This window comes from Lontra canadensis, unplaced genomic scaffold, assembly GCF_010015895.1.
Source record: "Lontra canadensis isolate GAN:19392208 unplaced genomic scaffold, GSC_riverotter_1.0 scaffold155, whole genome shotgun sequence".
Lineage (NCBI taxonomy): Eukaryota > Metazoa > Chordata > Mammalia > Carnivora > Mustelidae > Lontra > Lontra canadensis.
Genome location: NW_022631149.1, coordinates 109635 through 181723, shown reverse-complemented (window position 1 = coordinate 181723; position 72089 = coordinate 109635). Strand labels below are relative to the sequence as shown.

The 72089-nt window shown below is 39.0% G+C and overlaps 1 protein-coding gene across 3 annotated transcripts; it reads right to left on the bottom strand.

The window, feature by feature from the left end:
* Window positions 1-42898: 42898 nt before the first annotated feature.
* AGTR2 (angiotensin II receptor type 2) lies at window positions 42899-66155 on the bottom strand. Of its 3 annotated transcripts, none has more exons than XM_032844766.1 (3): window positions 66083-66155; window positions 45706-45767; window positions 42899-44406 (listed from the first exon to the last, which is right to left on the bottom strand). In XM_032844766.1, the coding sequence occupies exon 3, from the start codon at window positions 44369-44371 to the stop codon at window positions 43283-43285; it is 1089 nt and encodes a 362-aa protein (XP_032700657.1). In that variant the 5' UTR covers window positions 44372-44406; window positions 45706-45767; window positions 66083-66155; the 3' UTR covers window positions 42899-43282. The 3 variants fall into 3 exon arrangements, with proteins under 3 accessions (XP_032700657.1, XP_032700656.1, XP_032700655.1); XM_032844765.1 differs by lacking the exon at window positions 66083-66155 and adding an exon at window positions 48958-49003; XM_032844764.1 differs by lacking the exon at window positions 66083-66155 and adding an exon at window positions 45922-45978.
* Between the last annotated feature and the right edge of the window lie 5934 nt (window positions 66156-72089).

Sequence of the window (72089 nt, the reverse complement as noted above, 5' to 3'; positions counted from 1 at the left end):
TAGCAGGAATCCTCTAAGGGGCTTGAATACCGACTAGTTTTTTCAGTCGAATGTGCTAGTCCCATGTATACTGGCTATTCTGTATCGGCGACTCAATCCACTCCAGCTAGTTTTAAGGAGAAAGAGATTTCGTAAGATAGTTCGGGTGCCCCCATAGAGTCTCTGGGAGTGCCAGGAACCAAGCTTGGAAGCCAAACAGCCCGGAGCAATGATTTAGTGATGAGAAAGCCCAACCATGCCTCAGGGTGGTTACAGCGGAAGGACTACTGCTGCGATCTCCTGTTTTGCTTGAGCCTGAGCCACAAACTCTGCCACTGCTGTTTCAGAAAGAACCAGATGCTTCCGATCTCTGCTTGACACAACATCTGTCTCCCCAAATGCAGTTTCTGCCCAACCAGGTCGTATGCCAGCCCTCTAGCTGCAAGGCGATCTGAAAAATGGAATTTTAGCTTCTCAGGCACCAAGTACAGAAGGACAAGCTTGCTGGGAGATACTACACACGTTGAGTGACTTAACCTAGGATATCACTGATGTGTGTAACGGAGAGTCTCACTTTGGCTTTCTTCCGGACAGTAACCTTTTCGTACGTGATCGGCTAGTGACTACATGGGTATTTCGGGTCAGGAAGATTGAATGATAATTTTAAACAGAAATGCTGACCTTCCTTAAATAAATCCACGTCGAGGAACTGAACTGCCTAAACACAAACCCAGACCAACGAGTTATATTCTGAATCCCTATCTCTCTATCTCCAGATCTATATCTAGGTATATACTACTTCTACCCAGTAGCCAGGAAAAAAAAAAGAAAGAAAGAAAGAAAAGCAAGAAAACCGGAAGCTATCCCCAATTTATTGCTCCTTTCTGCCTTCATCTTAGCTAATCAGATACCAGGACCTGTGATCTCTACCTCCTAAATCTTTCTCAAAATATCTCTCCTTTCCATCATTGCCGTTTCTGCATCGGAGTTCATGTGAAAATTACACCATCTCTCACGGCATCGTCTACTCCCCTGTGGCTCCAGTGCTCTTTATTCTGCAGTCCGACATGAAAACTCACCCTTCAAAGCCCAATTTAGGAGTTATCTTCCTTTACACCTCCCCTAAGTGATCAGATCCCCAAGTTCTCCAGTCATACTTTCCATATAACATCAATAACATTCTTTTTTGTTGGTGCTGTTCCTGAGTCCATCTCTCTCAACTAGACTCCAGGTTATGGGTGGGCGAAAATCATCTTCTTATTCCTGTCTGTATCTATGGCACCTAGACTTCCATCATATACATAATAGACGGGAACTGTCTACTTCATTGATCGAAGTCCAGACAGGGGATACAAGCTTACCCATACTCTGATTTTGATTTATCATTCACAGCAGGGTTGTATTACTAGCCCATTTTCACGGTTGTCGTTATTAGATTCAACCTATTTATTGTACTATTTTTAAATGTGGTAAAATGCACACAACCTAAGATTTACCACCTCTACCACTGGTAAGTATACAATTTGGTAGTTGCTAAGTATATCCATGTTCTCATGCAACCGACCTTCAGAAGTTTTCATCTTGCAAAACTGAAACTCTATGCTCATTAAAAAACAATTTCCCATTCCTCCCTCCCTGCAGGCCCTGGCCACCACCGTTCTACTTTCTGTTTCTGTGAATTTGACCACTCCAGATACCTTATACAGGTGGAACCATTGAGAATTCATCTTTTTTGTGACTCCACTGCTTTGTTTTAAACTCTTAAATGAGGGGCGCTTGGGTGGCTCAGTCGGTTAACCATCTGCCATCGGCTCAGGTCATGATCCCGGGTCCTGGGATGGAGCCCTGCATGGGGCTTCCTGCTCAGCCGGAAGCCTGCTTCTCCCTCTCCCTCTGCGCCTTCCCGCTTGTACACACACACACTCTCTCTCTCTCTCTCTCTCTCTTTCAAATAAATAAATAAAATCGTTTTTACAAATTAAAAGAAAAAACTTCTAAAATGTTACATGACCAATTGGCATCAGAGCAGGAAAACTTTTAAGTGGAAGTGTTCTTATTTTAATAATTTCTTCATTCACAAAGGGGTTCATCCTATGAGGACATCTCCAAACGTATTAGAATTCTCTGTTTCCTGTATTTGAGGAGCTAACGTGTATTTCCTTTGTACATTTTCAGATCCCTTGGAGAAAAGACGAGATAACCATTGGCATTTCCTAGAAGAAATTCCAGTTGAGGGCTGTAAGCTTTTCAGTGTTTGCTCTACAGTAAGAAAACACATACAAGTGTCAGAAAAGACAGTAAGCAAATTAAAGAAATACCGAAAACACAACGGCAACTGATCTAGGGAGAATGGTATCTGTTTCATTCACTCTTGACAAATGATTAGGTTAACTAAAAGTTAAACATAGGATTTGCCTAAAGTTGTCCTAAGGGAAAAGAATTAACAAAGGGAAATTTTTGATGTTGAAATTTTCAGAATTTAATGCCGTGAATGACTAGCTGTATATACTATCAAACCATCGAAATTAAAATGACAAATTCCAGCCATCTCCCAATTGTTATCTTTTTTTTTTGTATTGTTCAAGTCTCAACTTGGTCACAATAAAATCGAAAGTCCTTATAGTGGTCTGTGAGGCTCTATGTGAACTGGTTTCTATTAGTGAAAATCTTCATTCTCTGTTCAGCCTTCAGCAGCCATAGTGAATTACACACTGTTTCTTAAACACTCGAAGCAGACCTCAGGGCCTGTCCCTCTATCTGAAAAGCTTAACCCCAAGACATTCTCTTGGCTTTGCCTTTTTACTTCATTTAGGTCTCTACTCAGTGTCCCTTCCTCAAAGAGGCTTCCCTTGGTCATCTTTTATAAAATAGTATCCCACCTCCGTCATTTCTATCTCCTTACTTGGTTCTTTTGTTCTTCACAGAAGCTATCATTATCTGGTACTTTTCAATATTCTTTGTTGTCAACCCTTACTCAAATGAAAAACCTATGAGGTTCACTGATTTCATCTAATTTGCTTATGCTTGTGTCTCTAGGATCTAGCACAGTGCTTGACATAGAGTGGATATCAAATATATACTTTTTAAAATTACTTTTATTTTTTAACCGATATATACTTTTTAAAATTATTTCTTTTCGAACTGATATATATGTATATATATATATTTGTAATTTTGTATTTTTTGTATATATATATATTTTGTATATATATTTTTTGTGTATATATATGTATATATATATATATACATATATATATATATGTAGTAAGATTTTATTTTTAAGTAATCATCTCACACCCGATGTGGGGCTCAACTCACAACCCCAAGATCAAGAGCTGCTTGCTCTACCGACTGAGCCAGCCCAGCACCCCATTGTGCTGAGCCATACTTGAAAGTCTCATTTGCTAGGTCATTATGTGACAGGTGGAAGCACAGTCTCCACACTATAGGTGAATAAAAATTAGATTCTGTGCTCTAATTTGCTATAAATACAAAATCTCTGTGACCCCCTCCTTATTTGAATGCACGTCTTCTCCAAGTATGGTTTCCAAGCCAACAACATCAGCATCATTTGGGAACCTGTAGTTCCCAAATGAATCAGAAATTCTGGGGGCAAGGCCCAACAATCTGTATTTTAACGAGCTCTCCAGGTGATGTTTAGAGAACCGTCAGCCTGAGTCTTTTTCCACAAGTGAAATCTCTATGTGTACGCTTGAAAGGAGTCTTCCTAAAGGTAAAAATGAAGACGTGTACGTGAATAAAACCTAAGTCCATAAAAGGCAAGAATTGAAAGATAACTGTTGTTTTTTCTGGATTTTGTTTTGTTCGGTATTAGCAAAGATGCAGGTTTTTTTTTCCTTATTAGGTCTGGGTCAGTATAGCTTGATGTGGATGCCATTTAAGATGATCCTTCTATCTTCCTCCTCACAATGAACCTAAGTATCTACTATTAAGTCTGAAATTGAGTATTTCTCTTCATAAAACCCTCTTGATTCTAATATATTTTTACTTTTTCAGAAACGTTAAACACACTTCAAGGATCTATACCTATGTTCAGGATGATGACTTGTGAGCTCAGTGGTCACCACTTCCAAAACTATATGTTGCCACGTGGTAGCCATTGAGCATTAAGTTCAAGATTTCACTGGACCAAACTGGGAACAGAAAGGACAGACATCTGGAATGGAGGTGGGTGGGCTATCGACATTGGTGACCATTCCATTAGGAAAAAGTGCCAACCATTCTTGAAGTCTCTCTTTGGTTACGACTTTTTCCCCAGCATTATTAGGACATTTAAATCAAATAACATTTGCAAGAACTTAGAATATTATAAAGCACTAGGTAAGTGATAAAACAGTAGCTAATCATTAATTGGATACCTTTGTTTGCCGGGCATTATGCAAAGCGCTTTGCAATATTATTACAATCTCTCAGCAATCCTTCAAGGTAGGTATTGTTATCTTCATTTTATGAATGAGGTTAGGTAACCTGCCCAAGGCCATATAATGAATAACTAGTACAGATGAAATATGAACCAAGATCCATCTTATTAAAAATCACATGCTGCTAACCACTACACTCATTGACTTGGTGTCACTTTCATCACATCCATAACTACATCTGCATGTATGTATTTAAATATCAAATGAGGCACATTCTTATTGTAGAAATTAAAACACAAAAAAATAATTTAAAATGAAGCATGAAATTCCCCTGTGCCATCATCCAACGGCAATCCCACTTTTATTCATATTTGAAATGAGCAAAATCCTGTGTTTGCTTCAACAGGAATATTTTCCTACTGAAAGGTAAGGAGAAATGTTCCAAAAATATCTGTCAATTTTAATAGCTCCTGTATTTAAAAAAGAAAGTGATCTGTTTTAATTACAATAAATGGAATAGTTATTAGATTTCTTAAAAATGATTTGGCAAAGTGCACTTCAATTTTTAAAGCAAATATTTACACCATTAAGATACGACCAACTCAACTTGTTACTTGCAAAAAAAATGCTTCAGTTAGTTGAGCTGTCAGTGTGGACACAGCCCAATATCTCGTCTTCCCAGGCAGTTATGATTCCTCCTCTGTCAGCTCTACCGTGTGATAAACTAGTCAGAAGCCTGGCAATCCGATTTACTTCATTCTCCAGCAGGACAGGTATATTTATTTAACAACTTCTTGGTGGTAGCCCAGATACATATATAATTTTTAGGCACTGAAAAAAAGGACGTTTGATTCTATAACTGTCTTTTTAAAAATATTTTATTTATTTATTTGAGAGAGAGAGAGAGAGAGCATGAGTGTGGGAGGGCGGGCGGAGAGGGAGAAGCAGACTCTGTGCTGAGCAGGAAACCCCACTCTGGGCTTGATCCCAGGACTCTGGGATCATGACCTGAGCCACAGGCAGACACTTAACCAACTGAGCCACCAAGTGGCACCCTTCTACAATTGTCTTTAATGAATGCTGGCTTGATCTTAAGTCAAAGGACTCTCACTGTATCTCCAAGTACCACTCCATGCCCACTACACTGATGCTGCCCACTAAGACTCACAATAACATAGCAGAGAATGAATTGAATGAGACATTGTCTTCTTTCTTCTCCACTCTTTTGAGCAATTCCTTCTCAGTAAGTTCCAAGCTGGGTCAGCGACATTTACTCTTCACTGTTTTTCTCTGCCAATTAGAAGAGAAGGATAGCACGCTGCCACCATCAACACTTGACTGCAGTAAATTAATGCCTCAGCCCACAACGATTGGGACCTGTGCCTTCACTCTTTCCACTCAGCTTTAGCACCCAACTTCCCAAAAGTTGGCTCCAAGAACCAATGGGTTCTCACTGAGTCATCCTGTTGCGTTGTTACTTCGCGCTTCTCGATGATCCCATTTTGATCCTTCTTTGTCCAGAGGCAATAGAACTCTGACTCATTCCTGGGGGAGTTGATATTCTAGCTGATGATCAACTGAGCACCTATTCACCTGTCTGTGACATTTGCTATGGCTACATCAGAACCACTCTATTCAGCGTGAAGAAAGACACTGCCAGACTCCTAGGATAGAAACCTCTCAGCCTGAGTGTTAGTAAGGCAGTTGGTAGCCCGATCTTACAGCACTTCCCACCAAGATTTCTGCAGTTAAATACAGAATTGTTAGATTCCAAGAGCATGGATGGAAGTCAGGCAGAGGCACTCCACCAACATGGCTGTCTACTAATTCATCATCCCTTTGGTATCTCCCCACGCCCACCCTGATACTTTCCAGTAATAGACACTCTCCCTTTTGCATTGCAAAAGTGTTTTGTATCCACCTTGGAGAATCCAGATGCAAACATTAATTGAAATTCCCCTTAGGTACACATATGTAATATGTTACAATAGAATGGATGGAATAAGATGATACTTGAGTAATGACTTGGAATCTGTAAAAAATGTTAACCATATCTCCACAAGGTAGAGCTGAAGGGGACAGAGGTGACTTCCACATAATCAGACATACACAGGCACACCGAAGATGAGAAGAAAGAAAGAAAAAAAAAGCAAAACAAAACTTTCCAAACCAAAGCATGGCTTTCTTGAGCCCTTCTGTTAGCCGATCAGGTAGGCATCATGGAAATTGCGTAAAGGCTAGTGGAGCTCCAGGCAGCTTGCCATTCAAGGTTAAGGGAAAGGTTCCATATGTATTCAAGTGCTGGCTCCCCTATGAACACCTGCCACACTTCTGCTTTTATACGATGTACACTACAAGACAAGGCAAGGCGTTGAAAAGTTCCAATGTCAGTGGTCAGGACGTTAGCCTTGAGAAGGTGAACTCTCTCTATTGCTATGTCTTGACATAATAGGATCGCAAAAGGAAAAGGTGGAAAAATCTCTTGTTTCAAAAAGACACTCTACTTACATCCAGGACAGGTCTAGCAAGGTGCCTCATTAATACCATAAGTGAAAATACCTGTGAGTATACAGGAACTTTATTGTTCAACGTTACCCAGGCTTGGCTGTCTGCCAGTATTAGCAAATGGATGTATAGGTGTGGTCAGGAAAGTCAGGAAAAGATAACGAAGGCTAAGAGGAGGAGAAAACCAGCAGACACAGAAGAATAACCATTTGTCCCACTACTGACTTGGAGAGGAAAGAAAACTCCTGAGTAGACATAGTCTGTGAGATGCGTGGCTTTGGGCAAGGTGGTAAGCCCTCTGAGCCTCAGTTTCCCACAAAAAAAGAAGAGCTTCCTTCACTCTATCCAAACAGTACTGTGATCTGAATCATTTATGGTCCCCTGTGAAAACATTCTGCCTGGAAATGTAAGGTACTTTTGTTCTTTCTGGAAGCCATGAAGTTGTACTTCCAACTATTTCTGTAACTACAAAGGAAGGAAGTGGATCAGTTTCATGTAGACCTTCCCTCCTCCCCACACCAGCCACAACAAACACAGAAATGCTGACTGAACTATGCCTGGGGTTTAGTGGTTACTAGATACACAAACCACATTTGTAGAGGCACACGATGCCTAGGTTTGGTTCTATCACCTTCTGTTCACATGCTATCTTTTACTTTTTTGTGCTGTCTTCCTGTCATGATTGAGAGCAGTCTAAAGGTGACTGGAGGGATGCCTGTGTGAATCAGTCAATTAAGGGTCTGCCTTTGGCTCAGGTCAGGTTCCCAGGTCCTGGGATCGAGTCCCTCACCCAGCTCCTAGCTCACCGTGGAGCCTGCCTCTCCCTCTGCCTGCCTCTCCCCCTGCTTGTGCTTATGCTCTCTCTCTCTATCAATCTGACAAATAAATAAACAAAATCTTTAAAAGAAAGAAAGAAAGGTGACTGGGAAGTAACTAGAGGTTTGAGGGTCATTTACCTGGAAAGTGTGGACACAAGAGAAAAAGCCCGAGAGAAAAATTAGAAGAGGGAAATACGACCCCTAAGAAAGAAACATTTTTTTAATTTTTTTTAAATTTTATTTATTTATTAGAGAGAAAGACAGAGTGAGAGAGCATGAGAGGGGAGGTCAGAGGGAGAAGCAGACTCCCCATGGAGCTGGGAGCCCGATGTGGGACTCGATCCCAGGACCCCAGGATCACGACCCGAGCCGAAGGCAGTCGTTCAACCAACTGAGCCAACCAGGCGCCCCAGAAAGAAACATTTTCACAATGATATGAACTAGAGTCCATCCAGACCCCCGCTTCCACCCTCTGGACCCACTTCTCCTTTCCTAACATCCTAACATCTATTCCTAACACACCCTCTTGACATCTGTGCAGGACCCGGACAGGGAATCCAGAAAGCCTACCTGCAGACATGCAGAGGAGTCACAGGGCAAACTGCTCACATGACTGACACAGTTTTCTTTCTCTCTCAAAAATTAATAAGGAAATACATGGTTGCAAGTGACAGAGGCTGTTGTGTTAATAAAATTGTGTTTTAAGTAAATGATTGACAACCTTCTGCCACTTAAGAATTGTGGGTAACCAATGACTTGTGATGCCTCTGCCAGATGCAGTGCATTAGGAGATGGTCATTGAAAGCTGTGACCAGCCTGTGGGATTCCTGCGTGTGCCACATATTTTCACACGATAACATATGCTTCAGTGTCTCCAATATACATGTGAGCGGCTTGAGGTCAGGATGCACATTATGCATCCTTGTCTTCAGTGACCTAACATGGAGGTGTATACAAAGTAGGTAGCCAATCAGTATTGATTTCATCCCTCATCTACAGGGGAGTTGAACAATGGAAGCTAGAAAAAACTGTGTCTGGAGACTTTGCTCTGAGGGAGTTTGCTTGATGACATCCCCTTGACCATTTTCTGAGGCCAACCAGAGAACACTGACAATGGGAAAACAATTGTAAATGTACTAGAAACAAAATCATATTCTTTGAAAGAAATGCCTTTTCTGTAAAAATTTCTCCATTTGGGGAGATGAGGTACATTCTTCTATAGGAGCTAGAGCTACGGCACATTATAATCATAGCCTCCCAGTTGTGTGGGTGGCTTTTATTATTCTACCCTGAAGAGCAGCTATTACATGAGTAGGCCTAAAACGGAGTCTAGAATTTTCTTAAGAGTAATAAGATTGTAACTGCTGCACAAAATTAGCTAATTTTGTTTTTAGGGAAACCTAGTGCAGTTCCACGGAAGAGCTTTCTCTAGGTCCTCAGCAGGATGTCTATTTAAGATAATGTCTAAGATATTTTCCATCAATGAAAGTATAAACTGATTCCATAATTATCAGTTAAATTTCTCTTAGGAGAAGTTATAACTCCGAAGGTTAAAAAAAAAAAAACCTCTATTTCAAAAAATGCTTTCCTTTTCCATTGTGGAAATAATTTTAGTGCTAGCCATCATGTTTCAGAAAGAAAGGATTTTTTAGAAGCATTTTGACACATGTAACAATATAAATACTTGTCATTAATTTAACACAAATTTTTTACCGCAGCTGGAGATCATGGGCAAAAACAAAGAAAAAACTCCCTTGGTGATTTCCCATCACATTTCAGTTAGTCTGTATCCATCTTGAGACACTAAGGGCAGGGATGGAAAGAGGGGATGGTTTAGAGTGAAGACTGGTGACATTAAGAGGAGAATTTCGATCAAAACAGACACCCATATGAGCTAAGAACTGGTGTTAAACTGTTACATGTAGATTGCCTCATTGGGAAGTCTGGGGGAGAGTCCTGGACAGACCTACTTCTATGAGCCCAAACTCTTCAGAGGTGAAAATGGACACTAACCAATTCAACAGGGTACGTGTTCTCCAAACCCAAGCTGGGAGAATCATCTATCTGATATTGACTAAATTAATTTGCTAGATAACAACTGTTTCATTTTTTCGAGGGGAACTGACAGGGATGAATGAAGATTATGTTTTTCAGCCACCCGTTCTTTATATGTGTGTGTGTGTATTATCTTGATTTGTATTTTTATTTATTTTTTATTTTTTTAATTTAAATCTCAGTTAACACACAGTGCAATATTGATTGGTTTCTGAAGTAGAATTCAGTGAGTCATCACTTTCATACAACCTCCAGTGCTCATCACAAGTGCCCTCTTTAATACCCATCACCCACCTAGCCCATCCCCCCCAACAACCCTCAATTTGTTCTCTATTGTTAGGAGTCTCATGATTTGTTTCCCTCTCTCCTTTCCCTGCACCTTTCCATATGTTCATCTGTTTTCTTTCTTAAATTCCACATATGAGTGAAATCATATGGTATTTGTCTTTCTCTAACTGACTTGTTTCATTTAGCATAATATACTCTAGCTCCATCCGTGTCTTTGCAAATGGCAAGATTTCATTCTTTTTGATGACTAATATCCCATACTGCGTGTGTGTGTGTGTGTGTGTGTGTGTGTGCGCACACAACTTCTTCTTTACCATTCATCAGTCAATGGACATTTGGGCTCTCTCCAAAGTTTGGTTATTGCTGATAATGTTGTGATAAATATTGAGGTGCATGTACCCCTTCAAATCTGTATTTTTGTATCCTTTGGGTAAATAGTGCGATTGCTGGATTGTAGAGTAGTTCTATTTGCAACTTTTTGAGGAACCTCCATACCGTTCTTCAGAGTAGCCACCAGTTCTTCAGATAATGGACCCTAATATATCATAGCATGCAACCAATTGAGCTAATTTGACATTCCCTAGGAACTATCTCTTTCCTTCTAACATTTGAGCACCTACTATAGGTAGGCACTATGGTAAGCCCTCTTTCCCCATATAAGTGACAGTGAAAAAACATGGGGAGGAATTGAGAGAAGAGGAGAAGGAGGAATATATACAACAATTCCAGCTTGTAGGACTGCCGGGAAAAAAAAAAAATACAAGATGCCATTTAAATTTAAATTTCAGGTGAACAAAGGGTATTTTACTGTTAAGTATGTCCCATGTGATATTTGGGGCATGTGTGTATGTGTATGTTTGTTTACTAAATCTGACAACCCTAAGAATAGTTTTCGTATATCTAAACCCTTCAATAGAAGCGTGGAAAAATACAGTGAGAGTACTCAGAAGGGAACATCAAACTCTCCAGTGTACTGTCCATCCAGAAAGAACGATCCGTGTTTTTGCAAGCAGAAGTGGAAGGACCACAAGGATGGAGGAAAGGCATGGAGAGGATTAAAGGTGAGTCCACATGTCAAAGCAGCCACCAGCCTAGAATCAGTAAGGCAAGAGCTCCAGAACACATAAGCTTGTGTCAATAGATGCCAATGAAACACTTTCAAAAATAAGAGATCAAGAAGGGATATCGACACTTGAGAACGGATACAAAAATCTTGTTCTGGTGTACTATATTTGTACTGTGTTGTGGTAGCGGGGTTGTGGGGGTTCAGGGGACAGGTAAAAATTCATTACAGAGTAAACCGATTAGATTAGTCTCAAAGAGTCATTGCCTGAACTGGTACCATTGGTGGTTGTGTTTTTTTTTTCTTTTAAGGAATGTCAGAAGAGCTGGCATCACTGACTAGAACAAAATGGGAGACCTGATCTTTTCCAAGGTCATATATAAGGAAATGAAGAAGAATTCCAGGTGCCCTAGCTAAAGATCTGGATTAAAACCCTGGTTCCACCATCATACAATGTCCACAGCTGTATGCTTTTGTATTATAAAATATAAGTCATATGTTCTTGAGAAAGTCACACGCCTCTCTGAATTTCAGTTTCCATGGCTGTAAAATATGACTAGTAATCATGACGATGACATGAGATATGTATATGGAAGCTCTTACTAACAAGTCTTAATATAGTGTAAATTTCAATGAATATTGATGACCTTCCTTACCACCGCTGCCCCCAGTTTCACCCATACCATCATATGGCTGGGACAAGACACCCTCCAGGAGTAAATATTGGAATAACACTTCAGCAAAGCTGACCACATTACGAAACAACAGACCTCACCCCTCGAGAGCAGGGCTCTCCATATCAACAGAAGGAGACGTGCCAACTTGACAAATTCCAATATGGAGAAAACTTCCTTCCTGAAAGGATGGCAGGAGAAACTACTCCTTAGAGAACTGGTTATGGAATTTTCAAGTACTTATGACTAAACTTTTCTGTCTCTTAAAGAAGCACCATTTAGCATAACTGCGACCAGGCGGCTTACCAGTAGAGAGCGGTTGGTTTCCAGTATCAGGTTAATCAGTCCACCAGGAGGCAACCCAGGCTTCTCCCATGAGGGCCCTCTCCAACACATGAATCATTGAGAGCAAAGACTACTAAAGAACCAACTTCCCACTAGGCACATTTTTAAATGTTTGACTTATACTAACCGCTAATCATTTTACATTTGAGGAAAATTAAGGCTCAGAGAGGTCTAATAACTTACATTAAGTCTGCACAGAGATGGGATATAAATCTAGGCAGTATGGCTCCAGGGTCCGCACTCAGTGTCTGTACCGTACTGCCCACGCTACTACACCCATTCTACACCTGAGCACTCCACTAGGTGGGCTGACTGCTTAGCATGAAAAAGGAAAATATGCTTCTCACTCACAGAGACTTTATAATGTAATTTTTATTTTTTAAAGATGCTTTTATTTATAATTTAATTTTTTTAATGCAAAAGAAACAGACTACACCATAGATCCAGGCATGATTAAATGCCAAAGTGAGTGGTTCGGGCAGCAGGTGTGGTAGGAGTTCAGAGGAAATGAGGAAGAACTTCACAGAAGAGGCTGATCTTAAAGGAACAATGTTTTATGCCTGATCGACATTTCTAAAATGGCTCTTCTCTCACAGTTTGGCTCTCTTAATGATTGATGCCATTTACTGAACCATTGATTGAACAACCAGGATGAGCATCGTTGCCGGAATGATCAATATGCTGTAACGAAGCCTGCGTTTCTCATCCGAACGATACATTTCCATTCTTCTCCAAGGTCCTGGCGCATGTTTACAAAGCTCGTGCTTTCTATTGTTTGATTTTACTTTAACAAGCTTTGTCTGGGACTTTTCTTGGCTCACAATCAATACCATCCTCCCAATAACTTCAAAGATCTATACACCCGGATAAATCTTGGCAGTCTATATATTTCATGACAAAGTTTTATGTACCGTGTTTTTCTTAATAAATTTGTATATGGTATTTGTAATTCAATTTGTACTTTGTGAAAGCAAAGAAAGGATTTCTGCTCAACGCTGCCTACCTACCTATGCCATAGTCGAATGACAGTTGCTTAGCTGCCATCTTGTGGCAAACAACACACACTGTAAAAAAAAAAAAAAAAAAAAAATTCAACATTTCCGAGTAAAGAGTCAAAATTTCCATTTTAATGTCCTCTTAATGGATGGTTTTGTATCCCTCTCACCTGTCTTTCAGGAAAGCAATCTTTCTATTTTTTTCTGGTCTGATGTTTGTAGGACGCCCGTTATTTCAATATTTATACTTCAGTAGTTCTATTTTGATACCAATTATGCCTTACATGACCAAAAAAAAAAGGTGTTCCACAGGTTGGATGAATGTCTATAAACACACAAGAATTTAATATTGCCCTATTTTGAGACAAATTTTAAAGTAGTTGAATGTGACACACACACATACACACGCACAGAACTTTTTTTTCAATCTCTGCACTGTACGTCATTCTGAAATACCACCCATTAGAGACAGTAAAACGAAGTCTACCTTTACATTTGATTTCCAGTTAGCTCACTCACTCTTCCTAAAGGTGATCAGTTCACCTTCTGAACCTTATTTGTGTTGAGAACAGCTTGGCACCCACCTCGGACACACTTGGATTTGCCCTTAAATATACTTATTAATTCCAGCCTTTAAATTAAGACTTCTGTGTTTAGGCTTCATGTGTAACTTTAGCTAGAGATTGTATGAAGAAGAATGTTTCAGAATCAACTTTGCTTTGCTGTGTTGCTGTGCAATCAAGGAAGTCAATAAGCATAGTAATTAAGTGTGTGGACTTGGGCTGATCTAGGTTTGTATCTTGAATTCCAGCTTTCCCCTTTAACAGCTGTTCGACCTTGAGTAAGTCACTTCACATTTTCGTGCCTTAAGATGCACAGATTTAAAATGGGGATCATAATGACATCTTCCAAATAGGGTTGTTGAGAGGATTAAGTGTGTTAACACACACACACACATTCTTTCAATGGTGCCAAATACAGTAAATATTCCAAAAATAAGAGCTTACATGACTTACTATTTTTTATTGTTCTACATTGTATATCGCTAAACAGCATTATTATTGTTTATACCTTTTTTTCTCCCTAATGCTAGATCACTCTGCTGATGTCTGAATCTAAGGGTTCAAACATCTTGCTCTTTTGATTGGTTTAGCAAATATTTATTGAGTCCTTAACACGTGCTATACATAATTCTAGGTACTGAAGCTATGAGAGCTGCCTTTTTCAGGATGGACAACGTCTCCTTCTCATGCATCTCCCAAGTGAGAAGATATTGGATGGTAAACAAATTCACAAAGAGCATAATTTCAGAAAAAACAGGACAGAGCAATGTAATAAAGAGTAACAGAAAATGTAAAGGCCCAAAAGCAGTAGTCCAAATTGTCTACAAAGTCAGAGGAATTAGAACTTAGTAAAAGGGAACAAAGTTAGAGAAGCAGGTAGGAACCAGATAAGAGGGCTATGCAGGGCACTATAAGGACTTTAGAAGTTACCCTAAGTACAGTGGGACTCCATCAGGAGGTTTTAAAGCAGGAAGTTACAAGATCAAATATATGTTTGCTTAAAAAAATTCTATGCCATCAACTTAAATCTTGTCTTTAGAGAATGAAGCAGATGTGTAGATAGAAACAAATTTGAGGGGCATCTGGGTGTCACTGAGCTCACCTTTATTTCCCTTAGAATCATCTGCCCAGAGGGAAAAAAAAACCCAAAACAAACAAACAAACAAACAAAAATCTATGGTCTTCTAATACCCAAATTCACAGCATCTGATTCTACCGTGTCTTGACGACGCTCTCGTGTATCATCTTGTCTTTTACTGTGACAGAACTAGGAGCCAAAAAATTAACAAAAATAGGACACATTGGGGTGCTGCAGACTGTGGGAAACTAATTAAATGTCAAGTAATGGGAATGGATCCTGCCAGACAGAAGAAACATGGTCTTGAAAGAAGTACAATAAGAGTCAAGTGGCAGGGGGCACCTGGGTGGCTCAGTTGATGAAGCATCTGCTTTCAGCTCAGGTCATGATCCCAGAGTCCTGGGATTGAGCCCTGCATCGGGCTCCCTGCTCAGCAGAGAGCCTGCTTCTTCCTCACCCTCTGCCTGCCGCTCCCCCCTCTTGTGCTCGCTCGCGCTCTCTCTCTCTCTGGGTCAAATAAATAAATAAAATCTTTAAAAAAATAAAAGAGTCATATGGCATGGACAAGCTGTTGACATAGTGATAGCAGTGGACAAAAGAATTTCCCAACGAGTGTACACAGCATAAGCACAAAGAGTTTCCGAGCACGACGTTCAAAGACAGGCAGCACCAAGGAAAACCCGGTAGCTGCTAAGCGGGCTTCAGTCATAGGAATGTAGCTTGGACTTAAAATCGGCAAGAACATGGCAGGGTCCCGATCCCTCACACCTTGGTGGCTTATCGGTACAGAAAAGTCGCAGAGACCATCTAGAGACCCAGGCATTTGAACGAGGACAAAAAGATGGAGAAGAACTAGGATCGAGTTCGCCTTGATATTGAAGCCCTCCTGTCTCCTGATGCATCTCCGTGCATTTGTCCTAAAGAAGGAGGCATGGATGAATATGCAAGCGGTAGGGGTTAGAGATCAAAGAGCCCAGAGGTAGGACACCCTATGTAGCCTTCATTTATGAATTACCCATCAGTGCAGAGACTGGCTTAAAGTGGTTAAGCACTCAGCTTATGTGTCTCTTCTCCTTGGGAAAGGTCAGATTGTTGAGATGCAGGCCTATTCTCTAACAACTCAACTGAGACAAAAAAAAAAAAATAGCTTCTCAGAGGCACTAAACACTTCCTATTTGATAATGGTTTTGGTCTCAACTCATGGAAACGCATGCCTTTAGAGCAAAGCGAGACAGAAGGCCTGTGTGCACAGGGAAGCAAGCAGGTCACCGAGCACTTTGCTGGCCCAACCGCTAACTGTATAATAAAGCAGTTCAGCGTCATCTCCCCGGGAAATTGCATTTTTACACCCTTATCTTCCCAATCTAAAGAGACCCCGGGTGAAGGGAAACAAATACATGTCCTCCCAGAAAAAGCAAAAGGCTGATGCGAGCTTGCGAGGCCCAAATTCAAGTTTATGCTTACCTCCTTTCAAATTGCTGCTGCTCCAGTCAAGCAAGGGAACTTCATGATCTTTAGTGGAGGTTTCCAGCTTCAGATGAAAAGAAAGATGTATGTTTCAAATGAGTCATTGCCTTTCTGGACCAGAGAAAATCTTGCTGATCTTAAGATGGTTGGGCTTCTTTCCTGGGTCTTTGAGAAAGGGATTGAAATGTGCGATGAAATGTTGTTTTTATTTTCAGTTATGCCTCATGCGAAATCGTTGATAGTGTTGAAACAAATATCACCAAACTCAGAACAGAATCTAGAGCCTCCATTACCCTGCCATTGGAGAGAGTCACACAGAGACGATGAACTCGCTAAACCACATGAGCTAAAATGCTGAACGTTTCCCACCTTTTTTTGTTGTTGTTGTTAGGATTTTATTTATTTGTCAGAGAGAAAGGGAGCATAATCAGAGGGGGAAAGCAGGCAGAACAGGCAAAGAGAGAAGCAGATTCCCTGCTGGGCAAAGAGCCCCATGTGGGGCTGGATCCCAGGAGTCTGGGATCATGACCTGAGCTGAAGGCAGAGGCTTAACTGACTGAGCCACCCAGGCATCCCCAGGGCCAACGCTTTCAAAGAATCATCGCTTTGCGGGTCTTCCATTAAAAAGCCTTGTTCAGGGGCGCCTGAGTAGCTCAGTGGATTAAAAAGCCTTGTTCATTGCATCAGGTTGCTTCCTTGATCTCAGTGTCTTATTTCTAGTGCACTCACTCAAAAATCACCAGTAATGGAAGAATGGATGCTGAATGCTTCTAGAAAGATGGCACACAGCAGTGGAAATCAGGGCCAATCCAAATGCATGGACTTTGCTTGGAGATCCTATTACATACTCCAACTCCCATTCCACTGTGACATTGTTCCAAACCTCTTCTGCCTTCGTCGGGGCCCCTCATCAGGGCCAGTTACATAATCTGTGGGGCCCAGTGCAAAATGAAAATGCAGGGCCCCTTGTGCAGAAAAGAAAGATGAAGCATTTTTCTTTCTTCTGCAGTCTCTGTCTCAATTCGTCCTAGTGTTCTTTGAATTACTATATAATGCTACATACTTCCACAGTGTGGGGATACTCCTGGGACAAATTTAGACCCTCAGAGTTACCCATGTCCCTGGCCCACCACTTAAGCAATGGGATGTGCACACCTGACCCACCCTCCACATGCTCATACCCAGGCCTCAGTCCAGAGGGCGACAGCCATAACCGGGTGTGGGCAGGGGAGCGGACAGCCAAGAATCAGTCCCGGGGAGGTGGGGAGGCAATGGGAGGTAAAACCACACATGGGCTGAAGAATGCCCAATCCAGTGGTCCAAGACCAGAGCAAATGCTCCACTTTCCCATCAGACTTCACAGAACAACACAAATTCAAAGGCAGAATGATTCAGAACTCCAAGATGACAGTCATGGATTATTAAATCCCAAGTGGGGAGCCCCCTTCTGAGTGACCGCACAGGTCACTCTCCCCTGACATTGGGCCCTGCCCCTAATGCCCCTGTACCCCACCACAAAGGAGGTAGAGATTTAGAGGCATGGATGTCTTTTCCTTCCTGATCTTCCATCTGCAAACATAGCAATATCCTATACCCATGCTTTTCTTTTTTTCATCATGTTGTCAAGGGAGATAGGCTTCCTACCTGTCAAAGCTAATGCATTCAGGTGTGCTCCGTATCCCCAATCCCAGTATTGTTTCCTCTGTTACTTTCCTCTCTCCAGTGTATTGACTCTCTCCTGATCTTCAACACCTGCCTCTTTGTTGGCTCTTTCCTTCAGGTTATAAGTATATTCAGATCTTTACCACATCTTAAAAACCCTCCGCTGATGCTGAGTAGCCCTCTAACTCTCCCATTTCCTTAATGACCCGCACAGCCAAGGCTCTAGAAATAGTTATCTATCTTCAAACTGTACCCTGAATCCGACCTCCTTTAACAACCTTCATTACTCCCCTAGGTCAAACCAGAATCATCTCCTGAACTATTGCAATGCCTCACTAAATAGTCCATCTGCTTCCCACTCTTGCCCTTCTAGAATGAGTTCTCCACAAAGCGGTCATGATGATCTTTCACAACGTAAGATGAACCCTATCATTCCTCCACTCCAAGCCCACGGCAGAAACCATCTATGGGGTACTTTGTGCATACACAGGGTTTTCATTTTTACGTAGTCTCATTTATCAGTCTTTTCCTTTGTGGTTTCTTCCATTAATTTATACTCAGAAAGTTCCTTCTCAGCTGAAGTTAAATAAATATTCACCTTTATTTGTTTCTGGTCTTTAAAACATCTCTTCTTCTCATATGTAAATATTTTATAAATTTGATGTAAGAAAGACAATGGAGGGAATAAATTTATTTTCCAAATATTTAAGTATATTGAGTAATCCTTCTCTTCCTCCCCCCTCTCCACTAAGTTGGGTTTTTTCCCTAAAGATTTATTTATTTATTTCAGAGAGAGAGAGACAGAGAGCACGTGTGCGAGCAAGAGAGGGGATGAGGGGCAGAGGGAGAGAATCTTCAGCAGACTCCTTGCCGAGCATATGGGGCTCAATCTCAAGTCCCTGAGGTCAGGATCTGAGCTGAAATCTAAATTTAGTCAGAAGTTCAACCGACTGAGCCACCCAGGTGCCCCTCCCCCCACTAACTTGTAGGGTCATATCCGTCACATTCTAAATTCTTTATAAAGTCAAGTTGCTGGTGGTGATCGCAGCGGTGATGGCTGTGGCTGTTTTTCTGTTGGGCAGTTTCGTTCCATTGATCCAGATACTGACTCTTGAACAAGCTCCACATTTTCTTGGCAGTTGCAGTTTGGAGGGAAGCAGGAGATGGAGTGAGAATATGCAATGGGACAGGCCGTCTCTAATTACTCTTCCTTTTCCAAATTTGCTTGGCTGGCCTCACTGTTTATTCCTCCAGCTGATCCTTAGACTCTCCCCATAATATCCCAATATAAATTCTTCAGGAGGTTGACATAGAAGTTACATTGGACTCATAAATCATTTAGCAAATAATTTAACGATTTAAAACTATTCAATGTGGCTATCCAGAATTAAGATCTGCCTCTACATTTGTCTTCTTTCATGGTGCTCCATTTTTTGCTTTTCTTTACAGAAATCCCAAGTCTTTTGTGCTGAGTTTATTTCTAGGTTTCTTTGGTTTTTTTTTTTTTTTCCCTGTATCCTGGAAAATGAACTTTCTTTTTTCCTTAAGATTTTATTTATTTATTTGACAGAGAGAGAGAGAGAGATCACGAGTAGGCAGAGAGCCAGGCAGAAAGGCAGGCAGAGAGAGGGGGAAGCAGGCTCCCTGCTGAGCAGAGAGCCCAATGTGGGGCTCAATCCCAGGACCCCAGCTCATGACCTGAGCCAAAGGCAGAGGCTTTATTTAACCCACTGAGCCACCCAGGCACCCTGAAAAAGAAGCTTCTTGATCATATTGTCTAGTGAGGTTTTATAATTTAAATACAAGCTGTTGGTTTTGTATATATATATATATCCATCTTATTCTTCATCATTTTTATCTAACAATTTTTGAATTGAACTCCATAGGATTTTTCAGGGAGCAATCACACAGTCTTCCAGTAATGAAAACACTCTCCTAAATGTCAGTAGCTGTAGTTGTTATTTGTGTTTCATGATTGTATCATTCTTACTAGATCTTCCATAATGTGATAATAATAGTAACAATAATAACAACAAATGGTAATAATAACAACAACAGCAGCAGAGATGGGGCATTGTTATATTATTTGGCATTATTGATTTTAGTATTTTGCCTTCAAAACCACTACGGTCAAGTATTCTGGCTTCATCATTTACTATTCCCACACCAACACATTTTCATCATAAGCCAACCAGTCTATTAGCTAAGGACAGCAATAGATAGTATGTATGTTTCACGGACAATTAACTTTTTAATTGATATATATTATACATACCATAAAATTCACATTTTATAGGAAAATTCAGTTATTTTTAGTATGTTCACAAAGCCATGCAATGATGAACACTAATTCCAGAATATTTTCATCACCCTCCTAAGAAATCCCAGACATGGGGTGCCTGGGTAGCTCAGTCCATTGAGTCCCCAACTCTTGGTTTTGGCTCAGGTCATGATCTCAAGGGGGTGAGTTCGAGAGTTCGAGTCCCACATCGGGTTCCACACTCAGCAGGGAGTCTGCTTCTCTCTCTCTCTCCCTCTGCTCCCCCCCACCCCCACTCATGCTCACTCTCTCTAAAATAAATACGTCTTAAGAGAGAGAGAGATCTCATACACATTGGCAGTCTCTCCCAATTCCCCCCTCACCCCATCCCAGCAAACACTGATCTAGTCTCTGTCTCTATGGGTTTTCCTCTTCTGGACAATTTGTATAAGTGCAATCAGACACTATGAGGCCTTTTGTTTCCATTTCACTTGGCATGTTTACAAAGTTCATCAATATTATAGAATGTATCAGTACTGCATATATTTTTATTGCTGAATAATAATCCACTCTCTAGTTTTACCAAGTTTTGTTTATTTATTCATCCATTTTTATTAAAGATTTTATTTATTTATTTGAGAGAGAGAGAGTGAGAGAAAGCATGAGAGGGGAGAAGGTCAGAGGGAGAAGCAGACTCCCCATGGAGCTGGGAGCCTGATGTGAGACTCAATCCTGGGACTCCAGGATTATGACCTAAACCGAAGGCAGGCGCTTAACCAACTGAACCACCCAGGAGCCCCATATTTATTCATCCATTGATGGATATTTGGGTTGGTGATTATGAGCAGTGTTGCTATCAACATTCATGCGCAAGTTTTTGTAAAACTATGTATTTTCAATTCTCTTGGGTATATGTGTAGGACTGGAATTGCTGGGTCGTATATTAACTCTATATTTCACTTTTGAGGATGTGACAAATTGTTCATAGCAGCTACACCGTTTTCCATGTGCAAGCATTCCCAAATTCAGGAGCGATTCAGCAAAGTATAAGCATTCCAGTTTCTCTGCATCATTGCCAACACCTGTTACGGTTTTTCACTACAGACATCCTAGGATGTGTGAACTGGTGTCTCATTTTGCTTTTGATTTGTATTTCCCTAGTAATGAATGATATTGAGCACCAGGTGGTGGGCTTCATGACCAGCGGCATATGGGGAAATGTCAATTATCTCGCCCACTTTTTAATTGAATTGTCTTTTTGCAGTTCAGTTTTAAATGTTCTTTACATACTCCAGATACATGTCTCTTATCACATATATAATTTGGAAATATGTTTTCCTGTCCTGTGGATTGTCTTTTCACTTTCATAATCCTATTCTCTGCATCACAAAAGAAAAAATGTTCTTTCTTTTTTAATTTCAAAGAAGTTCAACTTATCAATTTTCTTGTTGTTGTCCCTTATGTTCATGATGTTGTGTCTGAGAATCCATTGCTGTATCAAAGGTCATGAAGTTTTATATCTAAGGTTTTTTTCTAAGAGTTTTATAGCTTGGACCTTTACATTTAAGTGTTGGATTCATTTTGAGTACATTTCTGTGTATAGCATGATATAGGGGTCCAAGGTCATTGTTTCACATGTAGATATTGTTCCAGCGCCATTTGTTGAAACAACTATCCTTTGCCCATGAAATTGTCTTGGCACCCTCGTAGAAAATCAGTATTAACGTGAGGGCTTGTTTCTATACTCTCAATTCTGTTCCAATGTTCTATAGGTCTTTTACTATCTAGTACTATACTACCTCAGTTATCCTGGATATGTATTAAATTTCAAAATGGGGAACTGTGACTTCTCACACCTGGTTCTTCTTCTTAATGTTATTTGGGCTATTCTGGATTCCTAACATTTCCATACACATTTTAGAATCAGTTTATCAATGTCTGCAAAAACAGTAGGTATGATTTGAGGAAGGTTGTATTAATTAAATCATTAAATTAATTTGAGAAGATGTGCCATTTTGACAATATTAAATCCTTCAATCCATGAGCATGATATACCTTTCCATCTATTTAAGTCCTCCTTAATTTCTTTCATTGATGCTTTGTATTTGTCAGTTACAAGTATTGCACCAACTTGGATAATTTATTTCTAAATACTTTATTCTTTCTGATGCTATCATAAATGGAGTCTCCTTAGTTTCATTTTCAGGTTGTTAATTGCTATCATAGAGAAATATAATTGATTTTTGTATGATTATCTTGGGTCCTGCAATCTTGCTAAAATTTTGTTGTTTGTAGTTGTTTTGGTTTTATTAGAGACTTGGTGAGTTCCTCGAGATTTTATAAGATCATGCTCTCTATAAGTAGAGATAGCTTTCCTCCCTTCTTTACAACCTGGATTTTCTTTCTTTTTCTCAGCCAATTTTTCTAGCTAGAACCAACAGTAAAATAAAGGTGGTAAGAATGGACATCCTTGGGGTGCCTGAGTGGCTCAGCACGTTAAGCCTCTGCCTTGGCTCAGGTCATGATCTCAGCGTCCTGGGATTGAGCCCCTCATTGGGCTCTCTGCTCAGCAGGGAGCCTGCTTCCCCCTCTCTCTTCCTGCCTTTCTGCCTGGCTCTCTGCCTACTCGTGATCTCTCTCTCTCTCTCTCTGTCAGATAAATAAATAAAATCTTAAAGAAAAAAAAAAAGAGTGGACATCCTTGTCTTGTTCTTGATATTAGGGGCAATCATCTCAGTCTCTTATCATTAAGTAAGATGTTAGCTGTGGGAATTTTATAATTTCCCTTTATCAGGTTCAGGGAGTATACAAGTGCCCATGTATTCCTAGTTTTTTTCATGAAAAGTTGTAAGTTTTGTCAAATGCTTTTTCTGTATCTATTGAGATGATCATTAGATTTTTATCTTTTGTTCTATTATGTGGCATGCTCCATTGATCTGGGAATATTAAACCAATCATCCACTCACTAGATTGATGTGTAAGCCTCATATAATTATTAAATTATGTCATATTATATATAACCATATAATACATAACCGTATATAATATAAAATCTATATAATCCTTGTATATTTCTAGATCCAGTTTGCTAGTATATTGTTGAGGATTTTTGTGTCTCTATTCATAAGGGATATTAGTCTGTATTTTTGTTTCATGGGATTTTGCTATCTGGGTAGTACTGGATTTATAGAATGAGTTGACACATACTCTCCATTCTTCTATTTTTGAAAGAGTTTTTGAAGGATTAGTGTTAATTCTTCCTTAAACATTTGGTAAGAATCACCAGTAAAGCCATCTGGTTCTGGGCTTTCTTTAGTGGAAATTTTTGGATTTCCAATTCAGTTACTTTATTTGCTATAGGTGTATACACATTTTCTATTTCTTCTTGAGTTAGTTTCAATAGTTTGTGTCAAAGAAAATGTCTATTTCATTGCAGTTATCTAATTTCTTGGCTGAAAATTGTTTAGAATTCTCTTATAATCTTTTTTATTTCTGAAAGGTCAGTGGGAATTTCCCCTTTCATTCTTGGTTTAGGTAATTCGAGTACTTTTATTTTTCTTGGTCAGTATATCTAAAGTTCTGTCAGTATTGTTGATCTTTCAATCAAGTGCTGGTTTCTTTGATTTTCTTTCTTGTTTTTTATTCTCTATTTCCTTTATTTCTATTCATAACCATCCTTCTGTTTATTTTGGATTTAGCCTGTTCTTCTTTTTCTAGCTTCCAAAGGTGGATGCTTAGGTTGGGTTACTGATTTAGGTAAGTTTCCCTCTAAGCTTTACTTTAGCAAAGTCTCATATGTTTTGGTATATTGTTTTTAATTTTTAATTTACCTCAAAGTAATTTCAAATTTCCCTAGTGCTTTCTACTGCAACAGACTGGTTACTTAGAAGCATGTTGTTTAATTTTTTACATATTTGTGAACATCCCAAACTTCCTTTTGTTATTGATTCGTAATTTCACTCCAGTGTGATTAGAGAACATTGTATTATATCAAAAATTGAAGTTTATTGTGGTTTGCTGCTATTTGTTGGTGGCAGTATGTTTACATATTTACTGACATTTCTAAACTAATTCTGCAAAATCTGATTTTCTTTTATCATGTGTGACCACTGAAGACTCTGGTTAGCTCAGGAGTCCAATGGTGATTGGACAAAGATTTCATTAAGCATTTGGACCAGTAAGTCATGTCATATTTGCCAGGGACTCTGTGTGCATGTTGAGGAACAATATCAACACTCCATCAGGCAGTTTTGAATTCTGCTTTAGCTTTTGTTCCCTGCTTAGACAGAACCTCAAGATCAGCCAGAGTTGAAAGCTTAATGGCTTCTCAAGTCTTTCCTGAGCATGTGCACAGCTGTACATAGCCTTGAGCATGTACACAACCTTCTAAATTTCCAGGATTGTGTCAAAGCTTTTCAAAGCCCCTATCAATCTCCTTCCCCAGCTTTCTTTTTTAAACCTTGTGGTTAGTCTATTGTTTGCCTCAACCGTTACACACAACCTCAGGCAGCTGCAAAGTTAATTACTTCCCAGTAATTGGTTTCAGCAATTACCCCAGAGGAAAAGGCTTTTCACACAGGGTTAGCTCTGGCTCAGGTCAGGTAAAGATAATTCTTGAAACTGGGGTTATCCTTGGAACTGTCAGACAAGTCACACAATAGCAATTTGCTGAAAGGGGAGTTTTGAAGAGTTCCAACCCCAGTTCAACTCCTCAATGACTGTTAACACTGTTGGTTTTCACCGTGATATGGGCTTTGGGATTTCAAAGCTAATGAGGAAGATTGGACGAGGGGCATAAGAGTAGGGCATGTTAATGTGCCATGTTAACAGGCTATTACAGGGTAATACACTTCCAGAAACTGCCCATATCATAAACGTGCACCCCAATAATTTTAACAAACTAAACACATCCATGTAACTAGCCCGCAGATCAAGAATCATAACATTACATGGGGCCCAAAAGCACCAATCATGCATCGTCCCCCTACGGATGATAACTACCATTCTGACTTCTAACGCCATAGGTTATTTTACTTTATATTAATAGCATACTTTACTGTATCTTGTTTCTTTCACACGACATTCTGTTAAGTTCCTTCATATTGTTGTCTGTGGCTGTTGCCAAACTTCTCCAAAAATGGTGGTACAATGTATACTCTCAGTAGAAAAATATGAGAGTTCCAGTTGCCCTAAATTCTTGGCAAAACTTTTTTCTGTCTCTTTCATCTTACACATTCTGCTGGGTGTGACACAATATCATTTAATTTGCATTTTTTCTAATGACTAATACACTTGAGGAACTTTCCACTTATTTTTTGACCCTTTAATTATATTCTATTGGGAAATGCTTGTTTGAAGTATTTTGTACATTTTTAATTTGAGTTGAATGTCATCATTCCTATTGATTTCTACTTTATAAATTCTGAATACAACTACTTTTAAGACAAATGCTTTTAAGACTTTTAAGACAAATGCATAAATTGTAAGATATTACAAATATTGTCTTTCATGTTGGCTTGTTTTTTCACCCTTTCAGTTGTGTTTTTTGATTAAAAAAAAATCTTCCCAATTAAAATGGAACTCAATTTGTTACTTGTCATTTTTTCTGTTACACATTAGAAGTTTTTGTGACTTGTATAAGAAATCTTTGAAAACTCCAGGGTCACAAAAAGCTTTACGCCTTCATCTACAGAAAATTATTTTATAACCTCTTACTATTAGAACTGAAACCTATCCGCAATTGATATTTGATATTCATGCATGATATAAAGTAGAAATCAAAATACAGGGGGCTGCTGGGTAGCTCAATGTGTTAAATGTCTGACTCTTCATTTCAGCTCAGATCATGATCTCAGGGTCCTGAGCTTGAGCCCCATGTAAAGTTCTGCACTCAGCAGGAAGTCTTCTTGAAATTCTATCTCTGCCCCATTCTCACTCTCTTTCTGAAATAAATAAATCTTAAAAAATAAGGAAATCAAAAAACACGATTTCCAAATGGACTTCAAATTTATCCAGTAAGATCTGTTAAAGAATGAAAATTTTGAATATTTTGAAAAGACATTTTCCTGAGACCACGGATGCAAAAATCCTCAACAAAATATTGGCCTACTGAATTTAACTAGTACATTAAGATGATCACACACCATGACCCAGTGGGATTGATTCCAGGGAGACAAGAATGGTTCAATATTCACAAATTAATCAATGTGATACACCACATTAATAAAATGAAATATAAAAATCATATAATCATCTCAACAAATACAGAAAAATCATTTGACAAAATTCAACATCTGTTTATGATAAAAAACTCAACAAGGTGGTTATAAGAGGGAACATACCTCAACACAATAAAGGCTTATATGACAAGCCCCCAGCTAAAAATCATACTCAGTGGTCAAAAGCTGAAACCCTTTCCTCTAAGACTGGGAAAAAGACAAGGATCCCCTCTTTAATTCAACACAGTACTGGAATGTCTAGCCACAGCAATTAGGCAAGAAAAGGAAATAAAATGCTTCCAAATGGAAAATAAAGAAGTAAAACTGTCACTATATGCAGATGACAGGACACTATATAAGGACAACCCTAAAGGCTTGACCAAAAAGTTGTTAGAGCTAAAAAATTAATTCAATAAAGTTATGGGACCCAAAATTAATAAACAACAAGCTGTTGTGTTTTATACATTAATAAACTATCAGAGAAATCAAGAAAGCGATCCCATTTACAATTGCATCAAAAAGAATAAAATACTAAAAAAAAAATAAAATTTTGCACTTCTTATGCTTTCAGCTGCCCCATCCCAGTTCAGCCAGTTCTGTTAGAACTCCAAGTAAGTCAAGAAAGAAACTGGGCCCTCAAGTAGCTCTTGAGAAAGCCAGAACGTTGGGAGTACATTTCACTATTCTCTTCATCCCCCTGCCATTCCTTGAGGGAGAAGCCAAAAACCAAGCTGAGGTACACCTGCCAAGCAGAGCTGTGGGGGTGGGGAATAATTGTCCATTTCACTGCAGCTGTTTCAACTCTGCATTCACCTAAGGTAATATAATTTTCCTAGCTGCTTTCTGGAGTTTTCATAAAGGTATTTTGGTTCATGTGTTGTGGTTAAGTTGAGGCCTCTGTAAGGAAACAAAGGCAAGGATGTCTTACTCTCCCATCTTGCTGGTATTACCATTATGTTGGTGCTTTTTTAAAGATTTTGTTTATTTGAAAGAGAGAGAGAGAGAGAACAAAACAGGGGGAGAGGAACAGGGGGAGGGAGAAGCAGGGTCCTGCTGAGCACCCAACCGAATGTGGGGCTCAACCCCAGGACATGACCCGAGCAGAAGGCAGGCACTTAACTGACTGAGCCACCCAGTCACCCCCCATGCTGGTGTTTTTATTAGTCTGTATTAAAGGTATGACTAATTTAGGGTGAAATTACACCAATATGAGTGTCTTCTATACTCTAAAAATAGAGAATGCCTTTCCATTTATCAATAATTTTTGTAGTCATCATTAATATTTTAAAGTTGTCCTAGAAAGTTCATGCATGGGATGCCAGGGTGGCTCAGTTGGTTAAGCGACTGCCTTTGGCCCAGGTCATGATCTTGGAGTCCCAGGATCACATCCGACATCAGGCTCCCTGCTCAGCAGGGACTCTGCTTCTCCCTCTACCCTCCCCCATCTCGTGCTCTCTCTCTCTCTCTCATTCTCTTTCTCTCAAATAAATAAATAAAATCGGTAAAAATAAATACATAAATAAAGTTCATGCATTCTTTTTAAATTAATTCTTAGACATTTAATTTTTATAGCCATTGTCTATTGTAAATGAGATTTGTTTTCCATTGTACATTTTAGCTGGTTGTTCTTTGTTTTACTTCATCAGAAGTTTATAAACTTTTGTGTACTGATTTATTATCCAGCACCTTACTCAATTCTCTAATTGTATATTGTATTGGTTAAATTTCAGCAATTTCCAGGTACTCATTTTTTTTTCATTTTTTTTTCCAGAGAACTCTGAGCAGCATTCTGAACATTGGAACTCAAGTTTTTCTAAAACTATTAAGTTTTTAATTTTTTTTTTAAGATTTTGTTTATTTGACAGAGACAGTGAGCAAGGGAACACAAGAGGGGGAGGGGAGTGGGTGAGGGAAAAGCAGGCTTTCCAACCACCAAGGGGCCAGAAGTGGGGCTTGATCCCAGGACCATGGAGTCATGGCCTGAGCTGAAGGCAGACAAAGACTGAGCCACCCAGGCGCCCCAAATTATTTAGTATCTATTCTTTCATCAAATTTCAAGTATATAATATAGTATTATTTTAAATTTTTATTTTATCTCCAGTCAGTTAACATACAGTGTAATATTAGTTTCAGTTGTACAATATAATGATTTAACACTTCCATATACAACCCTGTGCTCATCCTGGCAAGTGCTCTCCTTAATCCCCATCACCTATTTTCCCCATCCCCCCACCCACCTCCCCTCTGGTAACCATCAATGTGTTCTGTGTAGTTAAGAGTCTGTCACTTGCTTTTTCTGTCTCTCTCTTATTTTTTCCCTTTGCTTGTTCTCTTTCTTGAATTCCATTTATGAGTGAAATGATGTGATATTTGTCCTTGTTTGACCAGTTTATTTCATTTGGCATTATATTCTCTAGTTCTACCCATGTCATTGCAAATGATGAAATTTCATTCTTTTTTATGACCAAATAATATTCCATCATACCACATCTTTATCCAGTCATCAATTGACAAACACTTGGGCTGCCTTCATATCTTGGCTATTGTAAATAATGCTGCTATAAACAATAAGGGTGTATCTCTTTGATACATGTGCTCTTTCTTTGGGTATACCCAGTAACATGATTCCTGGATCATATATAGTTCTATTTTTAATTTTTTGAGGAAACTCCATACCGTTTTCCACAGTGGCTGCACCAGTTTGCATTTCCACTAACAGTGTAAGAGAGTTTCTTTTTCTTCACATCCTCGCCAACACCTGCTGTTTCTTGTATTGCTGATTTTAGCCATTCTGACAGGTGTGACATGAAGTCTCGTTGTAGTTTTGATTTACATTTCCCTGATGATAAGTGTTGATGAGCATCTTTTCATGTTTCTGTTGCCCATCTATATGTCTGTCTTCTGGGAAATGTCTATTCATGTCTTCTGCCCATTTTTTCAAGTAGGCTCCACACCCAACATGGAGGCCAACAGAGGGCTTGAACTAACAATGCTGAAATAGAGACCTGGGCTCAGATCAAGAGTTGGATGCTTAACTGACTGAACCACTTGGGCACCCGTCTTCTGCTTTTTTTTTAAGATTTTATTTATTTATTTGACAGATAGAGATCACAGGTAGGCAGAGAGTCAGGCAGAGAGAGAGAGAGGAGGAAGCAGGCTCCCCGCCGAGCAGAGAGCCCGAGGCGGGACTCGATTCCAGGACCCTGGGATCATGACCCGAGCTGAAGGCAGAGACCCTAACCCACTGAGCCACCCGGGCGCCCCCTGTCTTCTGCATTTTTTAATTGAATTATTCATTTGGGGGGTGTTGAGTTTTATAAGTTTTTTATATAATTTATATATTAACCGTTTGTCACATATGTTATTTGCAAATATCTTCTCCCATTCTGTGGGTTACCTTTTAGTTTTGTTGATCGTTTCCTTAACTGTGCAGAAGCTTTTTATTTTGGTGAATTCCCAATAGTTTATTTTTACTTTTGTTTCCCTTGCTTCAGGAGACAATCTAGAAAGTTGCTGTTGCCAGGGTCAAAGAGGTTACTGCCTGTGTTCTCTTCTAGGATTTTTATGTCTTCAGGTCTCACATTTAGGTCTTTACTATAATATAGTATTATTATCTATAGAATATAGATTAGATCTCTAGTTCTTTAATATAATATAATATTTAATTAGATATTCATTTAAGTCTTTAATATAATATAATATTTTTAACTATAATCTTAGATTAGATCACTAGAACTTAATTCATCTTTTATTTGAAAGTTTATACCCTTTAACCAATGTACGACCATTTCTCCCACTCCCAACCCCCTGGCAATCACAATTCCTCCCTATTTCTATGAGTCTGACTTTTTTTAGATTCCATATTTAAATAGATCATACAATATTTGCCTTTCTCTCTCTGGCTTATTTCACTTAACATGACAGGTGTTAATTAATTTGATTGTGGTAACCATTTCACAATATATGCATATATCAAATCACTATGTTGTGAACTTTAAGTATACACATTGGTATCTTGTCAGTTATAAAAAAGCAGAGAGAAAAAACACACCAAAGCTATTAAGTACTCCCATTTATTTTTTCCTATGTTCTATATTACTTGTTTCCTTAGGATGTTGGTTCTTAGCTTTTGTTGAATTTGGTTCCTTTTTTCATGCCGTTTCTTTTTCTCAAAGGTTTAGTCACTTCTTAATTGTCTGTTTATATTTGTAGATGCAACTCTAAATTAAAGTAATTGCTAGAGTGTATTTCCTCAGGCTAACTGAGAACCCTTGTCCTCTTGTTCTATTAATACAAATTTCAATTGTAGGAGCCAGCATTTCAATAGTCGTGATGTGGAGAGGAAAAGGTTTATGCATCTGGCAGGTTTTCCTAAGGAATGTAAGAGTAGTTTATTTTCTACATGGGGTTTTCCCATCCACTTGGATCTTAAACATTACCTAGAGCAACCCTTCTTCTCTGAAATCCACACTTATTCTGAGTTTTTCGCATCTCAATGCCCTCTTTAAAGAACTGTATTCATGGCATTAGCCTGTAAGCAAATTCCTGAATCACTCCTCCTAAAAGCCGGGACTGGCACAGGTGTTCTACTCTAAAATTAACTAATTGACCCATTACCCATGAACTCTTTTTTCCCTAACCTAAACTTCCTTTAATCTTGGGGATATTTGGAGTTCTAAGGAGAATCAACTTTTGTATGTTTGCTTATCCACCTCTTTGGGGTGGCTAGATGTGAAGCTTCAATGTACTACACCACTTCTCTATTTCCATCCAGTTTATACCTTCCGAATATTCCTCTCTAGTGATAAGATGATATCATAGATATAATCTAGATGATAACATATCTCCTGGGTTTCCAGGGGCAATCAACTTGATTTTGTTTTCCACTTTTCACTGCATTGGTATATGAGGATAGAGAGTCTATAAATGGCTGGGTTCAAGAAATACACTAGAACTGAAAATCTTTTCATCTACCTCACCATCTGATCGTCATTAGAGTACTTTAGAAAACTTATGGTTTAGTGTTGATCTCAATAGAAACAGATTTCAGCATATTCTACAAATCACCTAAATTTATTTTATTTTTTAGATTGATTGATTGATTGATTTTTACGATTTTATTTATTTGTCTCAGAGAGAGAGAGAGAGCACAGGTAGAGGGAGAGACTGGCAGAGGAAGAAGCAGGCTCTCCACTAAGCAGGAAGCCTGAAGCAGCACTTGATCCCAGGACCGTGGGATCATAACCTGAGCCAAAGGCAGTTGTTTAACTGACTGAACCACCCAGGCGTCCCTAGATTTTATTTATTTGCTTGAAAGAAAGAGAACAGAGAGAGAGAGAGAGAGCGCGTGCGCGCACACATGCACAAACTTGGGGGAGGGGCAGAGAGAGAAGCAGGCTCTCTGCTGAGCAGGAAGCCCCTTACAGGGTTGGATCCCAGGGCCCTGAGATCATGACCTGAGCCAAAGGCAGAGGCAACCCACTGAGCCACCCAGGTGCCCCTATTTTAATCCATTCTGATCACCACCAAAACATAGTTAAAGAATATTTGTTAAAAGCAGTGGCCACTCATGTTTGCTGAAAAAAACATAAAGTTATAGGATGGGATAAGCCAAAGTTTAGAGCAGATAAATTTGAGAAAAGCTTTATATTTGCATATTTCAAGTAATATGCACTTTCCTGAACTTTTGGTCTGAATATAAATTCATGTATATTTTATGGTGGTCAATGTGACAAATTATTCCAAAAAAGAAAAATAATAATAATAACAATAATAACAAAAACAACAACCTAATCTCTTTGGTATGTCAATCCATTCTTAAAAATGATTATAAAAACTAATCAAAGGAATATGTAAAAATGTAACTACAAATATGTCAATCATAGTATTATTTATTAAAGTAAAAAAAATGAAGAGAATATTGATTTAACAGATACTTATTTTGTTTTTTTCTTTAACTTAGTAAACTTCAGTTTTTATAGCAATTTCATATTCACAGCAAAATTAATCAGAACATACAAAGAGTTCCTGGATTAGAAACAATGCTCTGTAGAATACCACAATCATGGGTAAGACATTCTATAAGTCCATGGATGAGAGTTTTGATGGAAACATCTCATGCAAGGAAGGAAAATCCATATCCATAGTGTCTATTCCAGTAAGAGCAAAACATTGCCCTTCCATCATGGAAGCCGTCCAATATCATCAATCTGCTGGCAGAGAAATGGCTGATTACCCCCAAGGAATGATGCCATATCAAGACTCCTCATTGGTCTCTGCTGGTGGAAGATTAGACACTCAACAGTGACCTTAGCCAGGATGTCTTTGGTGAGCGAAAGTCCATGTTGCTAAACCTATGGATAATCTTCATCCCTGCCACTGTGGCTACCTTATTTATGAGCCCATTGGGTAATGGCAGGGGTGGCTAAAGAAAGAGGCTAACTGGTATCCACAGAAAGGATCAGCTTATCTATTTGACTATTAAAATTCTCTGTTGAGTTCATCCTTTGGTGAACACTCATATGGGACTCAAATATTTTCACATTTTCTGCATTTTCAGAGAGTTCTATCCACCTATTTCTTTCCCAAATTGTCTTATCACCAATTTTCCAATCATGTTCCCTCTAAGGCCCTGACCATTTAGCTAAACCACCAGACACAGACAATAAATTGGTATACAGTTACACATCTGGTCATCTCTTCTTCTGGCAAAGGGAACAACCAAGTATACTAGAAGTTCTCCCCAGTGAGAAGATTTCCCTTCACCACTATCCTTCAGGAATGTCCCAGGGAGGGGTCACAGTGGTATAGCTGTCCACTTTTGGTTGGTGCCTGAATATTGTACAGAACCTTTTGCCAGTCAGGCCCAAACCTTCCGTTCCTCTGTCAACTGACCCTAGGGAACTCCCCATAAAGTCATGGGTGCAGGACAGAAGAGAGAAGGTTGTGTAACAGGAATGTGGACCTGTGACATTTGGACCATTTGTTCATGTACCTTACTTATACCCTCAGGGCCTGCTTGGGTCCAGTCAGGTCTACAACCATTTTATTTGGTGAGGGAATGCTGTTAGGCACATCCAACTTTATGGTTGAGTAGGTCAGATAACACTGAGTTTATGATGGGCAGCTCAGATCATACAGTAACCATTGTGACTAATGACTAAATGTTTGATCCTTACTAAGGCCCAGTGTCAGGCCAGGAGCAGTTTCTCAAGAGGGGCAAAGGTATATGCAGAGAATGGCAGGGCTTCGCTCCCAAGTCCTAATGGCGTGTGTTGTGTGTTGATTCAGCTGGCTCAGATGTGTGATGGGGCAGCTAGCACAGCAGCCCAGACCTGGTGCAGAACCTGGTCTTGTTCTGAGCATCCCTCAAAATGAGCAGCTTTTCAGGTCACTGAGTAAGTGAGCCAGAACAACACACCCAAAGAAGAAATATATTGCCTCCAAAATCAGATGAGGCCTACTAGAAATTGTGCCTCATCTTGGTTGTAGGAGGGGTGGAATGCAATGACTTCTCTTTTATCTTAGAAGGTATGTTTCTGCATACCTCATACCACTGAACCCCTAGAAATGTCACTGAAAGTAAAGGCCCCTAAACTTTGGTTGGATTTATTTATCATGCTCTGACAGGCAAAAGTCTTACAAATAAGTCTAAAGTAGTTGCTAGCAACTCAAAGCAAACTGTTTCTGGTGCTCTTTACTAAAAAGTATAGAGAAAAAAGTACTTTCCAAATTAATAGTTGCATGCCAGGCACTAGGGGATGTGTTAATTTGTTCAAGAAATAAAACCACATCTGGTAGCTGCATTTGGAGTCACCTCCTTGTTAAGCTTTAATAATCTGCTGTTATTCTCCAAGATCCCTCTCTCTTCTGTGTAGACCAAACATGGGAGTTGAAGGGGGACGTGTTGGGAATCACCACCCCTGTTCCTTTCAAGTCCTTGATGGTGGCATTAAGCTCTTCGATCCCCCAAGAATGCAGTATTGCTTTTAGTTTGCTATTTTCCTAGGTTAAGTGGTTCTAGTGCTTTCCACTTGGTCTTTCCCAACATAATAGCCCTCACCCCATACATCAGGTAACCAGTATGAGGATTCTGCCAGCTGCTGAGCATATCTGTTCAAAGCATGCATTCTGGAACTGGAGAAATGACCACAGGCTGGGTTTGGTGACACACTGAGCCTATTGCAAGATAGACTGGAGCTAAAAAACAAGAACACCTCCATTGGTCACCTGACCTCCATAAGTCCCTACACTGTCTGGTAGACCCCAGTGACTTTGGGTCTTTGTGAAACAAGTGTCAATTTACAGCCAATGTCTGGTAGTCATTACTTCATTTTCTCCAATGCACAGTTACCTGGTAAAATACCATAGCTACTTTCAGGAGAGGCTCAGAGAAGACTGACAGTATATATTTGTAATAGTATTTGGAGATCCTCCCTCAAGGAACATGGCCTTCCTTTCGTTCTGGGCTGGGTCTGAAACTGACTTAAAACTAGGAATTAACTGGGGGGTTGGGGGTGGAGTGGGCCATGACTCTTTGTTTTTTTGATTCAGGTTAGACATTTGTTCTCTTGAATTAGAACCCTTCTGCTCATGCAGATCAAGAATTGAGTAAGCTGCCTACGTATTTCACTTCAGACCATTCTAATTGCTGCTTTGACTCTGCCATAGGTTATGGTAACTATGTCCACACTTGGCCCCTGCCTCCCCAGAATCCAAATGCTGCATTTTGGTTTCCTAGCTGACAAATGTATAGTCTCCACTGTAAATTCTGGCTTAACAAGAAGAATGAACGCAGAGTTCTTCAAGAATTCCAGGGCTGCCCTTACAGATCAATTTCTTCCTCTACTGGTAAAAGATGTGTCTTCTGGATGCTCCCACAGTGGGTAAGTAGGTCTAAAATGACAAATCCACATTAAAACTCCAATGTCCCTAAGCCTTTCAATCCTTTCCTCTACATTGAACCAAGGCTTGTCTAGCATTTCTTTTTTTTTTTATTTGATTTGATTTTTTATTTTTTATTTTTTTATTGTTTATGCACCACACCCAGTGCTCCATGCAATATGTGCCCTCCTAACGTACTCACTTTGGTCGACCTTTTGGTCCGAGCTTCAGCCAACCAGCCAACCAACCAAAGAACCTCTTGTTTGTTTCAGCCTCTTCTAATTCCCCAAGCTGTAACATTAAATGCCGAATCTGATTCAGAGCAATACCGATATATTTGGCCTGATCCAACTTTATGTTTCTTTCATCACTATCCCACGCCCTTAATACTTACTCCCCCACATTTCCCCCAGATTTCTGTCTGTATCAGTTAGAAAATGTAAGTAGCTCTTTTGGAGTGTAGTATATACCTCTTCACAGGTCAGACTTTCGGGGCCTCACCTTTAGGGGCCTGCTGGAACTTGAAACTAGTTATAGATCAAAAAGCAAAGCCAGGGGCACCTGGCTGGCTCAGCTTGTTAAGCGGCTGCCTTCGGCTCAGGTCGTGATCCCAGGGTGCTGGGATCGAGTCCCACATGGGGCTCCTGGCTCAGCAGAGAGCCTGCTTCCTCCTCTCTCTCTCTCTTTGCCTGCTGCTCTCCCTGCTTCTACTCTTCCTGTTAAATGAATAAATAAAACCCTTAAAGAATTCTTAAAAGAAAAAAAAAAAAGCAAAGCCAGTGATGGTGTAGGTCCCGAGGAGACTCCAAATTCTTTTACATGACAACTACCTCAGGAGAGACCATTAGCATTTTCTCTGGCAATGCAGGATTAATCCCCTCAAGTGGGATTAGAAAGGCTGCCATCACTGGGGGTGGGGAGGTCTTCTTCACTGGCAAGGAATACTCCTCAGAATTTAGGGGCTCAGTGTTCTCATCTTCATTGGGGTCTGCCCACACATCCCCATTTCAATTTATAGGACCCTGTTCTTTCCCAGTCAATGCCCTCTCTTTAACCGCATAAACCAGCTGACCTGGGAGTTCAATTTGCATTGTAATTAAGCCCATTGTAAAAAGAGATTCTGCATTTGATTTTAGACAATCTCAATCCTGAGGCTAAAAGAGGTAAGGTCTTCCTTCAAGGCAAACACAAAAGCTTATGCCTGATTTAATCAGGACTTGAATTGGAAATTCGAATCTCTGAGCTGATCCTTTTCTTTCCCCAACAGTAGGAGCAACTAGTCAATCTCTTTACTACTAGAAATAGAATCATTTTAAAACTAATCAGATTAGAGGGGCGCTTGGGTGGGTTCAGTGGGTTAAAGCCTCTGCCTTTGGCTCAGGTCCTGTTCTCCGGGTCCTGAGATGGAGTCCCGCCTCGTTCTCTTCTCAGCGGGGAGTCTGCTTCCCACTCTCTCTCTCTGCCTGCCTCTCTGCCTGCTTGTGATCTCTGTCTGTCAAATAAATAAATAAAATGTTTAAAGAAAAAAAATTAATCAGATTAGAGAGGCAGTTCAGAAAACTCATCCTTAAAATTCTGTTCCTCTAGAAGCGCTCTCAGGACCAAAATCCATAATAGTCTGCCAGGGCTACCATAACAAAATATTATAGACTTGGTGGCTTAAACAACAGAAATCTATTTTTTCATTGTTCTGGAGGTGGTAAGTCCAAGATCAAGGTGCCAGCATGGTTAAGTTCTGATGAGAGCTCTCTTCCTGGCTTGTAGACAGCTGTCTTTCTACTCTGTGTGTTCACAGGACCTTTTCATGTGGGGAGAGAAAGAGGTATCTACCTCTTCCTAGAAGGCACCCAGTCCTATTGGGTTAAGACTCCATCCCTATGACTCCATTTAACCTTAAATATCTCCTAAAAGCTCTATCTCCAAATACAATCACACTTCATTTCAACATATGAATTTTAGGGTACAGAACAATAGATATTAACATACCCAGAGAAACCATTTCAAATTATTATCCACAAATATTTCGAGTTGTTAAAACCTCAAGAAACACTGTTGATTTTTTTGTTATGGGAATGATCGCTTCAGTGGTAATGAATGTAAAGTAATCAGGGATCCATTATTCAAAGAGAAAGCTAGAACTGGGAACTTGGGAGTTTGGCAATGATCTGATGGTTCCAAATTTTCAGGCAAATGGAGTTATGTCAACTGTATCTCATTGGTGTATTGAGCTTGGAGATTTGGGGGAAAAAGGAATTGGCAAAGGGGCCTTTTGAGAAAAAAGATATTTAGTACCAGACCTATTCTTCTAAGAAGTTCAAAGTTATTATGGTATATCTTATGCACTGAGGTGTCATTTTCTAGTGTCATCAATCAAGAAGCAACATCAGTCTTACTACCCATTCCCTCTTCCAACCAGGAATACTTGTTTTTACTGAGAAGGAGTTTGAACTATGACCCAGCCACACAGAAGAGCTTCCTTTAAGAAAGGAGAGGACTGGATCCTGGTACAACATGTTCTTTCTGCTAGATTTCTGCTGATCCCTCCTTCTCCATGAAGATGCCCAAACTAATGAAGATGCGTTTGAGACCTTTTCCACCATGGCAGGTATCAGGTATAGGTGAGTGTAAGTAACACCGGGGAGAGAGGCTTCCTTTTTCTTTCTCCTCCACTCTGTCTGATATCTTTATGCACAGATCACTTAGAAACTCCTTGAAATGGACAGGAGTCCATCTGTTCTCGCATGCACCAACTGATAAATAATACAGCAACAACTACTGCAGAAAGTGGGCCAGTGATCTTATCAGATTTTCCAATATTTTCCCCTACTAGGCAACGGTAACCAGGTATAATCTCTTGTATTGCTTAAAGCTCTGAGGATCTGGGACTTATCAGAGGAAAAAAGGACCCAAAAGGGGAGAAAGAATATTTTCTAGTAAACCAAATAGGAGTTTGGAGTCAGAATATTTTATTTTTTTAATTTATTTTTTATTGAGATACAATTGACATATAACATTATGTTAGTTTTGTATTTCTCAGAATATTTTAAATAGTAAAAGAAATATACCACGGGGTGATGAAGGCTATATCCAACAGATAATGATATGTCCCCCAATAATGGGTCTGTGATTAAAGGAGCAAGACTGATATAAAGTGAAGGTCAAGCAAAGCTTTATTTCGCACCAAGCATCAGGAATCAAACCGAACGTTCAGGGACGCACCTCTTACAAGAGAGGGCAACCTTTCTCTGTTTCACAGACTAGTTATTAAGGGCAAAGGCCATGTGGTTGGGCCTGGCCACGCACAGGTGGCCAATGACATTGTAACACACAGAGGAAACTCCACAGTCATGTTAGGTCACACATAAGTGACCAATTGAATTACAATTTACCCTATAGTAGACATTTGACCTAGCCTATCACCTTGGTTAGAATTGGCGCCCACGGGGCGCCTGGGTGGCTCAGTGGGTTAAGCCTCTGCCTTCGGCTCAGGTCATGGTCTCAGGGTCCTGGGATCAAGCCCCGCATCGGGCTCTCTGCTCAGCAGGGAGCCTGCTTCCCCCTCTCTCTCTGCCTGCCTCTCCGCCTACTTGTGATCTCTCTCTATCAAATAAATAAATAAAAATCTTAAAAAAAAAAAAAGAATTGGTGCCCAAAAGGCTCCCAAAGGGCGGGGCCCATACTCCTTGGTAGCTAGGGAGACAGTATGCAACCCCCCACTGATCGGTGTCTCTCCCTGGCCTGACCCACCCTTGTATCTGGGCTTTGTTACCTGGGGCTGGTTTCCGGGACTTGTTTTTAAGTAAGTCCCCTGGGGGAAGGGGAGCAGGGACAGTTTAAGGGTTAAACAACAAAGTTATTGTTTAACCTTGATGGAAGCCTCTGGCTAAATAGGTCCTTATAATAATAGATGAAAAGAGAGAGAAATATGGATACCAATAAAGAGATAAAAATAAGTAGTACATATGCATGTATATTATATGTGATACAATAAGTTAATATATTATAATAATATATACCAAGCACGTATATATCTGTGTCTATGTGTATAGCTGTAATCTTAACCCATGCTACTAACAGTGATTATCTCTATGGCTAATTTTTAACCTATATAGGTACATTTTTCAATAATGAAAAACACTGATTATTAGCAAGAAATACATGCCAATTATTTCTCATTTTGAAAAGAATTCTCTCATCCCAGAAGAATTTTCTTTCTGAGGTTGTTAACCCTTCATAGGTATGTCTGTGCAAGTGAGCATGAATGTGTAGAAGGCTAGTCAACTCAGCTATATGCCACTTGCCTTTTGCAGGGGAAGTGATTATTTTTAGTGATGGCATGTGAGTTTCTGTTATTTTATATGAGTCATTATTACTGATACAGTTTATCTAGTAATTAACAAAAAATTAAATTCTACACTTTCCTTACTACCTCAACCCTGTCTTGTTTCAGTCAACACATGTGGTTAATTCAACTTGTCAGTTTTGAATTTTTCTTTTGTTGATATGTGAGACCACCAAACAGTTTCCCATTCTAGGGTCCTTATGGGGTAAAAAGAAAAAAAGTCAAAATACAGTGTGCTTTCCCTCAGAATGTCTCTCATTTAGATACAGACCTCAAAAGAGCAGGAAAAAAAGGGGAATTTTTCCAAGACATTCTGTTTAGTAGAATTAATTTAGGGACACAAAATATAGAAAGAATTAATACTTCCTGTCCCAAAATAAAATTGCAGATTCCTTCTGCAAATTGCAAGAGATTAATTTCTCTAGGAATCCCATATAATCTCATTTCACAGAGCTGAATTTTTTTTTGTTGCTCAAAAGAAATGTTTGAGGTGACTGTTTTGCTTTGTGTATGGGGTAAAGGGGGCAGCAGGGGGTAGCAGTTACTTCATGCAATTCTGTACAACATGGAGCACAAGAAAAGGGCAGTCGAGAATAAGGGAGAAAGCCCCATACATCTGACTCCTCTCCTTTTCTCCACAGGTGCAAATATGCCACCTGCCCACAGTTCTTGGACTGCTGTGGTCAGGGATGTGCAAATAATGAGGTTTGGAGGGAAGGGTTAAGGATTGTGCAAGACCATCTCTGAAATATCTGCTTGGTAGTTTAAGATCCATATTTAAACCACTAAATACTGCTGTTGGGATTACTCAGATCAGCTGTCAGAGCCAAATTTCGAGATTTGTAGGGACTCATTTGTGCCTCAGTGTCCTCGTTTGTAAAATGAGAATAACCGAGTCTTTGTGGGAATAAAATGGGATAATTCATAAAAAATATGTATCGTAGTATAGAGCATATAATGCTCACCTAATAGGAGCTATTGTTATTATTAAGAGCCTCTTGGGCATTGTGCAGGTGAGGTACATAAAGGAGGGCCCATAGAAAAAGGAAGGGGATCAGATAAAACCTGGAGATAGAACCAAATGAGAAGAATAATTTCATTTGCTGTCTGAAAAACATACCTGAAATTTACATTTGCAAAGAGAAAAGAGGACATTTATACCTTTGGACATTTCTACAGTCAGAGTTCCCATATTCACACCGCACCTTTTTGAATGAAATTTCTTCTTAGCCCCAGAAAAGTCTAAACCTCAAAGAACCACTTCAGGCTCAATACTGGTCACTTCCTACAGAAGTGGAAGCCAGGCTTAACATCCCAAGAACTAGAGAATTCTCTTTATTGAGGGAGCTGCCAGGGGAGCGAGAGGGGTTGTATTATAATTAGTATAGTAAATACTATTGTGGTAAAGGAATTGACATGAGCTCAATGATGAAGGCTGACTAGGAGTTCATCAATTAAATGAAGGACCCTTGGGGTGGGAATGATTGGAGGGGTGTTCAGGAAGACAGAGTTGTGGGAACAAAAGCAGACGGCATGAAAGAACATTAGGCCTTAAAAAAGCAGTAAGTCCTTTGGGGATGCTTGAACACAGAGTGTAAGAGAGAGATGGCAGAGAGAGAAAAAGCCGGGGAGGCTAGGAAGGATCAGATCTCTTATGATCTTGCTGATAGACAATCTGGACTTCCTTTTCATAATTAATAAGAAATTATGGTTGAAGACTCAAGAGACAGAGACTTAGAAGAGTGCATGAAGAAACCAGATAAGGAATGATGGGGACCGAGATGAAAAAGTATCAGTAGGGACTTTAAGGACGATACAGATACAATAAAAGGTGAGAATCTATACTTGGGAGTAGTCAAAATAAAAAAAAAAAAGAGAGAGAGAGAGAGAGAAGTACAAGGCACCTAGGTGGCTCAGTCAGTGAAGTATCCAGTTCTAGATTTCAGCTCAGGTCATGATCTCAGGGTTGTGAGATTGAGATCCGCATCGGGCTCCATGCTCAGTGTGGAGTCTGCTTGGGATTTTCTCCCTCTCCCTCTGGCCCTCCTCCCCACTCTCTCCTTCTCAAATAAATAAATATTTTTTTAAAACAAAAAGTAAGTACATATCATCTTTCGATTAAAGATTTTATTTATATGTAATGTTTTAAAAAATTATTTAAAATATGCAGTTAGAGTCGGTTACACATTTAGCTATTTATTTTGTTGATAATAATAGATTACACGAAAGTAGGCATTTCCCAGAAAGTGGGGTGAGAGAATGCTTTAATCTATAGCCCTGGAACCTGGCAGACACATGAAGTCTTTGAAACTCTGTGTCTACCTCAGAGGTCAGCGTTGGTCTAAAAAGGTGCTAGACAACCTGGTATAATGTGAGGCTGGTACTGAATGAAATGTCTAACTTTTAAAATTAGGACTCATACTCTTAAGTAAACTGTAGGTAACTCAGTCAGTTTTAGGTACTTCTCTGACAGGAGTTCTAATAGTGTGGAAAAGGAGATCCATGGACCAGAGATTGATTTAAGAGAGTGTCACACAATCCTATAAAATCTGGAAGAAATAGAAGCCGTAGGTGTATGTTCAGACCACCCCACGCCCTCTACCTTCAAAGACACATCGCACTGCCCTGACAGGTAGGTTTTTGTGTGTGACACCAAACTTATCACTTGCTAGATCTCTGTCTCCCTGGGTATCAAAACCCCATTCTGGCATAACTTTTTCCCATGCCTGGTAAAGGTTGATTACAAACTAATGAGTTAAAGAAGCCCTCCAGATATTTCGGGAAGCCACCCAGAACCAAAGCATCAATAATAAAAGACGAGTCAACTTCCTATATATCAAAGCACCAAAAGGTCAAGGATGTAAAAAGTGACCTTTACATTTTATAACACGACACGGTGTTTAGTTATTGTCTTCAAAAAATTGTCAGAGAACATAGAAATCTTCAAACAATAGTTAAAATGGATAGAAAGTTCTAAAGAGCATATATTCAGAGTTTAGTGAACACTCAAATATTTGTTAATCTCAAATCTATGTTATTATATATTCTACTTCCTCTAACCATAAAAATAAGGTAAATGCAGGAGTACAGGTGATCTAATCTACATTCCTAGCTCTACTCGATGTGTAGCTATATGTTAAATATCAGCCTGTGCTCAAATAAAATGTAAATGGTTATTATTTATAGTATTTTTAAAGTAAAAGGCATATGTTTAGAGACTGAATAATCTACTGTAGTGTACTTGACTTAGAAATGCTCATGTTTCTTAGCATGATGTCTTGTAAATAATGCAATGAGTTAAAAAAAAAAACCTGGCTTCAGTTCGAGAGGAAAGCCTGATGAAAATGAATATAAAAACCAACAATAACAACAACCAACTTCAGCGTCTGTCAAGGAGAAATCTGAAACCCCAAATCACCAGTCACAATTTGCTATTACTTATCATTGGAGAGAACTCCTGAGTGACTTCGAGGTCATGGTTCTGTCCTCCCAATGACACTATTGTTACCCAGAAACTGAAGGAAACAGGCCATTCCTGAAAGTCACTGGGTGACACTTGAGGTCCATTTGGCTTTCTGTTCTATAAGAGTGAGAAGAGATTGCATGAAGGGAGAAACTTACTCCTTGACTAAAGGCACTGAATGATCATTCAGGGGGCCCTCGAACCAAGTAGCCATGTTGCGAACATGCATTCCACTCTGGTGTTTAAGACACAAAGGTCTCCATTTCTCTAAGGGAGCTGTTTTTTCGGCACGACACACTCTCTCGCTTGCCTTGGAGCCAAGTAATTGGAACCCTAAACACACGGCGGAGCTTCTGTTGGAACCGGTTACCAACAAAACAATACAGAAAGGGATTAATGCAGCTGTTGGTGAATCCCAGGAGGATGGCAAAAGGAAGTGCCAGGTCAATGACTGCTATAACTTCACAGCTATTAATGACACCCATCCAGGCCAGAGCATCCAGGAAGGTCAGAACGTGGAAGGGGAGCCAACAGATGATGAACGCGAGGACAACAGCAGCTGCCATCTTCAGGACCTGATCACGAGTTATTCTGTTCTTCCCATAGCTATTGGTCTTCAGTAAGTGTTTTCTGATTCCGAAATAGCATGTGGCTATGAATATTAAAGGGATAATAAAACCAAGGATATTTTTCATTAAGGCAATCCCAGCTGACCATTGGGCATATTTCTCGGGGGGGAAGGCCATAATGCAGGCATTCACTCCCAAATACTCAATGGTTCGGACATCTCGGAAATAGAATGTTGGCAATGAGGACAGACAGGCCATACACCAAACAAGGGGAACAATATAAGACGCTTGCCAGGGATTTCTTCTCTGAGACAGAAAGGGATAGATGACAGACTGGTACCTATCAACGCTCATGCAGGTGATAAAAAAAATGCTTGCAAACATGTTCAGGGTCAGGAAAGAACCAAACACTTTGCACATCACAGGTCCAAAGAGCCAGTCATATCTGTAAGAGTAATAGGTGGCCCAGAGAGGAAGAGTGGCCAACAGCAGCAAGTCAGCCACAGCCAGGTTGAAGATGTAAATGCTTGACACCTTTTTGGGACCCTTTTGACAACAGAACAGCGTAACCACAATAGTATTGACAAGAAATCCAATCACAAAAATAATATAGTAGAGGATAGGAATTGCATCTAAATGCTTATCTGATGGCTTATGCGAACAGTTAAAGGTCGACTCATTGCCGATGAAGTTCACGAGTCCGAAGTGAAGGCTGTTGGTAATGTTTTTGCTGATGGTGGCAAGGGTGACGTTGTTCTTCATACTGCAAGCTCGGTGGCTCCCACTTCTTATGCCTTCTGTGAAAATTAAAAAAAAAAAAATGGAACTCCCAGAATACATACAGAGTGTAGGACATTTTGAAATCATTAGCATTTTGAAAGTTTGTTGAAAGCAAAAAAAAAAAAAAAGGAAAAGGTGAGTGATTATAGGAAAACACTGGGAAGCACAGCTATGCCTTGTGAAATAAGAGAGGATTTTTGCTTTTTGAAGAAGAAAAGGGAATTTCCTCAACAGTACCAAGCAGGTAAGACCTTTCAGCCTCAGGGACTGAAAATGCTAGACAAAACTCTCTTTTGCCCATCGTTTCTATCATATTTTCAAAAGCCTTCAAGAAAATCAATAGTTCAAAAGTTTAGCGTGGGTAAGAAATAGGGGAAACAAATGAGAAGGAGTCAAGAAAGAGGAAAAGTTACTATTTCAAAAACACCTCAGCCCATCTCTCAGGCTGCATACTTTCTAGAAACCACATTGCTGTCCGTTGTTGCATAGAGAAATGCCTTATTTCAAGTAACTAATTATGTACAAATCATTACAGCTATGGAAAATATAAGTAACATAAGCTATGGAAAAAATAAGTAAGTGCACAAAAGACTGCACGAGAATATGCAAAAGGAACATATTGAGATGGGGGGTAGGGCTGGTTTTTTACTAATTTAACCCGAATTCCTTTACTTCTATTTTTCCATTGTTTCCACAATAATAACATCATTAGCAGGGAGCTCTGGAGTAGGTACATATTTCTAAAAGCCCCCTGTTCGCATTTTAATAGAGACCACTAGTTTTCGATCTAGATGTTTAATCTGCTTAAAAGGAAATCCATTTTCTTTTTCAATTAGGAAAAGAACAAGAAAAAAAATAGCCAAATCTGATTTAGAGTCAAGCAGAAATAGTTTTGATTGCTCAGTGAAATAAGAATTGAACGTCAATGATGAATCATGAGCTAATTGTATCATTTTCCTTTGCTATCATTTCACTTTTAACACAACAAAATAGTAACAGTGCTCTATGGCTCTCAAATGTTATAATCAGGGCGCAGGTTTTTGTGATACTGGGTTTGGTTTGGTTTGGTTTGGTTTTTAGGAGCAGCATTACTTTAAGACAAAAGAAAATTAGCTGGAAATAAACACAGTAAAGGGAAGACTATTACTTTTGATAGTTTCAAAATACATAGAAACGACTCAATGAACAGCACAATCACCAAAGAATCTCCTAGTAAACAGCAAAGTTATCATTTTTGTCTAAAGTGCATTCTCTCATCATCTTGACCTAACAAAGTATCATGAAAGAATCTCAAATAAACCCGCTCGAAGACTTACTGGTCGTTGGAGTTTAAAACTTAGTTATCATAAATCAGCTTGCCCAGTTCCTAAGCGCACTCCTGTAAGAGAAACAGCAGTGAAAGAATTTAGGAGTTTTGTAAAATACAGTGTGAAAATACAGGAAAAAAGGGAAAGTTCATCCGTAAAAAAGCACTTTCACTTAATGTATGTTCTACACTCCAAATACAGTACATAGAAATTGTGCAGACCTACCTTAAAAATTCAGGCTGAAGAATGCTTTTAATTCTGTGCTTATTCGTTCCCTTAGACTCAGGGACGTAATAGCACTAGATCTCTGGTTTCCTTCTTATATGTTCGGTCTGTCCACTGGGAGCCTTCAACCTACATAATTCTAGGGCTGACTTATGAACACTTGCCAGCTTTCCAGAGAGGTTTTTTTTTTTTTTTGGCTGCAAAACATTAATCTGAAATTCTCACTGTCTCCAATCATAACAGCTCATTCAAATAAATCTCAAACAAAAAAAATGAAGTTTCCACAAATGTGTTAGAGAATTTTGAAATCAGTGGCTTACTTTAAAAGAAGAATATAATTATTTGCAGAATTTTCTCTTTCTTTTTCCCTGATACTGACATTCTAAGGCGAGTTAAGGAGTGGAGAATAGAGAATTTATTCTAGTAGCAGCGACCTTTGTCCACCAATGTCTGTTTTCACCTTCATTACTTTTTGAGATTTTTACCTCTATTCGTTAAAGTACAGTAGCGACTTTACTCGAAGTATGAACTTTCTAAAACTTCTCCCTTGCTTCAAGCAATTTTTGTTGGCTGGAGAGGTGGTGATAGGAGGGATATAATTTTCATGTCTTCGAAAAGAGGTATTAGCAAATAGTGCCTCCTTTCATAGGTCCCTGTCCTGTTTGAGATTTATACACAAAGCCCACAAAGGTGAAGAAGGTTCAGGCAACCACCACGGCTCAGATCACTGTTGGTTTTTCTTTCTTTCTTATTTTTTTTTTTTTTTTGGTGGGGGTGACCAACCTTATAGATCATTCCCATAGGAGCAAGTGTGACAAAAGAAAGATCAGAAATGGGGACGGCAGTGAGACTAACAGCCAACAATAAACTCTAAGTGCCAAACACCGTGCTGAGTGTTCAGTAATTTCAGAGAGAGCCAATGAAATGTACTGGCCTGTACAAGGCCTTCAGGATACAAATGCCAGACTCCACAAGCTCAGCTGTACCCACTTCCTTAGCCTGGGACCTTGGCCAAGTTCCTTTCCTTCTCCATGTCTGTTTTTCTCATCTGAGAAATGGGGATGATGTTAATTACCTAAATCACAGAGTTTTGAAAATTAAATGAGCTAATACATTGAAGGTGCCTGCAACCATGCTTCCCATATGGTAGATGCCATTATAAATTCTTGCTATTACTTCCATTATCCAAATCGGGAAGCTAGGGCTCACTGAGGATAAATGACTTCCCTGAGGTCACCTAGCTATTAAATGGAGGACATCTGAATTTTAACGGACACAATCTCATGACAAAGTCCATGCTCTTAACCTCCACGTTAACGGAAGAAGCCCTCACTGGCCCTTTCCTCTCGTTCTTTGTCCTGGCAAAAAGAAAGCATGTGACATTTACAAAAAGCCACAGCCGATCATTCACACGCTGTCACAAAAACACTAAAGGAGGGGGAAAGAGTTTGAAGGATTGTTATGTGGGAGAACAGATTTTCCTTAATTTCATTCCCCGTATTGCAGTCAGTCCTGTGGCACGTGGGACCGGAAAGAAGAGGTCAACCCTTGCCTGAAAAATATAGTAGGATTCGAAGGTTTGCACACCACCGCACTTGTTGATTCTTTCGGTTAGACTGAGTTTGCACATTGAGGAAATGCTCCTAAAATACATACATACCACTGCGTCACATTTAAAAATATTTTTTTCTTATGCTCTGGACAGACTCAGGTGAAGGTTCTGTCCAGATGATGGAGCGCTGATGTCTGGGAAACGAAGGAGCGGGCACATATGGTTATCGGCAGGAGAGATGCAACAGGAACTGGTTTCACTCTTTGTTTGAGCCTAGTTTCTCCCTCCATTTCTAATGTTTGTTTTTGCCACATACAGGGGAATTTTCCAGGCCAGAGCCCCCTGAGTGGTCACGATGGGTCAGATTCCCACCCTGCTCTATTTCTAGCCCCCTCTCTGGCCGGTTGCAAAGAAACAGCCAGGAGGTAAGCTATAAACGTTTGAGAACAAACTGCAGGCTCGCCTCTGGGAGACCTAGCCTTGAACACCCCCGAGGAGCAGGGGACCTTGTCTAGAGCTTTTGTCCTTCATTACAGTAAGTTCTGACGTAAATAAAGTTTAAAGAGGCACACATTTCCCAGAAGATTAAAAGAACATTTACTCGGCTTCCTCATAATTTTAGAAGCAAAAATTTTCACAACTCAAAGAAAAACTTTGTAACTGCAGGGAATGAAGGGAAAAAGTTTTTTTTTAAAGAAATAACAATAATATTGACACCACTTGAAGCAAGAAATACAGCATATTATTGATTCGGCAAAGAACTCCGAGTTTAGCCGACAATGTAAATACACTTGCAAGTCAAATAAATGTCAGTCATAGGAAAGCCGTACAATGCAAAAAAATTCACTCTCCTGGGGACAGGGGGTAATTTTTCTGCTGGAAGATTGACTTTAAAAGCCCCAGGTCATTTGAATAAATTATGCAGCTCTTCAGGGCAAGTGCGGCTTGGCTAGCAGAATTAAACAATGGTAAATCACTTTAATTTTTTTCTAGTGAATACCTATTATTTATCATGAGATTACTTAACAGTAAAATTTAAACAACCAGGTTTAAAAAAAAAAACAAAAAAGATGTTCTTGAAAGGACTTTCTCCTCTGCTAGAAGGACACAGGGTTCAGAAAAAAAAACTCTGATTTGTCTCTCTCACGCCCACTCATACACACAGATGAGGCTTTGAAGGAGAACAGGAATTACTAAATGCTAAAGTCGGGATATAATGCCCTGGTTCTAAAGGTGAGGATTAGAAATGCAGATTATGGAATAATTAAATGTGTGGGGACCATCTTTTTCAGCTTGTGTTTTTTAAGGTCATTTATATTCCCCCACCGCAGCCACCTGAGTCCCTATCCAGACCAATAGCATTTCCATTTCTACCAAGTTCTATAAACATGCATGTGCACATGAGCCACACGCACACACACATGCATACACACAGAAAGATACCCACATACATACTTAACACCAATCTTTTTCAATTCACTTACCCATAAGGGAGCTTTACTTTAATTGCCACTGTATTTTTCCAGACCTGTATATCCCTGAAAGGAGGATAGTTAAGAAGATTGCTCATTATTGATATGTCTTTCCAGATTCTCTTTGTGCCTTTCTTTAGTTTCCAATACAATGAGAACAATACCATCAGGATGAAAGCAAGTGAAAAAGAGCTAACAATCAGATTATTCATTTTGCAGAAACCAACCTAAAAATTCAGCAAAATGGCCAATATGAGTAATTGTTTGCATCAAATTGTCTGCTTAGGCATCATATAGAGAGTAACTGAGAGGGATATTAAATCATTTAATAAGGTGGAATCCATGTGGCGAAATGAGTAGATGTCTGATTCAGTACATTCCTGAGACCAGTTGTTTCCAGCTGAATCTGGTCCCAAGAACATAAGGAGAAGGAAGAGTTCCAATTTCCCTTTGCCCCAAAGGTATCTGCAGGCCTGAGCATCACGTTCAAACCAGGATCTCACAGAGGCACCGGAGTTCTTACCACATAGCATCTCAATGCTGTGCAACCCAACTGATGGAAAAATTAAAAATTGATAATTGTCTTTATTTTTAGTTCACATTCACTTAACTGATCTGGCATTTCCCCTTACTTATCTGACTGACTCAATTGATTAAGTAGGGTGTTATAATATACTATCCAAAATATGCCACTTTGGTATAGGAATTATTTTAAGCTAGAGACAATTGAGCAGAAGCAGATAGAAGAAAAACTGTCTGCCCTCCTCCTATTTGCCTGAAAGCAGGATATGAATTTGTAAATGTGTCTCTCTTTCCTTTACCCTAAAGGACAGAACTCTTTTTTTAAAACTCTTAGTTTGTTTTTTTTAAAGACTTTATTTATTTATTTGACAGAGGCAGAGAGAGATCACAAGTAAGCAGAGAGACAGGCAGAGAGAGAGGGGGAGGCAGACTCCCCACTGAGCAGAGAGCCCAATGTGGGGCTCGATCCTAGGACCATGAGATCATGACCTGAGCCAAAGGCAGAGGATTAACCCACTGAGCCACCCAGGCGCCCCAAGGACAGAACTCTTAATGACTAACAGAGCTCTAGACTATCAACAGCCCAGAGATGGACACCAAAAAGAATCTACATAACAAACCTCACTAAATAATTCCTATCTTCTATTCGTTTTCTCCATATGTTTACCTTCTTACAGCTTGCCACTCTAAAAGCCTAAACCCCTTTTCTTTTGTCCCTTCTCTATAAATTTGTTGTTCTTTTGTTAAGACGCTATACAAGCCCAAGTTCTGCCCACCACTTTGAGTTACTCATCACTGAGTTTTCCACGTGTATGCCTAATGCACATGTTAGTAAACTCTGGCTGTATTTAATCTGTCTTTTGTCAATTAATTTCACACTGCCAGCTACAGGACCTAAGAGGATAAAGGAATTTTTTCCTTTCTTACAATTAACATGACTAAATTATCCAAAATGGCCAAGTAATTAAATACACCAAACTGGCCAGTTGTCTTAGCAATATTTAAGCACCACTGTTAGGTAATGAGGATGTTTTGGGAGAGATGTTGTCAGATTGGCTCTCATTAGTCTTGAAGTCCAGAACAAGAACTTTCTCAAACATCCCAGGCTTTCAGGGATTGAGTCACACCAACAAAATTCTCACAAATCTGGGAGCACCTGGGTGGCTCATTTGGTTAAACATCTGACTCTTGATTTACAGTCAGGTCATGATCTCAGGGTCATGAGATCGAGGCCTGAATCAGGCTCTGTGCTCAACACAGAGTCTGCCTGATTCTCTCCCTCTTCCTTTGTCCCTCCCCCAACTCATGTTCTCTCTCTCTCTGTTCCATAAATAAATAAATAAATAAATAAATAAAATCTTTTAGAAAATTCTCACAAATCTGATATACCACCTTGACTGCTACTGTATTATTTTATAATAAGGATATACCACTTTTCAATGACTATAAAGCTGTGTTCCTTATTTAAAGCACCATCTCTATCTCCTTCCCAATACCAATAGAGGAAATCTGGCTTGGTGATTATGCAATCAGACCAGGAAAACTGGTAACTGGGAGCATATTTCACTTCAGCTCTGGGAAATTCTATAGCAGGTATAACCATTCTAGAAGCCAGACTGATGAGTCCTCCAAATCATTCTCTCCACTGGTTTTGCCTCTCTGAGCCCTAATTTCTAGTCACCATCCAATTGTATTGATACTTTATTTTACTGATGAAGCTATAGTCAAGTCCCTGCTCCAGGCAGCCTAGAAGCTTTTGTATGATTAATTCAAATAAGACAAACTCTCAAAGTTGGAGAATGGGGGTGGGGAAAAGCAACACCTCATTGTTTGTGTCTACAACGAAGAGAGAGGGAAGGGGCCAAAAGAACATCTCTCAAAAAGTAGCCATAAATTCAGAGAGAATAATAAGAACAAATGGTTATTTGGCTTTGATTGAGGGATTCATCTACTCAACCTCTTCCTGAGACCCCTAAAAAGGACAGAAAAATAACAATACATTATACAGCTTTGTTTATTTATTTACTTCTTTATTTGTTTTACAGAGAGAGAGAGGGAGCATGTGCACAAGCAGGGGGAGGAGCACAGGGAGAGGGAGAGAGAATCTGAAGCAGACTCTACACTGAGTGTGGAACCCAATGCAGGGCTCAACCCCACGACCCTGAGTTCATGACCTGAGCTGAAACCAAAAGTCAGAGGCTCAGCCAATTGAGCCACCCAGGTGCCCCTGTACAGCTTTGAATATAATTTGCTTTGGAGGTACAAAACAATGTAAGATAAGAAGATAGAGCAAATGTCAGGAAGTCAAGTGACAAGAAGTTCTTGAAGGGTTATAGGGCTTTTACTCCAAGGAAATGAAAAACAGGACACTTATCACTGGGAATTCTGAGACTGCTTGAGATTTTAGGTATTTATCCTACTAATATTTGGATTCATGATGTTCAATACAGATTTGTAAAATCTGCAACCAAAAGGAGAATTTTTAGTGTAAATAATTTCCAGCGTAGCCCCACAGGAAAGAGTTCATGTTCAAATATCTGGAAGTTGATACAATTCCATAAAATTATGTTGTATCTTACTTCACCATTAACACTCCTGTTTCATATTGGTCCTATTTTATATTAGTCACACAATCAAAATTATTCATCTTTTTCAAAAGTCGAGATATAATTCACATACCATAAATGTACCCACTTAAAATGTACAATTCAATGGTCTTCAGCATATTCACAAAGTTGTGCAACTATCACCACTATATAAGTCCAGAACAGTTTCATTACCTCTAAAAGAAACCTAGTACGCATTGGCAACCTCTCTCCTTTCCCCCTCTTTCAGCCTCTATTCTCCTCTTATTTTAAGCTTAAAAGATGAACGATAGGGGCACCTGGGTGGTTCAATGGGCTAAGCGTCTGCCTTTAGCTCTGGTCATGATCCCAGGGTCCCAGGATCAAGCCCCACATCAGGCTCCCTGCTCAGTGGAGAGCCTGCTTCTCCTTCTCCCTCTGCTGCTCCCCCTGCTTGTGCGCTCTCTCTATCTCTCTCTTTTTCTCTGTCAAATAAATAAATTAAATTTTTTTTAAAAGATAAACTGTAGCCTAGAAATTCCAGAAGACACTGTCTAGAGAAAAAAATAACAAATCAAAACACAAATGAATGAACTTTAAGAACAACCTTGCATTTTCATTGTGCTTTAGTTATTTTCAATGGCATGAGTCTTGGCCCCACAGATTGCAGTAAACTAAACACTCATTCAGTGAACATTTAGTCCTGTTAGTTTAAGTCCACTTCCCCCTGACTTTATGCATTCTTGTTGAGCTATTTGTGCTAAACTCCCAGTCAGGTTTCTTTGGCGTTAATGCAAAAAAATAAATGTCATGTAAATAGCCTCTAGCGTTGATTCTATCTGAAGGTCCCCAACCTCTTTGTGAAGAGAAGCCACTTTTTGTTTCCCCAGACATGAAGTCCCCAGGGGTTGTGAGGGAGGTGCTGACATCAAAGACTGTGAATAAAGTAGGGAGGGGGAACCAGGCACGATGCTGGGCACTTGACAAACGTACCCATAAACCTCTCAAGAATCCCGAGAGACAGTTCTTATCCTTGTTTCATAAATAAGGAGAGGAGAAATTCGGACCCTGAAGCAGACAGAGGTTAAATAACTCGCTTGAAATCAACCAGCTCGTGAAGTATGGAACTCGGGCTCAAAGCCCAGCCACGATGTTCACTATGCCATTCTCGTGAATATGAGGCACAAGATGAATTAATTTCCCCAATTCAAGAGGGACTTCTAAGCATTCTGGGAATTTCTGGGTTAAAGGCAATCAGAAAAATGCTTTTTAAAAAATTAGCCAGATAACTCGGGAAATGGGAATAATTGATAAATATACCTCAGAGCAAATCTCACAGGTAAAATGTTGTAAAGACAAGATTTTTCTTTACTGACTCTTAACTCAAAAATGAATGCCTGTAGCTAGATGGAATCAATAAGGTGAAAAGAGTTTGAATTGCAACAATTTAGGGCTTTGTTTACATAACTTAATTGGCTGTACAAATCTTCTTGGAGTACTGGGAAAGCTTTCTAAAGAAATCTAAAACTGTAAATGTATATGAAATAAAATGACAATGAGTACATAACTGGTCCTATACTTTCAAAATAAATGTATTTTTTCTATCAGATTGTAAATTTCTATTTTTTTCCCCTTAAAATTTTGCCAAATACTCCGAGAAGCTCCAGGAGCTCCTATGTTAGACACAGGATGAATAATAGAGTTGGTTAAAAAGTGAGTTCTATTACATATCCAGCTAGCTAACCTACCCAGCTAGCTAACCTACCCATAATGTTTTCCCACTGTTCAGACAGCAAACTCTAGGCAGCATCGAACAGTAGAGGTGACAGGTGAGGAAGATTGAGCTCATTGCTCTGGTTGTTAAAGAGTAAATCCTTGAGAAACATTCATTGACTTGGGGCCAGTAGGTTAATTATGGCTGTTCTGTGATTCTTTGGAGATTCAAGCATGGAAGCTAGAGAAGTGAATGGTCCTCCTTTCTCCAGGACAGAAGTACATGGAAAATGAAAGAATGGCAGGATCATCCCCTTTACCAGCCATTTGGACCAAACACCAACAGTACTGGAAAAGTTGGATTTGACACTTTACAAAGCTAGCCCTCAGGGTGCTCGTGTAGTATACAGCTGACATTATCCACACCATTTCTAGAGCTTAAGCTTCGCTGAGACACTCGTTTTTTCAATAAACACCTTCTCGGGACCTACCATGAACCAGGCCTTGTGCCAGGTGTTGAAAATACAGAGATAATTAAAATGTCCCTGCTAGTTTCCAGGAGATTCCAGTCACATTTATTTCAAAGAAATAAACTCTTCATAACAATTTTTATTTCTTTGACTTTGCGAATATGAGCAAGCCTTAGGGGGAGTTCTTAGGATAAGGAGAGGAAAGTGAAAGGAGAATCTTGCAGAGTTTACTGTAGACTGGTAGCTGTTGAAAGACTCATACTGGTAATATATTATCCATTTGCCAGTTTCTCTCTCTTTCCCCCACCCCACCCCCCACCCCATCTATCACATCCCCTTCCTTCTCACAGCTTCTCCTCTCCCCACTCTCATTTCTCCTCCAGTAATTCAGCTTTGCATTTTGTCCTTGTTACTGTTTTTGTAACTTGCATTGGACAGACTACAATGAAAAATATATTTTTCCACATGTTACATATTCAAAGTAATAGGCATGCCATGGCCATCGCTGGTCTCAAGGACCAGACGATTCAGATGATGAGATAAACAACACAGGGATCATGTGGACAGATCAAGGCAATAATGTGGCTGATTGTCACAGAGGCTGACCTAGAAGGAACAGAACCATCATGATACAGGTTTATAGGAACTTAGGTTATCGTACCACTCCAAAGGGACCTAAACATCCAACCACTGATTGCTCTACATCCACCGGCTTAAAATAAAATAAAGAAGATTTTGAAATATGCAATGCCAAACATATTGTTAATGGTTTTGAAGACCTGTCTATTCTCGCCTATATTTAATCATAGAGCACAGCAGTTCAAAATGCAAGCCCTGGAGTCAGATGCACCTAAATGGGTCCCTGTTCTACTATTTACCAGCTGTGTGACCTTAGATAAGTTACATCACATCTGAGTTCCAGCTTCTTTGTCTTGGCTATTGTAAGGATTAAATGAGACAATGCGTAATAAAGCATTTAGTACGGTAACTGGAATATAGTACATTCAATGAATAGTTTCCATTTGGATCAAACCACCGTGATTACTTGTCAAAAGCAAGTCAGCCAGGGGCGCCTGGGTGGCTCGGTTGGTTAAGAGTCTGCCTTCAGCACAGCTCATGATCTCAGGGTCCTGGAATCGAGCCCCGCACTGGGCTCTCTACTCAGCAGGGAGTCTGCTTCTCCCTCTTCCTCTCCAGACTCTGTGCACTCTCTCTCAAATAAATAAAATCTTTTTTTTTAAATGGTAAGTAAGCCAAATAAATAAACCAGTTATGCACTAGACTATTCTGTTGTTGCTTTATACCAAAAGATAGATGTAGTTTGGCATAAGATACATAGCAGCATAAATAAAATATTTTCTGGAGAGTGATTCATGTTCACATTTCTACAAAACATGAAATAGGAAGAAAAGCAGTGCCTCCTCACAGGTAATTGCAGACTGTGGGAAATAACATATATAGAGAGTACACAGAGCAGGCAATAAGTAAGTGGTAGCATTTAAGCACATTGTTGCTATTATTGCTGCTATTGTAATGACGCTGAAAACGAATGATGACAAGTATTATTAATTAAACATAATCAATATTATTAACAATTACCTAAAATTGCCTAAACAGCTTCAAACCCACTCTTTGCCTTCTGAACGAAGTTATGAACTCAAGTGTGGCTTAAGCGATGACTAACAAAGAATTCAGAATGAAAGACACAGCTTAGGTAGGCAATCTGTAAACATCAAATAATGTCACTCCACTGTTCAAACGTCTCCAGTGTCTTCTCCTTTTTTAACAGGACTTACAAGGCCTTCCATGATATAAACTCCATTCCTCTCCCAGCCCACATACACACCAGCATTGCCACTACTCCGAAGACCTCAGTTCCTACCTCTTTCTTCCAGTTTGCTGCACTCCAGTCACACCCGCTTCCTTGGTAAGCCTCCTACTCGCTGTGCACACTCGGCCCTCAAGGCCTTCACAAATGCTGTCCCTGACTGACAAATTCTCTTGCCCCAGATAGCCACGTGACCTACTCTCACTTCTTTTTAGACCTCTGCTCAAATGTCATCTTGTTAACGAGGCTTTCCCATCCCTTCCTAACAAAAAGACCCCCCAATATCCTACTCTATCTTACATCATAGCCATTATCACCATCTGATAATGGTGATATCAGACACAGACACACAGACACACACACACACACACACACACACACACACACACACACAATCACATTGTGTTTACTGACTTTCTTCTCAGACCAGAAAGTAATCTCTGTTAACAAAGGCTTTGCCTCTGGTTCATCGATGTGTCTTTAGACCTCGGGGCCAAATCTGACACAAAATAGGAGCTCAATAAATATATGTTCAATGAACAACTGTCACTTAAACAAATTTGTCCTTTAATTGAAAGTGTTTTTTGTTAGTTTGAAACAAAGGACGCTCTGATGGAAAATTCTCGTATCAGTTACACCTAGATTTCTGACAACTCTCAGTTCAAACCTGTACCCCGAGTATGGATTTTATGAAACTGGTATGGATCTAAAATTTTCTTCCCTGTTTGTTATCATTGTTATTGTTCCTAGGCTCAGAATAATACCACCTGTTATGACAAAACATTTGTTATCATTGGGATTTGATATATTAACATTTCAAAGTCCATTTGAAGTCATGTAATTGAAATGCAATCTGCAGATCTCTTTTGCTAACTAAATTCATCAGCTGTAGGGCACAGAGCTTTAATTGTGCTATTTAAATTTTAGAAAATTTCATACCAAGTACAATATTCAAACTAGATTTTTATTATTTAACTACCAATAAAAGAAGTGAAACCTAATACTATGAACTCTTCAGCAAAATTCCTAATTGTTTTTACTAAGGAAATTGCTATTTACGTCCCAGGGCAGAATTCAACCAAACCTTTTCTAAACTACAATACATGTTTCATTTGATGGTGAATATACAAATGAAGTTCCTCCATCAACTCACTTATTCATTCATTAAAAAACCATTTCTCGGGCATCTAGTGTTATGTATTAGACACTGTACCAAGCTCTAGAGTGTGATACAAAAATGACTGAGAAGCTCTCAGTCTTTAGAAGAAAGTCTAAATTGATCGAGGGAGATTAATACAAATATCAGCATTCAACATGCATACAAAGTGTGGAAGGAACATTAAGTCTGTTCAGGCAAAAGTTTCGAACAGGTAGTAACCATGAGGCAGGTCATGAAGGACTGGTAGGTTAATCAGGCAGAAAAAAAGGAAGAAAAACTTTAAACAGAAGGACACAAAGGTGGGGAGGTACAAAATGAGATGGACTTTTGAGGGAATGAGAAGACATTTGGCAAAACAGGGTTTAGGCCGTTGTTTGTCAGACTGAGATCTGATTATCAACTCCATGGCTCGTTAAGAACTCCAATTCCTAAAGGCCACTGCCGGAATTCAAGATATGGCCCAAGGACCTGAAGTCTTTAGTGAGCTTCTGACCTGATTCTGATACACACCAAATGTAAGTAGCTGGTGTATGGCAGGGAGAGAATGGAAAGTAAGTGTAGGAACAATAAAAATATATGTCAGGGCTCCTGGGTGGCTCAGTTGGTTAAGCATCCAACTCTTGATTTGGGCTCCAGTCATGGTCTCAGCGTCATGAGATCGAGTCCCCTGTCAGGGTCCATGCTGGGTGTGGAGTCTGCTTAGGATTCTCTCTCTCCCTCTGTCCCACCCCACCACCCTCCCCCGGTCACACTCTCTCTAAATATCTATATCTATACATCTCAAAGCATTGTTAAAAAGGGTCTTTATAACCCCACTTTGGAGTTTTCATTTAATCTGTTCATTTTTTAAAGATTTTATTTTTGACTAATCTCTACACCCAACATGGGACTCGAATTCACAACCCCAAGATCAAGAGTCGGATGCTGCACCCCCTGAGCCACCCAAGTGACCCTAATCTGCTCATAATGAGGAAATTTTGGGCAGAAAACTGGCACAATTAGGTCTTTTTTTAAAAAGAAATGTTTGGCCAGCAATGGGCAGGATGAGTAGGTGTGAAGGAACTTAGGGCTAATCATCCCATTAGAATGTTTGGTGTAAAAGTTCACACTCTATGCTCATCAACCTTAAATAGGACTTGAAATTCATCATAAAAGAAGAACTTGAAAAAAAAAAAAACTATGGTCATGGCATATACAGAATCTGTTGTTTGGTTTGAAGGAAAAGTTGGTTAGGTGAATAATCCACTTGTTACTATTTCCCAAAAACATCTGATATTTTCTCCTATTATGTTGCAATCTATAGAAAAGCAGGGTTTTATCTGTGGAAATAAACTAATTTTAGTTTGCATCTAGATGGATTCTGGGAACACTGTTGATCCAATCTCTTCATAATTTTTCTGAATTACCTCAAGCTTACATATTCCTAACCAAATGTCTATTTGTAACTAACTTTCATTCCTCCTGAATTTCTGAAGCTTCATGTTTCCTATCTGTGTGAGGGTACCTCTGTGAAGTGTGAGAGAAACAGTTTACTTTTCCCCTCCAGGCTGATCCAGTTCTACCAGCTAAAGTTCTCGGACTTCACATATGAGGTTCCTTTTAAAGAGTATTGTTCAGGGCAATGTTACTCAATAAAAGAGGTAACCATAGTGGTTACTTCTATTCACACACACAAGTGTGTAAACATTTTATTATGGTAATTAATTAAGACATTAATACTCCTGCTAATAATAACTATGTTAATAGCAGCTACCATTTCTTCAGTATTTACTATGTGTTAGGAACTGTATTAAGAAAGCATGCTATAAGCACCATTATCTCTCATTTACCCCTCATAACAACACTTTGACGTAGGAACTATAAGTCCCACCTTACAAGAACTGAAACAATTTAGCCAATGTCACTCAGCTGATATATGACAAACACAAGATCGGCATTCATGTCTGTTTGCCTCAAGAAAATGACATTCTTCACTCCCTTGCTCTACCATCTTGGTTCAGTTTAACTGTACCTAGTATTCTTTATGGAAATATTGTTGTCACCATGCTTCTATTCCATCGCTCTAAGACATCAAAAGATCCTATGATTATGATTTACAAAGGTTCAGGGATTAGGAATTTCCCTTGAGACTATTTTAGCTTATTATGAGTTATTTTCCATAAATAAATGCAAATTTCAATGTCCTATAAGTATCATAAATTGCTTCATATATGTGTTCTTTTTCTAGGGACACCCTATGTCAAAAGCGAAAGCCTAATCCTCTTCCCTTTAAACTGCTAATAAGGTGGAGAGTTCTCTAAGGGAAACACAGTCCACACTGATAGCATTTCAGATTCAGAATATTAGGGAAAGACATAGCAGATTTTGGATGACATTCTTAGCTATAGGGATTTTGAACATCCAGTTCTCCTCATCATAATAATACTAGTAAAAATACTTTACCTTAGGGGTGTCTGGGTGACTCAGTCAGTTGGTTGTCCAACTCTTGATTTTGGCTCAGGTCGTGGTCTCAGGGTCTGAGAGATCAAGTGCCCCACTGAGGTCCCCACTCAGCAGGGAGCCTGCTTGAGATTCTCTTTCTCCCTCTCCCTTGGGCCCTCCCCCCCCTTACACTTGCTCATTCTCTCTCTCTAAAATAAAAAAATATTTTTTAAAAAATACTTTACATTAATGTTTACCAACTTTTGTCACATCTGTTATCTTATTCAATCCTTATAAAAACAAAATGGGTTATTATCTCAATTGTTACATGGAAATTAATACTCAAGAGCAGTTAAGTCTTATGGTTAGTAAGGCTCCTGTCCCTACTCTTATGGCTTAAGGCTCCTGTCCCTACTCCAGTTTTCAACCAGCCTCTTTGGTATTTCTGCACAATGTAATTTTTTACAAAGAATATGATAGACAATTCACATGAAGGGAAATAATAATAGCTGTTATTCCTTAAATCAGTCCCCAAGTCAGTTTTTTTCACATGCCACATATGTGACTATCAAAAAAAACTTACGTAGTAGGTATCATTATACTCATTTTTCAGCTGCAATACCAAAGCTAGTAACTGGCCGACCTGAAATTTAAAACTAGATCTGTTTGGCTCCAAAGTCCATGGTCTTTCCACTAAGTGAAAAGAGTAAATGAACACCAAAAAAGTGTTCATACTTTCAAAATCAAATAAATTCCAATTAAAACAATCTTGGATTTCCATTTTTCAACTTAATAAAATAGTCAAAAAATAACTTTGAACTGATGAGATTTTATTAATCAATGGTGGGATTAATAACAGTCAATATGGTCATACTTAGTAAAACTCAATTATTCCACTCTTAATCATGTGTCCCAGAAAAACAATTTATTAGAAACAAGAAGATACATGAAGAAGGCCATTGCAGCATAATGTACAAAAACTGGAAACTGCTAACAGTTTTTCAATATGATATTACTACTACAGCATCAGTATAATGAAATGTGATTACTGAGAAGCTATGTAGGAAATAGAAAAATGTTTAAGTATTTAGTTAAAATAGCATAACCCAAAATTGGGTCTACTGGGTAGCCACCTGAAAAAATAATACTAAATCAAGTTGGATCCTTAATTCCCAATTTATACCAAGATAAATTCCAGATGAATCAAAAATTTAAACATGAGAAGCAAAAATATAAAAACAGTAATGAAAGCCATTTCTAAGCATAATACAAAATCCAGAGGCCATCAAATGAAAAGCTAATAAATTTAACTACCTAAATGTTTCTAAAATTCTGCATAGCACTGAGTGATGTATGGGATTGTTAACTCACTATATTATACACTTGAAACTAATCTAACACTGTAAAAAAAAATAAACTAATGGAAGAATTTTTAAAATAAATAAAACAAAATTCTGCATAAAAGAAAATACAGTTAAGAAGTCAAAAGAAACTTGTGAAAAATAGATATATGCAATACACATGACAAAACACTAATTTCCTTAACATATGAAGAGTTCCTACAAATCAATAAGAAAGAGATAAACAAACCAATAGAAACATGGGATAGGGGTGCCAAGGTATCTCAGTTGTTTAAGCAACTGCCTTCGGCTCAGGTCATGATCCTAGAGTCCTGGGATTGAGTCCCACATAGGGCTCCCTGCTTGACGGGGAGTCTGTTTCTCCCTCCGACCTCTGCCCTCTCATGCTCTCTTTTTCTCTCTAATTCTGTCTCTCTCTCTCTCAAATAAATAAATAAAATCTTAAAAAAGAAAAAAAAGAAAAGAAACATGGGGCAAAGACATGACTGGAGAATTCACAGAAAAGGGAAAACTAAATGGCAGATGAAAAAATAGTCAAATCTGTTCATTATTAAGGAATGCCAAACCAAAACTATGAGGAGATACCATTTCTCCAATATGCTATTTAATATTTTTAATTTTTTAATTTTTTTAGTATTTTTTAAAAGATTTTATTTATTTATTTGACAGACAGAGATCACAAGTAGGCAGAGAGGCGGGCAGAGAGAGAGGGGAAAGCAGCCTCCCCGCTGAGCAGAGCCCAATGCAGGGCTCGATCCCAGGGCCCTGAGATCATGACCTGAGCCAAAGGCAGAGGCTTAACCCACTGAGCCACCCAGGTACCCCTAAGATTTTTTTAAATCATTGCAATAATAATATGCTACATTAGTCAGAACATACCTAATTGGTCACTCACATACATTGATAGTGAGAGTCTAAACTATACCTTTTGCACCAAGAACTTATCCGATGAGTTTATTGATGTTTATGTGCAAAGAAGTACAAGGATACTTATTATAGTATTGTTTATAACAAAAACATTGAAGAAACCTAAGCACTCATCTATATGGGGAATATTAAATGATAAGATATTCATATAATGAAATGTTATGCACCAACTAAGAAGAACAGAGGTGCTATATGTTGCAATGTGAAATAATTTCCAAGATAAATAATTAACTGAAAAATACATGATACAGATTTTTTTTTAAGAGAGGGGATGAGAGAGAGAGAGAGAAGGGGAGATGGAGAGAGAAAATCTTAAGCAGTTCTCATTCCCCATACAGAGCCCAACATGGGGCTTGATCTCAATACCTGAGATTATGACCTGAGCCAAAAGTCAAGAGTCAGACACTTAACTGACTGAGCCACCCAGGTACCCAGTACAAGTCTCTGGTCTGGCATGTAGGGACTTGGAAATTTTCACTTCATCCTAACAACAAGTAAAAAAAGTAAAAACAAGTAAAAAAACTGAAAAAAATCAACTTTTCTTAGATCTGTTAGAGAAGTGAGGGCAAAATACTGCCTCCAAAATTGCAGCAGCAGACAGACAGATATAGAGAATCATGACTCCCTGGAGCAAATATGCACAAGCAGAAATCCCCAAGGTCAGGGAGAGGGGACACCTGGGGTGGCTCAGTCATTAAGCGTCTGTCTTCAGCTCAGGTCATGATCCCAGGGTCCTGGAATTGAGCCCCACATCAGGCTCCCTCCTCAGTAGGAAGCCTGCTTCTCCCTCTCCCACCCCGCCCCCGCTTGTGTTCCTGCTCTCACTGTCTCTCTCTGTGTCAAATAAATAAATAAAATTTAAATCTTAAAAAAAAAAAGGGAAAAGGAAAAAGAAATCCCCAAGGGATGAGTACCCAGAGCAGGAAAATTTAAACTATAAGTGACAAATTGGTAGAGGTTCAGTATGGATATGTCTGAGAGTTAAAAACTCCAGAGAGAATCAAGTCATAAGGAGGGCTCCACATTTTTGTGAGTTTTACCACTAGAAGTTCTACCAGGTTCTCGCAGTGAATATCAAAGAAAAATCCCTTTGTGCGTCCCTCAGTGGGAGGGAAAAGGAAATACACCAAAGTATTTTGTTGTTGTTTTTAATGGGGCCTGGCCTCAAAAGAAATTATTTTATCAGAGTCTAACCTCCTAGGGGTTTATCAGAGCATAACTGACCTAAAGAAAAGGAAATACTCAACTCCAGTCCCCTCTAGCCATCCTGTCCCACCTGAGGAGGATACAACAGAGAAAAGCTTATAATATTCACAGCCCAGGAGCACTGGCTCACTAAAAGACTGATACCTAATCATAGAGCTATAGAATGCTTCTCTTTCCCCCACATCTTACCACCATATCACTAAAGATCTATTCATCAGAGTTTCATTTGCACGGTATATTATGTCCAGCTTTCAAAGAAAAATTACAAGGCATACTAAAAGGCAAAAAACGTAGTGTGAAGAAACCGAGCAAGCAGCAGAACTAGGTTCAGTTATGGCAGGAAGTTTGGAATTATCAGACTGGGAATTGAAAGCAACTCTGATTAATATGCAAAGAGCTCTAATTCAAAATGTAGACAACATGTAAGAATAGATGGGCAATGTAAGCAGAAAGATGGAAATTCTAAGAAAGAACCAAAAAAGAAATGTGAGAGATCAAGAACACTGTAACAAAAATGAAGAATGCCTTTGATGGGCTTGTTAGTAGAGTGAACACAGCTGAGGAAATAATTTCTGAGCTCAAAGCCATGTCAATAGAAACCTCCAAAACTGAAAAGCAAAGAGAAAAAAAACTGGGGAAAAAAAAAGAAAATAATATCCAAGAATAGTAGGGCAACTATAAAAGGTATAATTTATGCATAATGGGAATATCCGAAGGAGAAGAGAGAAAGGAGCAAAGGAAATATTTGCAGAAATAAGAGTGAGAATTTTCCCCAAGTTAATGTCCAACACCAAAGCACAGAGCCGGGAAGCTCAGAAAATGCCAAGCAGGATAAATGCAAAGACAAACAAACAAACACGAAAGAAAACACTATACTGAGTCATACCTTATTCATCCTTCAGAAAATCAAAGACAAAGAAAAAATCTTGAAAGAAATTAGAGGGAAACCCCTTTAACAAATAGAGAAGCAAAAATAAGTAGTATGCCTGAATTCTCAGAGCCATGCAAACAAGAAGAGAGTGGAGTGAAATATTTCAAGTGTTCAGAGAAAACAAACCACCAACCAAGAATTCTGTGTCCTACAAAATTATCCTTCGAAAATGAGGGAGAAATAAGGACTTGCTCAGGAGAACAAAACGGAAGAAATTTCTTGTCAGAAAACCTGCCTTGCAAAAATGTTAAAAGTTTAAGGAGGAAAGTGATATGTCAGAAATGCAAATTTATATACTAAAGCAAAAACACTGGAGAAGGAATAATTGATGCTAAAATAAAAACTTTTTCTTCTTAATTGATCTAATAGATAATAACTTATTCAAGATAATAACAACAATGTATTAGATTATATATGTTTATGTATAAGTGAAATAAATGACAGCAATGATGTAAGGGACAGGAGGGAGGAATTGGATTATTTTGTTATTACAAGGTACATGTACTATCCATGAAGTGGTATAATATGATTTGAAAGTGGATTTGGATTAGGTGTAAGTGTATATGACAAACTCTTGGATAACCACAAAAAAGTAAAGAAGGAAGTGTAACTGGGACATCTGGATGACTCGATTGAGTATCTGCCTTCAGCTCAGGTCATGATCCCAGGGTCCCTAGATCCGGTCCCACGATGGGCTCCATTCTCAGCTGGGAGCCTGCTTCTCCCTCTCCTTCTGCTCCTCCCCCCTGCTCACACTCTCTCTCTCTCTCTCTCTCTCATTAATTAATTAATTAATTTTTAAAAAGATTTATTTATTTATTTGACACAGAGAGACAGATCACAAGTAGGCAGAGAGGCAGGCAGAGAGAGGGAGGGAAGCAGGCTCCCCGCTGAGCAGAGAGCCCGATGTGGGGCTGGATCCCACCACCCTGAGATCATGACCTGAGCTGAAGGCAGAGGCTTAACCCACTGAGCCACCCAGGTGCCCCTAATAAATTAATTTTTTAAAAAAGAATTATAACTGTTATGTTAAGAAAGGAGAAAAAATGGAATCATTGAAAATACTTAATTTGAGCCACCCCGGCAGAAAAAAAGTGGAAGACAAAAACAAAAACAAGAAACAAAGGCAATTAACAGAAAACAAAAACAAATATGGCAGAAATTAATCCAACCATATTAACAGATGGCATACCATGTAATTTATCTATTTAAGTGCACAATTCAGTGTTTGGGAGTGTGTTATATGGTTATTTTTTAAGTTTAGTAAAATATATATAACATAAAATTTTACATTTAAAAAATACATGTATTCTGCTACAATTATTATAAAAGTTAGATTTTTTGTTTTAAAAATAAAAAATAAAAAGTAGATATTTATACAAAAATGCTTTAAAAAGTGTAGAATGTCTCTAAAACACATTGCAACAATAGTTGCCTCTAAGAAGTGTCACTTGGGGATTAAGTGAGAAGAATGTAAGGGAAAATAATTTCTCATGTATTCTCATGTATTCTCCTGTGCTGTTTTCATGGTTTATCATGTTAATATATCATCTACTCACAAAACAAAACAAAAATTAGAAAAAAAATGTATCCGGTGTGTTACATAATTGGCATTTTTTGACTGCTTTAGCTTTTTACTCTAACGCCCAAATCACTAACCACTCAAGGTTCTCTTTCCCACTTAGAACACTGAAGAAACTTCAGAATCCTTCCTAAGAAGTGCTTCATGCTTTTACTACCACTGAACGAAAGCAACTCCCACTGAAAAATATAATTGAAATTATGTAAAGAGATGTACCCACTGAAAATACGTTGCATTAGAGATCTCTCTATATACAAGTCTTTCCGGACGACTTGGCTATTACATTAAACAGTGTATCTTTTAAATAGTACTTTCCCAGAAAATATAATTAAAACAAAGATGAATAAATATGCTAAATATGAACCATGTTGCTACAGTTTTCTGATTGTATGTTTACACTTCCTTGCCAGATTAAAGACAAGAAAAACAGCATTTAAGGACTTATATACTTACCCATATGTGGAATATTCCAAACTATGTACCATTTCGACATATCCTGGCAGGTTATCTAACATATGCTGCAACATTTTTAAAGCAATCCGACTGCCAAGTCTCACAGTGTGGGATCCAGATGTGGAAGGTATTTGGAAGCGTGTATTTGCTTCTAGGCAAACCCAGGATCAGTCCATGTGAAAGAATTCCAACCTCCTCACCCCTAGAGTGTGGGTTAGTAACCATGACTGGTACGCATTGTTGGTGGCTCTGGAACAAGAATGATCCTATCTCGCATTTGCCACCAGCCAAAAACTTGCAGCGAGCCTTTCTTGGCAGGAAGTCATTTTCAGTCTAAGTGAAATGCTCAAGTCCATGCCATTTCTTTATCAAATCCAGTAGCAGTTAGAGTTTTGCAGTCTCCAGCGTGCACGTGCGTGTCCAAGGGCGCACATACACACTCACGTTCCCTTGCTCTAACCCCCTACTCCCCTTAGGAGAAGCAGAGAAGGAATGCTTTTCTCAGATGCCGCGGGCTAGACTTAAAATTTCCTTGACATGATTTTCACAGAAAAATCTGCCAGTATTATACCCAGAAGGAAAAGGCTTATAGCATAATTCAACAATGGGTGTGGCTTCAGTTTTCTCATCTGTAAAATGAAATAACTTTATTGGACAGTCTCTTTGAGCCTATCTAGTTCAAACATTCCTAAATAATAAGAACCATTTAGAATAAATAACTTCACAAAACATAGGAGCGATACTCAATCCCCCTTAACAATACGTGTACCTTGAGGCTGGGATGCAAGGCCAGATTGGGTCAACTCCCGTTTCTTGAGGTCTCTTTCAACTCCAAGATTCTATTGGCCCTTGAGGTGTCAGTTTTGTAGACCAGTACACGTGCGGGTTTTTTTGGAACACTGAAAACAAACAATTCATTCAAACTGAACACTTCAGCCCTTGCTCTAGTCAACAAAACATGAAGAGAAATTAGGTATTTATATTAACAGAGGGGAACACTGAAGCTCTCTGCTGACAGAAATGTGTCCGTGCATTCCCAATAAAAACAAACAGAGCTTCACCATGACATAATCGCAAAATTTCTATCCCTGCCTCATCCAGATCAGGAATTACCTGGAATTACCTGGAAAACTTTGGCATCCTTCAGAGTCACACAGATACTAGACATCCCAGGGCCACCCACACCCAGAAAGTAATATAAGATTTTATTTATTTATTTGACAGAGAGAGGGAGATCACAAGTAGACAGAGAGGCAGGCAGAGAGAGAGAGGGGGAGGAAGCAGGCTCCCTGCTGAGCAGAGAGCCCGATGTGGGGCTCGATCCCAGGACCCTGAGACAATGACCTGAGCTGAAGGCAGAGGCTTAACCCACTGAGCCACCCAGGCGCCCCAGAAAGTAATATAAAAGAATACAGAGAACAAACAGTTTGTCTGGTGCGATCAAAATTCACAAATAGTCTTTGAGAGGTGACAAAATGCTTTTCTTTACATTTTTATTTGTTTCTTTGAGAGGGAGAGAGAGAGCGCGCGTGCACAGGAGGCGGAACCGAGGGAGAAGGAGAAGCAGACTCCGCACTGAGCATGGAGCTGGAGGCAGAGCTCCATCCCACGACCCTGATAGCATGACGCAAGCTGAAATCAAGAGTGGATGGTTTAACTGACTGAGCTACCCAGGTGCCCCACAAAAAAAATAGCTTTAAAGGAAGAATGATGAGGTTCAGCTTCCAAATCTACCACTTATTAACTGCATTGGCCTGGATAAGGTATCTAACCTATGTTTCAATTTCCTCATAAATTCACTGGAGATATTAATACCTCATTCTTAGGATGAATGTTCTTGCAACACTGAAGGAACTCAAGAAGTAGTAGCTATTATAACAATCAATGCGTCCTTCTGGACTCAAGATCACAACTCTGGATTCCACTCAAGACTCTCTCTCTCTCCTTCCATCTCCTTCTGTCTTTCCTTCCCCCATCCTCCACCCCCACCCCATTTGAGTTTTTGCAACCTACTCAGTTTAGGGAATATTTTGTAAATCACATCTACTTTGCTAAATCATGAAGCCTACCCTCTCTAGCCAGTCCATCACCCCAGACTGACACTAAGAGAGAAGTTCAGAATGTCTACTATACTGTTTCTTCCATCTGAGATGAGTGTATGTTATTTTATTTTTTAATTTTAATTCCAATATAGCTTGTTATTTTATTTTCAGTCAATATTCTGATTGCTGGTCCCCAAACAATGTAAAAATCTTTTAGTCAGAACACAGACATTTTTGGAAGAAACCTAAGATTTATCCTAATAAGTGAGTCTGTCTGCTGCAACAGTAGAAACCAGATCTGATGCCTAGGACAAAGATTAAAACTTACGAATTGTGAGAAAACATCTGCCTTTCCTCCAGCATCAAATCTTTGTGGCAAAAGAGGTATTTATAAACCGGAATTCTACAGTCTTATTTGGAATTGTAGACTTTGGTTTGGGAAAGTTGGAAGGATATTAAGTGGTGAGTTTTGCAATTGCAAGCTTCATACAGAGGAGAAAACAACCCTCTTCTAAAATCTTGCCCTCTTGCAAAAAATCTCTGTATACATTCTAGAAATCAGTTGAATAGAGCAAAGCCTGATTTTTAGAAGTAAGCTAATAACAATGACAGGATTATTCAAATGTACATGATGCCAAAACTATCTGACAATGACACCTCTCTCTTAGGGACTCTTGCCATTGTTTTATAAAGAGAACACTGAAATGTTGGTGGGGAGTTTCTACGGTAGTTCACAACGGGCTAGGTAACACCAGCCACACCTAGAATGCCACGAAAGCTGGATAATCTGTAGCCAGAAAATGTTTAAATATGTTCAGAGTACAATTCCATTTTGGGATATATATGTTGTAAATATTTTTTTCTTTTTTTTTAAAGATTTTATTTATTTATTTGACAGATAGAGATCACAAGTAGGCAGAGAGGCAGGCAGAGAGAGAGAGGAGGAAGCAGGCTCCCCGCCAAGCAGAGAGCCCGATGTGGGGCTCGATCCCAGGACCCTGGGACCATGACCTGAGCCAAAGGCAGAGGCCTTAACCCACTGAGCCACCCAGGTGCCCCAATATGTTGTAAATATTTTATTCTTGATCTGTCACTGACCATTGGCAGACTACCTCTTTTTTTTTTCATGTTTATAGCAATTTTAGTTTATTTTCTCTTTTGAGTAGAGTTGACACACAACCTTAAGTTAGTTTCAAGTGTACAACTTAGTGATTCAACGAGTTTATACTTTATGCTCTGTTCACCACAAGTGTAGCTCCCATCAGCATTGCATCATTATAACAATATCATTGACTATATTCTTTATGCTGTGCTTACTGTCCCCATGACTTGTTCATTACCTAACTGGATGACTGTGTCTCCCACTTCCCTTCACCCATTTATCCAATTCCCTGCCCCATCCCCTCTGGCAACCCTCAGTTTTTTCTCTGTATTTATAGGTCTGATTCTGATTTTTGTTTGTTTATTCATTTATTTTGTTTTTTAGATTCCACTTATGAGTGGAATCATATGGTATTTGTCTTTCTCATTCTGACTTATTTCACTTAGCATAATACCCTCCATCTCCAGCCATATTTCCTCAAATTGTATGATGTCATCCTTTTTATGGCTATCTAATATTCCACTATAGTTATATACCATTCATCTGTTGAGGACCGCCAATAGAACTTTTGAAAGAAGCTTTGCTCTTCATGTTATTGTGTTGAAATTATGGTTGGAGTCCAACTTTCCTTTTCCCCTTGTCCTGGCTAAAGGTTTTTATATTCTAGGATATATTTGCCTAATCCATGGTTACAAAGATCTTTTCTGTTTTCTCAAATAAATGTTACAACTTTACCTTTTACTTTTAGGTCTATATTCCATTTTATGTTAGTTTTAGTGTGTGTTAAGCAGTAAGGATAGCAGTAAATTTCTTCCTAACAGATCTCCAGCTGGTACAATACAATTTGTTACAAAGTTTGTCCATTTCTCATTGATTACGTAGCACATTTGTATAAAATCAACTGAACCACAGACCTTGTTCAATTTCTAAAGTCTCTCTAAGATATTTTTATAGTAAGTGTTGTAGCTTGGAGATCTAAGTTCTCCAGTGTTGTTCCTTTTCCAAAACTGTTCTGGGTATCATGGGGTCTTGGCATTTCTATATGAGATTTATAATCAACTTGTTAATTCCTACAAAAAAAGTCTCTTGATTTTGTTTCTGTTGAATTTATAGGTAAATTTTAAGACAGCTGACACCTCAACAAAATTAACTCTACCATATATGAATACAGTATATTGTTCCACTCCTTTAGCGTTTTTTAAAAACAATTTCTTCCAATGCTATTTTCAGTGTAGGGATCTAGGACATGTTTTGCTGAATTTATCTTATATATATCATGTTTTTTATGCTACTGTAAATGGTTATTTGAAATTTCATTTTTCAATTGTTTATTTCTAGTATAGAGAAATACAACTGATTTTTCTCTATTGGCCTTATATTCAACATTCTTGTTAAATTTTCTTAGGATTTCAGTAGGATTTCAGAAACTTCTATGAGAGTTTCTATGTATTCAATCCTCTTTCTGTAAATAATGAATATACTTCTTGTTTTTAATTTTATGTCCTATGTTTTTCTGGCTTTATTGCAGTGGCAAGGCCATCAAATGCAATATTAAATAGGAATAGTAAGGGCACACATACTTGCCTTGCTTCCCAATCCCAGGGAAAAAGCATTCAGTCTTTCAAGATTAGGCATGATGTTAGCTAAAGGGGTTGGGGTTTCTTTTGTTTTGTTTGTTTTGCCTTATTTTGCTTTAAATGCCTTTTATCTTATAGAAGAAGATCCCTTCTATTCCCAAAGAACAGAGAGTATTTATCACAAATTTTGTGAAGTGCTTATTCTGCACCTTTTCTGAACATAATGAGTTTTTACTCTTTGATTGGTTTCATATGGTAGACTGAACTGTTTTTTTTTTATTCTGGTAAACTGTACAATTTTTTTTAACTGTACGATTTAGTGAAATTAAGCATATTCACATTGTTGCTCAACCATCATAACCATCCACATTCAGAACTTCTTCATCTTCACAAGCTAAAATTCTGTACCCATTAAGCATTAAATGCCCACTCTTCCTCTACGTAAACCCTAACAACCATTATTCTTCACATCTCTATGAATTTGACTATTGTAGGGACCTCATGTGCAGAATCATAAAATATTGATCCTTTTGCCTGGCTTGTTTCACATGCCTTCAAGGTTCAATCCATTTTGTAGCATTTGTCAAAATTTCCTTCCCTTTTTAAAGCTGAATAATATTCCATTATATGTATATACCACATTTTGTTTATCCATTCATCCATTGGTAAACATTTCCATCGTTTCCACTTTCTGGCTACTGTGAATAATGTTACTATGAACATACATATACAAATATCTATTTGAATTTCTGCTTTCAAATCTTTTGGGCATATACCCAGAAGTGAAATTGCTTGATTGTATGGTAATTTTATTTTTAATTTTTTTTTTTGAGGAATAACCACAAAGCTGTTTTCCACAATGGCTGCACCATTTCACACTCCCATCAATGCATAAGCATTATTTTCTATTTTTATGACAATAGCCACCCTAATGGGTGAGAAGTGGTGTCTCATGGCTTTGATTTGCATTTCCCTGGCGATTAGTGAAGCTGAGCATTATTTCATGAACTTCTTTGGCAATCCACATATCTTCGTTAGAGAAATGACTGCTCAAGTCCTTTCCCACTTTTAAATTGGGTTGTTTGATTTTCTGTTGCTTAGTTGTAAGACTTCTTTATAGGGACATTAACCCCTTATCAGACATATAATTTGTAAATACTTTCTCCCATTCTGTGAGTTGTTTTTTCACTCTGTTGATAATGTCCTTTGATGCACAAAAGTCTTCATTTTTATGAAATCCAATTTATCTATGTGTTGTTCTGTTACCTGTGCTTTTGATGTCATAT

Bases quoted from the DNA above. Each gene is read 5' to 3' on its own strand.
- AGTR2 (XM_032844766.1), bottom strand. From the start codon at position 44,371: ATGAAGAACAACGTCACCCTTGCCACCATCAGCAAAAACATTACCAAC.